General features: G+C 41.2%; 1 protein-coding gene and 1 non-coding gene across 2 annotated transcripts; one reads left to right on the forward strand and one right to left on the reverse strand.

Annotated features, from left to right (window-relative positions):
* Positions 1–18,220: 18,220 nt before the first annotated feature.
* On the reverse strand, positions 18,221–54,272 carry C19H18orf63 (chromosome 19 C18orf63 homolog). Its single transcript, XM_059246461.1, has 14 exons — positions 54,144–54,272; positions 52,553–53,896; positions 51,344–51,422; positions 49,876–49,932; positions 46,745–46,856; positions 46,116–46,157; positions 44,334–44,410; positions 36,528–36,637; positions 34,540–34,636; positions 34,346–34,431; positions 32,652–32,835; positions 23,025–24,041; positions 21,950–22,029; positions 18,221–21,632 (listed from the first exon to the last, which is right to left on the reverse strand). Exons 2-14 carry the CDS (start codon positions 52,750–52,752, stop codon positions 21,557–21,559), a joined length of 2,217 nt encoding a protein of 738 aa, XP_059102444.1. The 5' UTR covers positions 52,753–53,896; positions 54,144–54,272; the 3' UTR covers positions 18,221–21,556.
* On the forward strand, positions 25,028–25,130 carry LOC131896255 (U6 spliceosomal RNA). Its single transcript, XR_009375414.1, has one exon. It is a non-coding gene; the product is annotated as a U6 spliceosomal RNA (small nuclear RNA).
* Positions 54,273–64,806: the final 10,534 nt, after the last annotated feature.

The raw sequence follows: 64,806 nt of genomic DNA on the forward strand, positions 1-64,806 counted from the left end.
CAACACACAAGGGCTTCAGCTTGATCTCCATCACAGAGGGGAAGTACCCAAAGAATAAAGACATCAATAAAGACAATGAGATTAAAATATTCATCAGTAGAGGACTGACCAAACTCCCAAACATTTATAGAGGGAATACTACATAATGCTCAGTTACAAGGCAGATCTCTAAATACTGACTACTGATAGATGATGATCAGAATGATATTCAAAGATGCTGCTATGGAGAGTGGGGTGTGGAACAGCAGGGATATTTTTGTACATGTGTAAAGTGTCTCTAGAAGATTATAAAGATGTTAGTGTCATGAATAATCTTTTGTACATTCTGAAGATGTGTCTTTGCCAAGGCATCTTCTGATTGGATTAATAAAGATCTTACTGGCTGATAGCTAGGCAGAAAGAGGTTACATGGGAGAGCCAAACTGAGATGATGCTTTGAAGAAGAAGGGCAGAGTCAGGGGGTTGCCAGTCAAACACAGAGGAAGGAGGAGATGAACATGCCATGCAGAAAAAAGGCACTGCCGTGTGGCAGAGCATAGATAAGAAATATGGGTTAAGATGTAAGAGCTAGTTAGTAACAAGCCTAAGTTATTGGCCAAGCATTTATAATTAATAATAAGTCTCAGGCTGGTGGGACAGACCTGACTAGCAGTCCCAATGAAAACCTCCATCTATAAATGGTGCCCAATGTGGAGTGCCAGATATAGTGATTCCTTTTACTGTTCGTTATAAAATAAAACCCAGAGACAAATATTAAAGATAAAAACCTGAGATAATTGCAAGCAACTGCAACATACACCACCATCTGCTTCCCAGCTCAAAAGGGCCATGCAACCTTCCAGCCCTGCCTCTTCTTCCCAGGGGCCTCTCTTTTCTGAGTCTACCAGGGAACTCCATGATCCATTCCAACCAGCTGAATGTGAACCTTACCTCTCAAACCAGTGCCTGACTTCTTTGGACATCAGACCACAGCATAGACAAAATTCCCATAACATGTTGGTAGCTGTCTGACACTGGGAGGAAACTGTATATGTAAGAGACAAGGTGCAAAGGAATTTGATTTTCCTCTCTTTTTCATAACCTATGAATTGTGTAATATAAAATGTCTCTTCACAAATTTGAAGTATCGTATAAACAAATAATATAAGAAAATGAGATGTATAGGTTTGGCAAATAAAAATGTAAAATTCCATGAAACATATGACTGCTTAAGGAAATAGAAAGAAATGGGACAGAAGCCCCAGGCTCCACTCTCATCTTGAACTATGGAACTGTTCTGTCTTTATAGTCTGTGGCTGACCTTCCAGTACATTCTGTCTCTATAAAGGAAGTCATACATACTAGGCAGTAAGGTTCTGGGATGTTGGGGGCTGCTTTTCTTTTGCCTCTTAGCAGGAATGGAAATTATGAACACTGATGGGGAAAGAAGGAAGAGATATTGTCTTATTTTGAACCATTTCTAAGCAACTGAATAGTCCTCTTAACTACCAGATTTCTGGATTCATAGGCTACACCCTGCATCTGGGGTATATAATACTGCTTAGGATGGGGAAGATTCCACATCATCTCCCAGGACGTTATTGACCGGTAACCCTTTGATCACAAACTGTTCCGTCCTCACTTCTACCTTCTAATTCTTCGACCGTTTTGAATTTTGCTGATACGCTTCAGCCACCAGCAGTTCTTTTATTGCCGTTTTCTTTTGGAAAAACACTCTTATTCATGTTTACGGATAAAACATTTCTCTCCTCTCTGAGAACTTAACGACAGTGTTTTGGAAGTTGCCCTCCTTCTATGGTTTGCTTCTCTACACCGCTGTCTTCTGTGCAGGCTGCTCTCCATCTTGAAGATCAGGCCCTCGAGATTGGATCTAAGATTGGAGCTCTGAGTGTTTAGATATTTTTGAGCAGCACGGAGCTCTTGTGATCTGCTGAGCTTTGTAGTTGGGCGTCCCGGATACTAGCAGTGCCTTTAGGAGATTTTCCCCTGAGCTCTTCAGATTTCTGAGCAAAGCTTTTCATCATTTGCTGGAGGCCTTGAGTTCTGAGAACAACTTGGAGAAAATTGAGGATCTCAGTATGAGTACAGCTCTCTGGGGAATAGAACCAATAGATCTTTCTCTCAAGAATTTTTTTTTTTGTTTTTGTTTTTTCAAGACAGGGTTTCTCTGTGTAGTTTTGGTGCCTGTCCTGGATCTCACTCTGTAGACCACGCTGGCCTAGAACTCACAGAGATCTGCTTGGCTCTGCCTCCCGAGTGCTGAAATTAAAGGCATATGCCACCGCCACCCGTCTCAAGAATTAATTCACACTTATCATGGGACTGCAGACAGATCAGTTCCTGACAAGAGTTATGAGACGGGTTAAAGATCTGTTCTGGTGGCCTTACTCGGGGTTGCTTTCCTTGGAGAGGTGGAGTCTGAGGAATGTGACCACACAGAGACACTGGAGAGGGTGCAGAGTTCCCTGGGAGATGATCTTAATTCCAGAGAGGACGGAAGTGTCTAGTGTGATTTGCATTTCTCTGTACACTGAGTGGAGGCCAGTGCCCACCTCCAGTTTGATTTTTCTGCTCCTGTTGGCAGTCTTTGAGGTTAGAAACTTTGGCCATTCTTTGGGGTCTCTCATGAGTTTTCAAGTTAATATAGAGTCCTGAATCCACTCCTGGGGAGTGGAAGGAACTAGCTAGGATGGGATCCCAGTGTGGGGATGGTTAAAGTGCCCTCCTAGGGATCCTGATACAGCCAACGTGACTGGAAATCCCTTCCAGTTTTACCTACAGTATTGATACTGAAGGTCAGTCCTTTGTCAACATCAGGGACTTCCTGTGAATCTATTCATTCTTCCAGCAATCACAGTTATCACACAGATAAGATACAAGCTCCACAGGCAGAAAGTGCCATAAGTAGAGGACAGCATACTCAGCAGAGCAGTGTTGGGGACAGCAGCCCACAAGCAAAGTTCAAACCAACTGTGTGTCCATCAGTGTGGCATTCGTGGCAGCCAGATTATACCCTATTCGGTTTTCTTAATTAGGGTTGCTTCTGCCGTGATGGAACACCATGACCCAAAACAACTTGGGGAGGAAAGAGCTTATTTGGCTTGTACTTCCATATCGCTGTTCATAATTGAAGGAAGCCAGGACAGGAACTCAAGCATGGCAGGATCCTGGAGGCAGGAGCTGATGCAGAAGCCATGGAGGGAAACTGCTTACTGGCTGCTCTTCATGGCTTGCTCAGCCTGCTTTCTTATAGAACCCAAAACCACCAGCCCAGGGATGGTACCACCCACAATGGGCTGGGCCCTCCCCATCAATCACTAAGAAAATACCCTACAGGTTTGCCTACTGTCCCATCTTATGGAAGTATTTTCTCAATTGAGGCTGTTAAGTCTGAGAATCTCAAGGAGAAAAGACCAAATTCACGACTGTCTAATTAAAGCAAGCTGTGTTGCTGGCCAGCCGGTTGTTTCGCCCTAAGTTGGGATTTGAGAGAGCAGCCCCTGCTGGCCTCTTGAAGTCCCTTTTATAGGAGAGATAAGGTGTTCACGGGGTGAGAGAGTCGGCTGTTATACATTGTTAGAAAGATACAATGGAAGGGGAGGAACAAGGGTAAGGATTACATCACCTGAATGGGGTTGCAAGCAGTTAACCTCAGATCTAAGAAACAGGAATTTATAGTTAACTACAAATAGAAACCTTAACTTGCAAGGAATTAACACAGGGCAAACAGGAAGTTGTTCTTAACTGTCTTAACTGCAAACAGAACCCTTAACCTGCAAGGTATATTGCTCCTGTTTTGGACTCACAAGGCTCCCCGCTCTCAGATGACTCTAGCTTGTGTCAAGTTGACAAAACTAGCCAGCACATCAGTGGAGCCACAGGAAGAGGCAGGCCTCCACAAACTCTGAAGAGTGAGGAGCAGCGTACTAGGTGGGTAGGTTCCTCTTGTATGATAGATTCGATCAGTAGATTTACATTTACTCATAGAAATACATGTGGGGGAAGCTGAAGGAATCCTAAGAAGTTGCTAATTCTGATGGCCTTGAAGACAAGAAGTGAGGTTCTCAGAATTGCACTCCGACCCCGGAAACCACAGCTTTTGGGACACCTCCATGAAAACTGAAAGAGACTGAGACCCTTATCAGTGCAGTTGGTGAGCTCCTACTACGACAGATGACTGAGGGAAGACTGTACAACCTTTTCAGAGTCTGGGCTCACATTCCTTGCTCCCCATTGGTGAGGAAGAGATATTCTGCTGTTTCCCTGAAGTCAAATGACAGAAGACCAATGGGTCCCCTAGAAAGTCCCCAGTGTCGGCAGGAACAGGGTACACCATGTCATTCTTCTTTGGATGTCTGTTTAACACATGAGATTTATGCCTGTTGCCCTGAAGCAGAGCCATGAGCAAAGAGGTTGGGTACAATGTGAAAGGACAAGTAGGATGGGACAAGGAATGTGCTCACAAAGTTCTAGCCCTACAGAGAAGGCCTGCAGAGTCAGCAAGTGTGCCTGACCTCCCTGGAACCTGGGTGCAAAGCCCTAATGGACTGTGGGTAGGACAAAATTGGTACTCAATCATGTGCATTTCAATGCTCCAGACCAGCATCTCAGCCAGGATCAGCCTATCCCAAGTTGTCCCAGGAGAGGAGAGCAATGGGAGAAGTCATTACTTGCCCTCTCTTCCCCTCAACATATTCAACTCAAAAATCTCAGGGCCCCAAAGCTCAAGTTGTAATGGAGAAAAGGTAAGGACTCAAATTGGAGATTTGCATCATATCATGTGAATGTCTTAAGTCTTAAAGAGCCCAGATGAAACTCTCTAAACGCTTAGAGTGACTCAAAGTTATGGAAATTGACTTAAATGTAATAAAGAAGTTTGCCAATCAGTGAGAAAGGGACAGACTGGACAACATGATGGTGTGTGTGTGTGTCTATATAGCAACAAGCCTGCAGTCTGCCAATCTGCCACAGGCCTGGGTTCCTGAAGTGAAAGACATGTTACTATTTCTAATCTTTCTTTTCCCAAATACATGGAAGTCCTGGCCCCTGAGTGTTCACCCTATGAAAGAAAGACTTGGAGATGTGTTCTTATTACTTGACTCCCAGGTGCCCAAACCTTGTCTCGAACAGAGCCTGAAAGCAGCATTTCTTTGTTCCTGGTCTACTAAACTGAGAGTTCCACTCTGTTTGCATTAAATCTCTCCAAGAAGCTGCTTTCACATGGCTTCTTTTCACAAGGTGCAAATAGCCAGCCCTCTGTCTAAATAGTTCCAAAGGCAAAAACTCACATTTATTTTTTTGGTCAAGTGAAACTGAGTCTTGGTCAGAGGTGCAGTATATGACCGATTTTGATGCTCCACAGCCAGTCATCATGACAGACAAAGGAGAACACGGAGGTCCTGGGTGGAGGCTTCCGTAGTGAACACAATTACACGCAATGTCTTCCCGAACCACCAACAGTGCCACTGTTTCTAGGGTTGGAAGACTTGAAAGATGACAGCAGTAGACATCTGGACACAGCTGGACACAGCTGGACACAGCTGGAGAAGGCTCCAACCTGCCCATGGCTTTAGGCAACTAACAGTGCTTCAAGCCACAAGAAGGAAACACCAGACTTGTAGCTCATTCAAATCTCAGGATTGTTTGTTTGTTTTTTGTTGTTTTTTGTTTTGTTTTGTTTTTATTTTTTGCCCAGATTTCAGGAAGATCTCTGTTTAGGGCTCTCTGGATTACATGTATTTTGGGCTCATTCTTACCTGAAACTCATGATTCCATAAGGCAACATTCAAAGGACTCTGGACACAGTGGTACTTATTGATACTTGTTGAATGAGTCAGGATGGGAGAGTGGAGGTATCTGGTGACCTGCTGTTAGATCCTATTGCTGGAAAACATCCGCCTTCCTTTTCTTCCTTATCCTCTCTTATTTTCAGAATGAGGATGTCTGTTTTTCTTTCATCTGGAGGAAAGGGCAGCAGATGTGTGAAATGAAGTCATTAGTTTGGGAAGAGAGACTCAAAATGTACATTTTCCCTCCATCATTTACTATGAAAAGCAAAGCCTCATCAAGGCCCCATTCTATTGTTTGGCTCAGCACAGTTTGTTATCTTTTTTTTTTACCTCCTCCCCCTTCTCCCATTCCCCCCCCCCCCCCCACACACCAACCCTGCATCCCACTCCCATCCACTCCTCATAGCGGGTAAGACCTCCCTTGGGTATTCAACACAGGCTGGCATACCAAGTTGGGGCAGGGCCAAGCCCCTCTCCACTGCATCAAGGCTGAGTAAGGCATCACACCATAGGGAATGGGCTCTAAAAAGCCAGTTCATGTACCCAGGGTAAGTCCTAGTCCCATTGCCAGGGGACCCACAAACAGATCAAGCCATGTAGCTATAACCCTCATTCAGAGGGCCTCGTTCAGCCCCATGCAAGCTCCCCAGCTGTCAGTTCACAGTCTCTGAGCTTTCACTAGCTTGGGTCAGTTGTCTCCGTGGTTTTTCCCATTATGATCTCCCCCACCCCACCTTGCTCCTATAATCCATCTTTCCTCTCTTCAACTGAACTTGAGGATCTTGGCCAAGTGCTTGGCTGTGGGTCTCTGCATCTGCTTCCATCAGTCACTGGATGTATGTAGGTTCTATGATGACAATCAGGGTAGACACCAATCTGAGTACAGGGGAAGGCTAGTATAAGCACCCTCTTCACCATTGCTATGAGTCTCAACTAGGGACCTCCTTGTGGGTTCCTAGGGATTTCCCTAGCACTAGATTTCTCTCTAACTCCATAATGGCCATTCTGTCAAGATCTCTTTCATTGCTCTCCCTCTCTGTCCCTCCCCAACTCTGCCATCTTGAACCCTCATATTCCCATCCCCCATCCTCTCCCCTGAACTCCCCTCTCCCAGTTTACCCAGGAAGTCTTCCCCCTTTCCCCTTCCTGGAGCAATCCATGTGTGTCCCTCTTAGGGTCCTCCTCTTTACCTATCTTCTCTGGGGGTTGTGGTCTGTAGCCTGTTTATCTTTTGTTTTGCATCTAATATTCAGTTATGAGTGAGTACATACCATGTTTGTCTTTCTAGGTCTGGGTTACCTCACTCAGGATGATTTCTTCTAGTTCCATCCATTTTCCTACAAATTCCATGATAACATTATTTTTTATCACTGTGTAATACTCCATTGTGTAAATATACCATATTTTCCTTATCCATTCTTCAGTTGAGGAGCATCTAGGTTGTTTCCAGGTTCTGGCTATGACGAATAATGCTGCTATGAACATAGTTGAGCAAATGTCCTTGTGATGTGATTGAGCATCTTTTGTGGATATGCCCAAGAGTTGGTATTGCTGGGTCTTGAGGTAGGTTGATTCCCAGTTTTCTGAGACACTACCATGCTGATTACTAGAGTGGCTATACTAGTTTGCACTCCCATCAGCAGTGGAGGAGTGTTCCCCTTGCTCCACATCCTCTCCAACATAAGCTGTTATTAGTGTTTTTGATCATAGTCGTTCTAACAGGCATAAAATGGTAAAATGGTATCTCAGAGTCATTTTGATTTGCATTTCCCTGATGGCTAAGGATGTTGAACACTTCCTTAAATGTCTTTTGGCCATTTGAGATTCTTCTGTTGAGAATTCTCTGTTTAGATCTGCACTCTATTTTTTAATTGGATTATTTGATATTTTGATGTCTAGTTTTTTGAGTTCTTTATATATTTATTTATATATATTTATTTAACATATTTATTGAGTTCTATATATATTTATTCCCTGGGTCCTGTAGAATGGCCTACATCTTTTGGTAACTCTAGGTTATAGACACTGTACCTCTGCAACCCTGAAGCCCTGTAACTCTTAGTGGGCAATGGGCAGAAGATGCAATCCATGGTGTCTCTTACCCAGGGTCTCTGAACTTCATTCAGTACAGCTAACAATTTGGTGGGAGACTCTTTGTTGCCTCAACAGACGCTTTGCTGGTCCCATCTATTCTCCCCTCCCCCTCCCATCGCTTCCTTCTAATATGCTCATTTGTGGATTTCTTCCCATGTAATCATTTTAGATAAAACTATCCATCAGTTTCAATGCTTTCCTTACACACACAGTAAAGTCTCCTAAGTCCACTTTGAGAGTATGAGGGAGTCTGTAATGGAAAGCCAGTGGAAACTTCCAAAGCACAATGCTGTTGAAAAGTAAGAACTCTGAACCACATGTGTGGTAAACAGTGACATTTATAAGTGACCTTATTTTAGAAAACTTGTATAAAAGTCTTACGGAATTTTGGCTGTACCAGGGCAAACCTGGTGCCTGGTTACACAGGAGCTGTGCCAACAGTTCACATCGAGTAAAAGGAATGGAGAGAATGTAGAGAGAAGGTGAATTGTCATTGCCCTGTCTTGGCCACATCATACATATGGAGGTTCCTACATTCTTTAGCAATATTAAGAGTGGAATGACATTTCTTCTCATCAGCCTGAGGCTAAATGACAACTTGTGGGATTCAAAGCTGCAGCTGGATGGAGAAATGGAACATAAGGGCATCATGACCACAGAACTTTCCAAGATGTTGACAGAGATGTACATGTGATATTCCAGACATGGGACACAAGCGGCTGTTAATTCCCAGCTAAGTGGTAGAGAGCATGGTTTTAGTATCCCAAAAAAGAAATGCACTTCAAAAGAGAATGGGGAGGGCTTCCAGGCTGTTTTAGGTTAAAATTGTTGCAGACTACCAAATGACTGCTACACTTGCTCAACAGCTGCCCCTAATTCATCCCACCTCCTATTTCAAACTATGGCATTCCAGAGAGTGACAAAAGTTACTATGTTTCTTCTTGTAAAATATTACCAAGTTGCTTAAAATTGGGGACTTTAAGGATTTATAGGAATTTAAGCTACAGACTTCAGTATTTAAAATTTTTTTAATATATATACTTTTATTCTTTCAAAGTTCCGGATATTTACTCAACGTATTTTGATTATATTTATCCACCTCTACCTCCCTCCATCTCCTCCTCCTGCCTCCTTAGCCTGTCTTCCTCCTAACTTCATGCCCTTTTTTATTGTTATTAATAACTCACCGAGTACAATTAGTGCTGTCCATCTGCTAACTGGTGTGTGGCCACTTCCTGGGCCACAAGCAGTCTACCGGGCAGTCACTTCTCTAAAGGAGAGTGACACTTGCCTTAGCAGCCATTGACTGCCAATAGTTCCCCCCAAAGGGGTGGGGCCTCCAGGGCTCCTTCTCATCCATGCTGAAATTTTGGCTGGCTGGTAATTATGGCTGCCGTGAGTTGATGGGAGCAGTAGCCATGTCATGTCCAGACAGACTTTAGGATTTCTTCACTGTATTTCCATCAACTGTGGCTTTGACTGTTTGCTCACAGCATGGCTGAAGTTGCCGATTGTGCAACATGATTAACTAGTGTTGCAACACAGCTGTGGTGAGACTAGGACCACAGGTCTCGGGCTTGCCATTCCAATGTGTTGAGATCTGACTTGAATGACCCCTTCCTAGAAGGTGGCATCAGTCAGAAGGCAGAGGGGCCTGGGGCTAGCAGTACATAGCAATAAGCACCCCTGGGACTCAGATTATTTTTAACTACTTATTAAATAGTTATTTCCAACTACTTAAAGATGGCAAAGTGAACTACACATCATCTAGCTCATGTTCCCAGATCAACATGTGGTTTTTTTCTTCTCCATCAAACAATAGCAACAAACTATGACCCAGGGTGATACCAGATGCCAAGATTTATGTATCTATGTCTTTAGTGAAGAAAGACTTTAATTTGTGGTAGTGTCTTGCTTCGAAAGGATAGGGGCTTAGGTTTGAACTTGAGGCCCGTGTTCTTTCTTTAAAGGGACCATGCTGGTGGGGAAGGAGTTTTCTCAGGACCCCAGCTTTTAGGCCTAAACATCGTTGCACAACAGCAGCAGGTTGCAATTCCTGCAGTCAGAGCCGCAGTTCTCAGACTGTGAGCCTTTAACTTTAGATCAATTTCATTTTATTTTATTGTTTATTTCTGTGGAGGTGGTGCATAGAACCTCCTGGCTGGCCCTAAAAAGAGATCTCTGGACTTTGGGAGACACCGGCTGCATAGCTTCTCTCCATTGGAAAAGTTGACTCAAAAAAGAAAGAGTGAGAATGTTGAAAAATGAGAATTGAAAATAGGGAAGGCAAAACAGAGGTACAGTCAGTGCGGGTGGGGCTAAGGAAGGAGGCATTGGGCCTGAGGCAGGGCAGGTCCATCCACTGTTGGTGTTTCACCTCATGTAGTCCTTTAAAAGGAACAATGCAGACCTTGGGAAATGGATGGATGCTGGGACGTACACTGAAATTCTTGGAGACTATTGTGCAGATTTCCATGAAGGATCTTTTTAAATTAATAGTTATCATATATACACGTGTGTGTGTCTTTCTCTCTGTGTTTGTTTGTCTGTGAGTTTGCACACATGCTACAGCACCTGTGTGGAAATCAGAGGACAGCCTGCAGAAGTTGGTCCTTCCACGGGGGTTTCAGCAATGGAACTCAGGTTATCAGGCTTGCTAAGTGGGTGTTTTTAACGCTGCACCATCTTACCAGCTCCAGGAATACTTTCCTTCCAAAGTGTATGGCTGTATCTACGCTGGCTGTGCAGGGAAGGGGGTCACCAGCTCATAGCCGCTGAGCCCCCTGAGGGAGTAGCGGAGCAGGATGAATGTACTGAGGGCACCGGTTGTGAACAGGATGTTCCATGAGCTCAAATACTTCCTTCTTCAGTGAGATGTAAGTAACACAGATTTGACCTGTGCAAGAACAAACACATCAGGATATGACATTCCTTCCCTACTCTACTCACCAAATGGAGATTTGAGTTTGCTGTTTCTGTGAATGATGTCACCATCCACCTGCTGGACCACACTGGAATCCTCAGGCATCAGTACCTTGCTTTTCCCATGGTCTCAAGAGAGTGGCTGTTGGGGAGGCTCTGAGGAAGTATCTGAAGTTCCGGTGGGGGTGTCGCATACATAACCTGTATAGGTTATTGTGGTGGTATTGTGTTCCCCAAAATATTGTGCACCCTAATAAACTTATCTGGGGTCAAAGAACAGAACAGCCACTAGATACAGAGGCTAGAAAATGGTGGCACACATACCTTTAATCCTAGCACTCCAGAGGCAGAGATCTATCTGGATCTCTGTGAGTTCAAGGCCACATTGGAAACAGCCAGGCATGGTGACACACGCCTTTAATCCCAAGAAGTGAGCCTTTAATCCCAGGGAGTGATGGCAGAAAGCAGAAAGGTGTATAAGGTGTGAAGACCAGAAACTAGAAGCATTTTGGCTGGTTAAGCTTTCAGGCTTTCGAGCAGCAGTTCAGCTGAGATTCATTCTGGATGAAGTCTCAGAGGCTTCCAGAAACAGGATCACCTGAGGAACTGGCAAGGTGAGGTAGCTGTGGCTTGTTCTGCTTCTCTGATCTTCCAGCATTCACCCCAATAACTGGCCTCAGGTTTGATTTTATTAATAAGACTTTCTAAGATTCCTGCTACAGGTTATTCACTGTAATTATTCCTAATTTGTTCATATCTATTTCTCATTATCACTCACTATCATTTGATGAGTTGTAATACACATTATTCCTTAAATTTTATATACACAAACTTCTTTAAGTCCTTGATTTTTCTCACAACAAAAGGGTTAGTTCTTTAAAGAACAAAATGAGGCTCTGGAGGAGTATCTATTTTCAGTTACCATGTAACCCTACCCCTCAGTTTCCTCCTAGTTAATTATGGGAGCTGGATTTTTGTGAGGAAGATCACTTTCTTCTCTAACACTCTGCCACACAGTATACACACCAGGCAGCTTGGAGAGATGTTGAGAAGTCCTCTGGCCCATCTCCATGCTGCCAGCAAAATCACTGATGAATCAAAACAAGTAAAACAGATTGATTTGGAAATCCCCATTTCTTATCCCCGATTCCCATCCCTTGGGAATTGCACAGCCTTGTTAGAGAACCACCTCTGAATGTCTCAACGTCCTCCCTCTGGACTCAAGCAGTTTCTCTAGATCAAGGATAAGGCTGCCTGTCAAGAACGTCATGGTTCCCGGTATCAGGAGGCCGTAGTGCCTTCCCAGGCAGGACAGGTAGAGATGGTAAGCACGCATGTGTGCATGTGTAGAGAGAAGAGCAGCAAGGAATGCTGGTTAATGTTCTCCTTGGCTGATACAACAGATGGACCCTCCGGTGATCCCTGAACAGAGATCGCGCCTGCGTCATGCTCATGTTCTGTCAGGCAGGGAAAGTCAAAGCCATGTGTTCTGATGAAAATACTTTCTGATAATGTGTAACACACATTCTGTTTCTCATCATCCCTCAGAATTGAGCTGCACTTGAAATCAGGTTAACAAGAGCTAAATTTAATCATTGTGTGACCTGATTGGGTATTTGCAACCTGGGGTATCGGATTTCCTGCATTCTGTTGCTCTTCTCAATTTCGTCTCATTATTTCCGCAGGGACTGCAAAGCAATGGTAGGCAGAAAAATAATGAAATGTGGTAAATCTGGCCAGAGAAAAAATATGACTAAAATACTTTCCTTTGTTTCATTTCTACAGCCCCATATTTAGTGTGCATTATTTTGGTTTACAAAGTACGAAAGCCACTTCTAAGAAGGAAAGAGGCAGGCAGAATTATTGCTCTGCATTCAGGTTACAGGGATTACTCTATAACACATGAAAGCTTCGTTTTATATAGATTATAAAAATAGAGGTCATAATCATTTATTACAATCCGTACAAGTTTGCTGAGCTTTGATGGACTTGTCTGAGAAGGCATGTCATCATTGGTCTCCAACACTCCCAGAGGGCTTCATTGGTCCCCGACACACACAGAGGGTTCTTATGCACCCAGTGACACTCCCCTCACCACTGACCAAGTGCGTGGGTCTGGAGACCAGAGGGTGCTAGGGAAACGTGCCACTCTGAACAAGAGGACTGAGTGTCTGGCCTTTCTGTTGGTAACTGTGAGAAACAACACTTGTTTCTCAGATAAGTCTCAGCACTGTAAACTAGGAAGAATTTTAGGCATTGGCCCCAAACCATTAAAGAATGATTCTCAAGGAAAAAGCAGTAGAGAGCCACCTCCTTCCTCACGTCCAGATTTTTAAAGAGCTTTGTCAAGCATGTAAGTTCCATGCACCGCCCTGAATCCTTCCCTTACCACCGAGTGAAATGCATGTTCCTAAAAGAAGTAAGTCTGTATAGAAATGCTGAAAGAGGAAAAAAAATAGAGAAGAAACACTATTACTCTGAAGAAATGCATCAGAAGCTGTGTGTACACAGACTACTCAATCCTTGAAGATAACCATGTAAGACTACCTTCCCTACCCTTCCGATATATCATATTTTAAAGTAGAGTAGCAAAAAGAACACCACACCAAGTTTTCAATCCTATTCTAGCTTGCTTTCTATCGCCATGAAATATCACTGACCAAAACCAACCTGGGAAGAAAGGATGATACATAGTTATTACAGGTTAACACTGGTCATATGTATGCCTAATATGGAACTTCCTCCCCCCAACCTTTATTCTCAAGCCTACCTCTTGGCATCTTCATTATGTATTAACTAAACTGGAAACAGAGCTGATGATTTGTATCAGAATGCACATGAACTGACTTTTTAAGAACAAGTCCCACAAAGTAAAAGTCATACAAGACAACTGTAGGCCACAACTACAGTTCAATTCCCTATTCGTTAACCTTTCCTAATGAAAATTCCTCAAATGGCCTGATGTAATTAGACCATGTAAAGTTCATGCTACAACAGATCACGTGTAAAATTTATACTCGAGCTCTAGCTACCTCGGCAGTGACATTTTCTGAGAACTCTATTCCTAGAGCTGGTTTAATACCTGCAGTGTTACCTTAGGGAAGCATTTCAAAGTCTTAACAGTTACACAAACTGAAGTTACACTTCACCCTGTACAGGAGAAATGTCTTCTTACCATCAGACAGAATTTCCCACCTAGGTACCAGAGTAGGAAGAGAAGTCATTTCTTCTCCCATTTCCATACTCCCAGAAAAGGAAACAACATTTCATGGAATGGTGCTAGATCTCTCCTCTGCAGACCAACTATCCTAAAGAAGACCAGAGCTTAATAACTACAACAGGGCTATCTTTTCTGGAGGAGAAGAGCTCAGCTCACCACACAGGACTGGTCTTTCCTAGCAGTCAGATCGTGTATACTTTTGGACCTCATTTCCATTTTCTTCTTTAGTTTTCTTATTGAAACAAACCATTTTTGGGCTGTACAGGGCTTGCATTTCTTTCTTTCTTTCTTTCTTTCTTTCTTTCTTTCTTTCTTTCTTTCCTTCCTTCCTTCTCTCTCTCTCTCTCTCTCTCTCTCTCTCTCTCTCTCTCTCTCTCTCTCTCTCTCTCTCTCGTTCTCGCTCTCTCTCTCTCTCTCTTTCCCTCCCTCCCTCCCTCCCTCCCTCCCTCCCTCCCTCCCTCCCTCCCTCCCTCCCTTCTTTCTTTCTTTCTTTCATGGCTTTTTGAGACAGGGTTTCTTTGTGTAGCCTTGGTTATCCAAGAACTCACTCTGTAGACCAGACTGGCCTCAAACTCACAGAGATCTGCCTGCTTCTGCTTCCTGAGTGCTGGGAGTAAAGGTGTGCGCCACAACACCAAGTGCTGGGCTTGCATTTCTTAAGAGGGGAAGTACCAGAAGTTAGTTAGCCTTGCAATTACAAGAACTTTTAATGTGGGCTGAGAGACAGCTCATCACTGAAAGTGTGTACTGTTCTCGCAGAGGACTGGAGTTGGTTCCTGGCACCAATGTGTCTCACACTGACAGCTCACAACTGCCTGTACCTCCAGTTCTAGGGAATCCTAGGGCCCCGAAGATACTTAGATTCATGTGCACATATCCTCACATGTGAATATAATTAAAATTTAAAAAAGTATTTAAAAAAAAAAAAACCTCTTTCTCTTGCCCATTCCTGTGAGAACAAGGAAAGCCCAGGGACGCTGCCACTGTGCAGATGGCTTTGTCTGTCACACAGCAGAGCAGCTTCTAGGTTTACTCAGCTCAGGGCCGGTGTATTTACCTTTCTTGAGGCTGTTACACTTCTTGGAGCTCAGGAGCCACAGAAGTCTAACAATAAAAACCCAGGAGTCTGAAACCCTGAATTTTAGCTTTGATCCTACCACTCAGTTGGACACATTGGATTGAGCAGATTTTAGAAATCTGTCAGTTTTTTTAACCTCAGGAGCAAAAATTTATCATAATTTTTTTATTTTGCAGTACAGTTCAGTTCTACATATTAGCCATGGATTCCCTCATTCTCCCCCTCCCTATAATTTTATCATATTATAAAATTTAAATGGAAAATGATGGCGAAGTGCTTTTAATTACAAAATGTATCAAACAAACTATTATTATATGTATTTTTTTTCAGGATTTGGTATAAATAACAATCAATACCAGAAAGCTCTTTGAACTTGAAAATTAACTGTAAACATTTAAAAAATTGTCTTGAATAATGATAATAGAAAAATATTTAGGGCCTAGAGTAGTGCCTACAAATATTTAATCTATCTTAGCTGCTTTTCTATTATCATGATAGAACACCGTGATCAAGGCAACTTATAAGAGGAAGCATTTGATTTGGGGCTCATGGTTCCAGAAGACTAGAGTCATGACTATTGTGGCGAGGAGCATGGCAGCAAGCACGCAGGCATGGTAGCTGAAAGCTTACATGTTGAGACACAACCGTGAAGCAGAACACTAACGGGGAATGGCATGGGTTTTTGACACAACTCCTCCAACAAGGCCACACCCCCTAATCCTTCTCAAACAGTTCCATCAACTGGGTAACAAGTATTCAAATATCTGAGCCACAAATTTTCATTTAAAAAGCTCACAAATATACTTTCTTCTCTTTTTGTTACTGTTTTCTAACGTAGAAGGAATTCTAGTGAGTCTCAGTTTCTGTCCATACACTGAAACACTCTGGGTAAAGCAATAAGCACTCTAATTTTTTTAAAAAAAGGATTTGCCTACTAAGGTTCTAGGATCATAACTAGTTTTTATTTCTCCTAACAATATCAGGAATAGAAGAATCAGGTAGGGATTGGGGTACATAAACACTGTGCTTCTGCCTGACAGTACAGGTTCCACTACGCTGGCGGAGGCTGACAGAAAGCACAGGCTACATTATGAAGGAGCGGCTCCTGACTCTTGCCCTCCTTGCTCTGCATAAACAGCTCATCAGGGTCTTTAATAGCCTACACACTGCTGATTCCATCCTCCCTTCTACTCCAACATCTGCTTTTTAAAAAAATCTCATTGTTCCAAGCAATCATGCCACGGACACTAGAATCATTGTAGACACCCCTGAAGTTCCCCGCTCTAGCTGGTAGGCTCTACCCTATATAATACACCAGAACCATTTTTAACTTCCTTACCTGCACCCGTGGTAGTCTTGGCATTTATCATCTGCCTGGACTCTGAGCTGGTCTCCCACCTTCTCTCCTTTTCCCTGAGCCCCAATCTATCCATACCACAGCAGCTAGAGTGTCCTGCCAAGCCCTGTCAGATTGGGCCACTCTGGAATAAAGCTCTTTCCAGGGCCCATGGGACCCAGTGTCATCAGCTTCACTCTCTCCCCTCTGGCTTCTTTTACTCCAGCCACTCTAGGCTCCTTGATGCTCTGCACCGCAGACTGTTCCTTGTGCCCATGAACCCCATCTTTCTTCCCCTGCTGTAAACCAATGTCACCACTCCCTTATGAACCTCCACAGTGCTTGGCACATGACAAACACTTTAATGAATAACTTTTTCTTTGAGGCAGGGTTTCACTGTGTAGCCCTGGCTCTACTAGAACTTACTCTTTAGAGTAGGCTGGCCTCGAACTCAGAGATCCACCTGCCTCTGCCTCCAAGAGCTGAGATTAAAGGTGTGCACCACCACCGCCCAGCTAATAAATAACACTTTTAAATGATGAAATAAAGGTCTTTTGAGAGTAAAACTGTATGACGTACTAAGGACCTAAGCTGGTTTAGGAAATGAACTATAATGGGAAGGAATGCAGGGCCCCTAAGCCCTCCCATCTCTGTAGAGAAATCCTGACATCTGAAAAGTACATCCACTTGAAATGCCTTTACTGTTTGTCATCTGAAATAATACACAACATGGATATTGAAAGTATAAATACGTAAGGGTCACACATCTTTAAATCTTTTTATTGATTATTTACAACTATCAACAAATACTCATATATTAGCAAGTCCAACATAAAAGCAGATCATATGCAACTTGAAAACAGAGTGAAAATTGGTTGGTAAACAAGTCTTTGAGGTGCTCGAAATTTTTATCCTATTTGTGACAGTGAGTAATATACACAAAGTAAAAATAATCATATAAAATAAAAATATAAAACCTAATACAAACATAATAAGCAGCTAGTACACATGAGAAACATTTTTACATAACTACAAATAGGATTCTTGGCATTAATTTTGGTCTACTTCCATAAGTTTGTTTTGGTGTGGTGGTTGATTTCTAAGCCGCTGGATATAGGCAAACATAACTCCATTTATGGTTTAAACCTGGAATGGCCCTGTAAAGCAGAACTGAAAAGTAAGGGGAGAATTTTTGGAAGGGATCCAAACTGCAAACAAAGCCTCAAAACCTCAAAAAAAGTAAAATTTATTTATTTTTTCCAATTGGCTATACAATTATTCTGGCTCTCAGAAACTGAAGTCATTTAAAGATATTTTATGTTTATGAGTGTTTTGCCTGCATGTATGTATGTGTGTCATGTGTGTGCCCGGTGCCTCAGTGTCTGGAAGAGGACGTCAGATCCCCTTGGAACCCGAGTTACAGATGGCTGTGAGCAGCTGTGTGGTGCTGGGGAACAAATGCGCATCCCCGAAAAGAGGAGCAAGTGCTCTTAACTGCTGAGTTATCTCCAGCCCCCAGAAACTGAAATCTTCAATATGAACCAAGATCTTCATTGATTTCTCTGGTGAAATTGAGCACAGATTGTGTGTGTAGGTGTGTTTCATTAGAATACATATTATATGGCCGGGCAGTGGTGGCACACACCTTTAATCCCAGCACTCAGGAGGCACAGAGCCAGGCGGATCTCTGTGAGTTAGAGGCCAGCCTGGTCTATAAAGGGAGTCCCAGGAAAGGCGCAAAGCTACGCAGAGAAACCCTGTCTTGAAAAACCAAAAAAAAAAAAAAGAATATATAAGACAAAAATGTACTTTATACAAGGAAACAGACTCATATTCATTTTAGCATAGCAAGCCTTGCATGTATGTGAACACTTGTCTAAAATGAAGTACTAGTGTGTGGGATACAGCTCAGTTGGTAGAGTACTTGCCTCATGCACAAAGTCCTGCATTCAATCTCCAGCACAGCATAAACTGAGCATGCATGCTATCATCTAGCACTCTGGAGGCAGAGGTGGGAGCATCAGCAGTTCAAAGTCATTCTAGCCTACAAAGTGAATTCAAGGCCACCCTGGGCTACACAATACCCTGTCTAAAAAGAAAAAAGAAAGAAATATCCTGTCAGTTCTAAGTAATACGAATTAACAGAGTAGAGGAAGAGGGATTACAAAGATTCTGTAAAGACCTGGCAAACACTATACACTGCTTCAGCAGTAGACTCATCTTTTAACTAGTTTGCTGAGTTGAGTGATATGACATCTTCACAGCCTAAGGCATAATGATGGAGCAGCCCCGGGAAGCACCAGGGAAGGCTGGTCCAAGAATGACCACGTGTGGATGACTGTGCTGACCACACATGCATATTTCAGTACATCACTCTCCAAAACTATACATCTCTCCACAAGCCCAACAATGTCCTGGTCTTTACTGTGGTCTGCTGGCTATTTACAACATGGCCTTCGTGAGCAAGGAGCACTTAAAACGGGCTTTGACTTAGATGTATGTTCTTCCTATGAAGACGATACATTGGGAACTAGAGATAGTTCTGGAAAATAGAAGTGCTCACAGTGAAGATATAGGGCAAAGTCATTACTAGGCATAACTCTGGGAGTGGGAGTTACACTCACATGTGAAGGAGGTTAGCACTTATTTTGTTAGCACTGGTTTTGATGAATTGGTAGCAACAGCAAACCATATTTAAACAATCATAGTTCAGCTTACATGTGATTCCCTGCTGGTTTTTTTTTTTATATGATGAAGGATTATCGAAGTAGGATATTCAATGAAGAGTTTTGACTTTTAAAAATATATGCCAATTATATGTTATCAAATCCACTTAAAACCTAAACATTTTGAAAGTGGGGAAGATTCTCATTTGGTGAGAAGCACTGTTTGTGCATCTCGCTCCCATTCCTTAAAAGTTAGAGAGTTGTTTGTGGAGGACAAGCAGGTGATCCTGGACACTTGCTTCATCACATATAAAATCCCAAGCCTGAGCCACAGGCCCATACGTATTTGCTAAAGACTAGACTCAGCCTTCAGGGCAAGTCCATCATTTCAGAGGTCGATGCAGAGCATGGCCCACAGCCTGGCACCTAGCAGGATAATGCACTGCTGGGCACAGAATTCTCCACTCCAATAAAAGCTCGAATTCTGTGGTGAGATTGGACTCATGTCTCTGGTGGCTTCTTGATAGTTACATATAAAAAAAGTGAAATTTATTGGTAATATAGCACATCGTGAACCCCCTAAACAAACATTAAAACAATTTGCCCAAGGTTATGAAGAAACAGTGATTACAAAGCAGAGTCCCTTTCCTAGTATAACTGCAATAATATGGTTACTTTGGAGACAAACAGGGGGACTGTCAAAATGTATAGTAAAAATACACACATTCTCTCTTTAAAGTCCTCTGTACCTTGTTAGAGTTGTATTCTAAAGTGTTCATGAACGAAACTGTATGCTTCCTAGAATTTTCTTTAAAGCATTACATTAAAAAATGTCTGTAATGTAATGTAAAAGAGGAGACGGAGTCAAATGTTAGCAGCAGAAGGTCTGGGTGACAGGCCCTTCGTGTCTTCATGTGCTATCGATGATCTTATCCTATCATAACTGTGAAGCCCCCAACTTCTGACAGTGAAACAGAACACTTCCAACAAATTTCAGCAGTAAAGAGTAAAGGCAAAATAAAGGTGTTTTCAACTATCAAAAGTACTACATTGGGTAAAGTGGCACATGGGAGGCAGAGGCTGGCAGATCTCTGTGAGTTTGAGGCTAGCCTGGTCTACAGAGCAAGTTCTAGGCTAGTTGGGGCTACAGAGTGAAACTCTGTCTTTAAAAAAAATAATGTTTCATATGAGAAAATTTGGTAACTTATAACATTCTGTACAGAACAAGTTACATGACTTATAATACTGAAAGGTTGTAAACAACTGAAGTGTTCATCAATAGGGAGCTAGTTAAACATGGCATGTCCACAGCCAATAAAATACTATGCAAAAATGAAAAGTGCTGAGTAAAGCAAGAAGTCCCAGGGCAGCACACACAGCCTTCTTCTCGCCCATAGGCAATGTCTGGAAGAACTTCCTCAGTATTCCGAGTGATCATCTCTGCAAAGAGCAATTGTGGGCAGATTTTTACTTTTTAGAAATTTATGATTTTGTTTTATGTGTCTGGGTGTTTTGCCCACATATATGACCGCATACCATGTTCAAGTCTGATGTCCTCAGAGTCCAGAAGATGGCATTGTATCCCCTGGAATTGGAGTTACATATTGTGAACCACCATGTTGGTCCTGGGAATTGAACCAGGGTCTTCTAGAAGAGGAGCCAGTGCTCTTAATTGTTAAGCCATCTCTCCAGGCCCCAATTAAATTAAACTTGTTTATTGAACTACTCCATATTGCTATAAAATCTTTCCTGAAGTGTGTATTACTTTTATAGCTGGGGGATAGTATTGTCCATAGATCACTGTAGGAACTACAGTTTTCTCATGTTATTCTTCCTACTAGAATGATTTCATTTTAATATCATGTCAGGCATTAAGTCATTCAAAATGAGAAGGTGACCATACTTCTGAGAACATGGAACTAGAACAGATTTCTCTCTAAAAATGCAAATAGCCATTTCTAAGGCACATACAGTATTTTCTTCAGCCACATGAGAGCATTAAAATGAAGATGTTTAAGACTGCATACGATAGATACCACATCATAAAACATACAGAAATAGACTTAGGTACCTTTTACTTAATTCAAATCAAGTTGAAAATTCTATTAGCTATAGAAAGAAATAGCATTTGGAAAAGAAAAATATTTTCTAGTTGGTTCTTAAAGAATCTAAATGTATGCCAATAGTTTTATGTGAAGAATATTTGTGGATGTTTTAGTAATGTTTGCTCTTAGAATAGAACAGATGGCAATAAGGAATAAAATGTTATTTCCAGATGTACAATTTTGTGAATTTGGTGCCAGGGACCCAGAATGATAATTAAATCTCAAGTTTAAGCATAGCTGGCACCGTAGCACTTCAGGAGTAGATTTCAACTTAATGATTAGCTCTGGGACTTCACCGAAGGTCTGTTATTTGGGTCATGCCCAAGCAGGAAGATATTTCAGTGGGTCACAGTCTTGCATATTCAGTCAGCTGCTGTGGCCGCAATGCTGGCACTGGCTTCCTAGTCTGTGAGACCCTGGAACTAAAGAGAAGAGAGCCTGAAGCGGGGGGTGGGGGTGGTGTGGGGTGTGGGAGGGGGTGGGGGGTGGGGGGTGGGGTGTGGGGGGGGGAGTGGTGGTGAGGGGTGTGTGTGGTGGTGGGGGATGGTGGGGGTAGTGGGGGTGGTGGGAGTAGTGGGGGGGTGGGGGTCCTTTCCCAAAGCCATTCTTCTTTGGGTCTACACAACGTAAAACAGTTGTTTATTCACAGGATGTGCTGTTCCTATTTCCTTGCTAATTTAAGTGTAGCTATCTCTATTTAAGTAACTTAAGCAAAACAAGTGCACACCACTGCAGTTACCTGGTGGGCAGTCTCTGTTCCACTCTGTACTCAGCCTCAGGAACCCTGAGGGAATTCTTGGGTTTTGTTGTACTAGATACCTGTATCAAATTGAAGAACAGCATTTTGTTACAAATTAGACATATTACTACCAGTTTTGACTCTTAAGGGAGCAGGTCTCTTTTTAAAAGACTTTGACAATCTCATACACACACACACACACACACACACACACACACACACACACACACAATGAATTTTGGTCATTTTCATTTCCAGTACTTCCTCAAACCCTCTCTCCTCTCTTCTACCAAAGCCCTTTAAAACAAGTCCTGCTCCTACTCTGATGTCTTTATTTTGCTGACCAACTGAGTTTAATTTTGGTTACTTGCATGAGCATGGTGGGAAATTATTTGCTGGAGCATGGTCAACACGTCAGTGACTACACCACCAAAGAAAACAGTCCCTTCCCCCTAGTGACCCTTAACAGCTCACACTCTCTCAGGGTGGCTGGGAACTCATGAGTGGATGGGAAACCCCTTTCCCCATCCACACTGAAATGTTGATGGTCCCAGGCTTCTTTGGGTCTCTTGCGGGGAACCATAGCTCCAGTGAGTTCATGGGCTCAAGGCCACGTCATGTCCAGAGACACTGTTTCACAGTGCTCCTCTCCACTAGCCAGCTCTGACGGCCTTTCTGCTCCCTTACTACAATGTTCTGTGGACCTCCCTTACTACAATGTTCTGTGGACCGTGGATGTCCTTTTTGTTGTTGTTTGTTGATTTGTTTGTTTGTTTGTTTGTAGACAGGGTTTCTCTGTGTAGCCTTGGCTGCCCTGGAACTCGATCTGTAGACCAAGCTGACCCCAAACTCACAGAGATCTGCCTGCCTCTGCCTCCTAAATGCTGGGAATAAAGGTGTGCACTACCACGGTACCGCCTGGCTAGATGTCCTTTTTAGGGTGGAGCACAGTTGCCTTTCTTAATTACCACATTTCTACATCAACTTGGGCATGTTATTTACATTCTTATTTAAGGGTCTAAAAGTATAGCCTATTATGGATTTTTTCCAGATTGGAAGGAAAACAAACCTTTACCTGTTTCTTAGAAGAACCGGGTTGCCCCTGATGTGCAGCATTAGAGCAAAGATTTGTAGCAGATTTTGAAGACTCAAGACATAACTTCCGTCTGTGCTTGTGGGATGCTTTGCTCACTGTGAGGCCATATTCACCTCCATCAGCTTCTTTAATTCGATTTGCTAGCTGTGGCTGCTGTAGTTGGGAGTCTTCAGTCTCTAAGTCTGATTCAAAAATGTGTGGCTGGCTTTTGAGCTTTAGTGACTCATGGCTTTTCCCCAAAATTTGTGTTATAAATCTGCTTGTTAAATTGTGTTTTCCGCTGGTGTGGCTGTCAACAGCATTTATCACCCTTAAGCTGTTACTTGACATTTGTGTCACGGCATTAGTAGACAGTGGTCTACCTACACTGGAGTACACAGTCTGCGTCGCATCAGAAGAGGGATGGTCCCTCTTGTGCTCACAGAACTCAGAGCTCTTCTCTAGCAGAGGTCTGACGCTCTTCTGGTTTAAGTTCCTAGCCTGTACCTGAGTGTTACTATCTGGTCTTTTTCTAGTAGCTGAACCTGAACTTGGTTTGCCTCCCTGGGTTACACTAGTTTTCTGTGCCGGTAGGGTAGGCTCTGTAACAGCGCTCTGTTTTCTTTTCATGTTGCCAAGTGCTGAGATGCCTTTGTTTCCTTGCTCAGATTTCCTTTTGAAAACTGGTATGAATGCCGGGGCTCTCTTACTTGGTGAGCAAACATTATTGCGTTGAACTTGTGTGCTTTCTCTGCTGAGTTTCGACACTTCCAAATGCAGCTGTGGTGCCTGGAGAGGCCAGGAGGGCTTCTGGTCCTGAGGAGACCCTGGCTGGAAGGGATCAGCTGAAAACAAGCCTGAGCACTGCTGGCTGACAAAAGGCTCCACCTTGTGGTTGGCTGAGGTTGGCTGTGGAACTAAACATAGAGCCCCTGTGGGTTTCAGCAAAGTGGCCTGAGTTAGAGAAGCTCTGAAGTGTTTCTTAGTCGTCAGATTCGGGGGCTTGACTTTGTTTTCCTGGAAGGATAGAGATTGGGGAAATTTAAAAATGTAATAAATATAAGGGAAATGAGAAAGAAAATAAAACGTATCAGAATAAGAATACAAAGTAACACTAAAATGCATAGAACCATTGAAAAAGAAAATATAGACAAGCCTTCTGGTGTAATGTGTAGATTTCTCATGGCGCACATTATAACCCTATGTAGATCAACTGTAAAAAATTACACACGGCTACCACGGATGTGCTCAAGCAAGCATCTGGCTCCCTGTGTCCCTCTTCTTTCCACTGCTCTATGCTGTGGCCTCTCTCTCTCTCTCTCTCTCTCTCTCTCTCTCTCTCTCTCTCTCTCTCTCTCTCTCTCTCTCTCTCTTTATTTTCGAGACAGGGTTTCTCTGTGTAGTTTTGGAGCCTGTCCTGGATCTCACTCTGTAGCCCAGGCTGGCCTCGAACTCACAGAGATCTGCCTGGCTCTGCCTCCCCAGTGCTGGGATTAAAGGCATGTGCCACCACTGCCTGGTGGACTCTCCTTTCTTTAAAGTCCCATATCCTGTGAGTCCTCCACCAGTCAACCTACCACAGAATGGACTTTTATTTCATTTTTCAAGGTTCTGTTACTAGTTAGTATTTGTCATATAAATAACACAAGGTAGCATGGTCACTTTAGTGTCCGCATTCTATCTCCCTAAATAGATATTGACATCTTGGAGTGTAAGAACTATGGCGTATGTATTCTTGTCTCTTCTAAAGTTACTGAGAAAACTTGCTGAAAAGATCTAATGGAGGGTGGGTGGGTGCATGTGCACGGGACCTTTAAGTGAGATGTAGACTGCAGGGCAGGCTGCCTGTCTTAGCCTGCTTGTGTTTTCACTGTCTACCAGTTTCCGGCGCCCACCAGGAACTCAGCAAGGACTTGTCAAACTGACTAGTTAGACACAGCAAGAAGATCCAAGCATGTCCTCTGCTTTAGGAGCTCGGTTTGTGCGTAAAGTCAAGTTTTACCATGCTCGCTTCTGAGCACATAGACTAAAGCTGGAACAGGACAGAGGTCAGTTTGGCCCCTGCACGAGGACGACAGGCAAACTTGTGAAGTGCTCCGCATTTAATGAGGAAGCAAACAAACAGAAACAGAACATTTCCATTACACCGTGCTAGGTGCACAGTTCAGAGGCCTCCAGCACACCCACCACTGACCTGGGTGACAGAACAGTCACCTGCCTTCTCTTCACCCCACACAAAAACAAAACTGTGCTTTGTAACTCACACCTCCCCTTACACCGGTTCTGGTAACTCCTGCTCTGTTTTCTTTCACTATGTCTCTGCCCGTTCTAGACGCTTCACATGCGATCACACGATATTTCCTTCTAGTGTCGGCTTATTTCACCTAACATGCTATGTTTTCAAGACTCAGGCACGTTGTAGCATGTATCAGAATTCCTTTTCTTGTGATTGGCTATTCCATTGTATGTATATGACAGTTTGCTTGTCTCTTCAATTGCTGATGGAAAGTGCTTCTAGTGTTTTGAAATAAATGTATCCTGGGCTTTAGCTTCTGTATAAGGACAACTGCCCTGGTTAGCTTTTGTCAACTTGCCACAAACTAGAGTCACCTGGGAATAGGGGGTCTCAACTGAGGAACTACCTCTATCAGATTGGCCTATGGGCCTGCCTGGGGAGGAATTTTCTTGATTAATCATTGATGTTAGAGGGTCCAGCCCACTATGGGTGATGCCACCACTGGAAAGGTGTTCCTGTGTTATATAAGAAAGCAGGCTTAACAGGCTATGAAGAGCAAGCCAGTAAGTACCTGGTACCTGTGGTACCTGCTTCTGCTCTGAGCTTCCTCAATGACAATACCCTCCCCAGCCCCGTAATGCTTTTGGTCACGGTATTTAGCAACAGAAAGTAAAGGAATATAATAAAATTTGGCAATAGCTTGAAATGTAGACCACAGATTTATCTTTCTATTCTTAGAGATTAAAAATATGTCACAGCTTGAAACAAAAACCGTAAAAGTTATGCAAACCAGAACAATTAATTTTCCTTTCTTCTATCGAGTTTCAGGTTTTTTTTAATTTAAAAGGTTTTTATTCATTTTACATACCAACCACAGATCCCCCTCTCATCCCTCCTCCTGCTCCTCCCCCAATCTACGCCCCCTCCCCGGTCTACCCTGGATCCTCTCTTCCAAAAGGGTAAGGCCTCCCATGGGGATTCAGCAAAACCTGGTACATTCAGTTGAGGCAGGACCAAGCCCCTATCCCCTTCATCAAGGGTGAGTGAGCAAGGTGTCCCACCACAGGTAGTGGGCTCCAGAAAGCCAGCTCATGCACCAGGGATAGATCCTGATCCCATTGCCAGGGGGCCCCTTAAGCAGACCAAGCTACACAATTGTCTTGCTTATGCAGAGGGCCTACTCAGCTGTAAAAAAATCATATCATGAAATATCAGGCAAATGAATGGAACTAGAAAATATCCCAAGTGAGGTAACCCAGACTCAGAAAGACAAACATGGTATGTACTCACTCATAAGTGGATATTAGATGTAAAGCAAAGGATAAACAAGACCCACAGCTCCAGAGAAACTGGCTAACAAAGAGGACTCTAAAAGGGACGCATGGATCACCTTGGGAAGGGGAGATCTCCATGAGTAAACTGGGGATGGGGGGGCAATAGAGGGGAGGGGATAGGGGATGAGAACATGAGGGAACAGGATGGTTGAGCTGGGGGAGGGACCAAGTGGGAGAGCAATGAAAGAGATATCTTGGTAGAGGGGTCATTATGGGGTAAGGAAGAAACTTGATGCTATGGAAATTCCCAGGAATCTACAAAGTCGACCCCAGCTTAGACTACTAGCAGTAGTGGAGAGGGTGCCTGAACTGGCCTATCCTGGTAATCAGATTAGTGAATACCCTAACTGTCATCATAGAGCCTTCATCCAGTAACTGATGGAAGCAGATGTAGAGATTCACAGCTAAGCATCAGGCTGAGCACCAGGAGTCCAGTCCAAGAGAGAGAAGAAGGATTATATGAGCAAGAGGGGTCAAGGTCATGATGGGGAAACCTACAGAGACAACCGAACCAAGCTTGTAGGAACTCATGAACATTTAGACAGACAGCTGTGGAGCCTGCATGGGACTGGACTAGGCCCTCTGCATACGGGAGACAGTTGTGTAGCTTGGTCTGAGAGTTTCAGTTTTTGAATGGGGTTGGGAAGAGACTAGTGGAGAGTTCAGGGAGATTAGAATTATAAGTAGCACAAAAAATGGTAAGATTGATCCAGTTATCTACCAGACATAACAAGGCACATAAAAATGAAGTGGCTTAAAATTAAGAAAAAAGCAGGACTTCAATACATGCACTTTGCGGGACACAATTCTTATGCCTATGAAAAAGGGGGTACAGATGTTCTTCAGAATCTTCTCTTTACAAGGGAACTAACATAAAACTAAAAGTCTGATAAGCACAGCATCTTTGTCAAGACATCATATGAGCAAAGACTACTACCACCATCAGACCGGGCCAAGAAGGAAGGCCTCTTCTACTCACAATGGGTGCTATACTGGTGCCAAACCTCTACTCTGCTCTTCCCATTGCTCCTTCTGGAACAAGACCTGAAAAGCCAAAGTGCCATTTTCTCGTTGGCATTTAGGATGCTGACTTAGAGCCTGTCAATTAGATGCACATGTCAACTGTTGAAGGAGGAGGAGGGAAGGGGAAGCAATGGCTGTGTCAGCTTTGCTGAAAAGGTCAACCTCAAACACTTCCCTTGATGTCAGTCATCGTTAGCAGAAGTTGCACTGTCACTCACTGGATTTCTGGGTGCAGTGCAGACACACATCAGGGTATCTGCTCCTCTGCTAGAGAGAGTACTAGATGACTAACACACTTCCCCACAAACCACTGCCATTGTCTTATACACACTGTGCAATCTTACCACATACCCAGAGATATTTTGTCAAAACTTATGGAGTCACTCTGGAGAGCAAATGTTTTCCCATTGCTTTGAAAGACACATATCTGAGAACTAAGTTGAAATTAATTATAGACAAGCAAAGAACACCTGCTTTTTAGATCCTTGGGTTTCACAAACTGTATGGTTTTTTTAATGTACCCATTACTTGAGATACACAAAGAAAAACTCTAGGCAGATTTGGATAAGGACAAATTACTTGCATTCTGAGGAAATGTGTGTCTGGGCCTGAGATATGTTATATCCACACCTGTTTCTCAAGAGCACATCTGGTGAGGGTTGTGTCCAGGAGACCATTTTTCTCCCTAGCTTGTCAATATATTATTTACTCATTGTTTTAATTTTTAAAATACTGTACATAGCCCAAAGGGAGGAAACTTTTAGGTTTACATTCAAAATGTATAGAAATAGCAAAAAGGGCCTATGTAAACAACAGATGAGGTCATAAATAATTCACAGAACTTAAATATTCTTAAATTGTCAACAAACTGAAGCTTTGTGAAGCCATGAGCCAATTAAAAAGCATACACTTCACTATACACATCATTTGTCTAGGTGTCCTTGGAAAACGTAGCTTGGTAGACTTAATTTCTAGCATTGACACATAACATATACAACTTTGTATAATGGTACCAAATTATATAAACTAGAAGTTTTAAAGATATCCAGTGGCATTCCAGTATTAAGGAATTGTTAAGAAGAATTTGAGAAGTCTACCACTTATCTAGGCTATGTGGTTGGATGTTACTGAAGGGGAAAGTCCTTGCATTTGGTGTGGGAGAAAAATCAGGACAGTGTCTTTCTTCCTGTTAACCATTAAAACATCCAGGGAGAGTGAGGCAAAAAGAGGTCAGTATGCTTAGGCTTAGCAACACACACACACACACACACACACACACACACACACACACACACACACATCATGGTTGCTGAAACTGGAGATAACATAACCCAGAGTGGCACACTCTGCCTAAACTAGCAGTAATGGGCAGTGTTATAAAATGTCAGGGGAGGGAGAGAAAATTAAAAATTTTAAAAAGAAAATTGAAAAGTAAGCAGAATGACTAATCAGATGGTCGTTATTTATTAAAGTTTGGTTCTGTGTATGGCACCACAGTTATCTGTCTTGTTTAAAGCAGAGCCCCTGACTTATAAGAAATATGGAAGCCAGAAAATACGTTAGCTTTAAATGACATATCACACAAGGAAGCAGCTGCTCAACTCCAGGATGGAGAATATCCTCCTGTTTCTAGCAAACAACGGCCATAAATAACGCTCTAGAATAAAACATACTTGAAAGATAGAATGACCAAGGGATGTGAAATGGTCCCGTTTAGATTTTAACTCGACAAAACCCTTAAAATCTTTGAGATAAATGAGAGCCATATGACCTGGGTTTGGTGACATTTAGGAAGTATTCATTCTGTACGGTACATAATGACATCAGCTATGTGAAGGTGCTTTTAAATGCTGCGTGTGTTGTAGACACACATTCTAAGGGCTTTACAGAAGATGAAATAACATTTTATCTGATATTTGTTTCAAAACATCCATTTTACCCCTTATTTAAAATTCATTTTCTCTTAAGTATTTTTGAAAATTTCCATAATTAAAACAAACCTAGTCTGGATAAGCACTCCTGCTAAACTAATTTTATAAAATGTCAGCTGCATGTAGAAAGCTCAAGAGGGTTATGCAGCTTGGTTATTGTCCCCTATGAAGAGCAATGTCTCCTGACAGGGCTGGCCATAGCCGTGGGAACCTACTTTAGCTGCTAATTTCTCTGCTTCCTATATAGTTCCCTCCTGTAGCTCCTGAGGGCTGCTTCTGACTGACAGACCCCACCCTAGACTTTCCCCACTGCCCATCTGACTCCACCCTAGACTGTCCCCACTGCCCATCTGACTCTACCCTAGACTGCCCCCATTGTCCATCTGACTCCACCCTAGACTGCCCCCACTGCCCATCTGACTCCACCCTAGACTACCCCCACTGCCCATCTGACTCCACCCTAGACTGTCCCCACTGCCTCTGACTCCAACCTAGACTGCCCCCACTGCCCATCTGACTCCACCCTAGACTGCCCCCACTGCCCATCAGACTCCACTCTAGACTGCCCCCACTGCCCGTCTGACTCCACCCTAGACTGTCCCCACTGCCTGTCTGGGACAAGTACTGTCATCACCGACATCATCACCTCACCCCATTTCAGTGGAGGAAACTAAGGCACAAGGAGATCAAAGGTCTTCACCATATCACACAATGGCAAGGCATTCAGATCTAGACAGCCAGTTTTCAGAGCCTGAGCTCTTGGCCAGGAATCTATGGTTAATTTTTATTTTATTTTCTTGATTATTGTGCTAAGAATCTGACCAGGCTTCAATTTTTAAGTCAGAAATGTATTTAACAATGTGTTGGTGAAGATACTTGAGCTCTGTGCTATGGGTCCTGCTGCAGCATTGAAAACGCAATTCTTTGTGTTTTTTGTTTGTTTGTTTGTTTGTTTGAGACAGGGTTTCTCTGTGTAGTTTTGATGCCTGTCCTGGATCTTGCTCTGTAGACCAGGCTGGCCTCGAACTCACGGAGATCTGCCTGCCTCTGTCTCCTGAGTGCTGGGATTAAAGGCGTGCACCACCACCGCCCGGCAAAAAAGCAATTCTTTATCCCAAGAATCACTGAAATTTACTGAAAATTAAATGAGGTAGTATTCATAGAAGCAGCTGGCACATAGAATAACAGACAAAAATAGAATAAATTCTTATTGTTAATAGCAGTGTGAAGACAAAACTTTCAGTTAAGTACTCCTGTACATTTATGAAACAAATCTTTGGAAACTGTTTGGATTTACTATTCATAGGACAGATATGGGCTGAAATATGATGTACACAGTAAGCACCCAATACAAATGCATGATGCAAGTGTCTATCAGCAACAATTCCTTAGATGTGATTTAGTAAGCAATCTAACTTTAAAAAATGTTATGCCAGCCAGATATGGTAGTGCATGCCTTTAATCCCAGGGCTCGGGAGGCAGAGACAGGCCAGCCTACTCTACGGAGTGAGTTCTAGAGCTCCGAGCTCCAGAGCTACATAGTAAAACCCTGCCTCAAAAATAAAAAATTTAATGCTTTTCTTAATTTTAAGACTATAATATAGGTATTAAATAGGCTTTTGTCCACTCCCACTCCCTTCTCAGGAAAGCAAGTTGCAGAACGAAGGGAGATAAGGTGCTCCACACAGCTGATGAAGAACTCATACCTCGCATGTTATAAGAATACCTATAAATGAAAAATGGTAGACGAGCTCTTCAAAACAGATACACAAACAACCAATATACATAAGTACTCAAGAACAAACACACTGAAAGCACATGATAATAAGCATATCTGCCATAACTGCTAAAGATCAACAGTACCACATAAGGACAAGGACAAGGAGCCACAGCAAGAGGTTCACAAACGGCTACAGCCACTTTGGGATGTAGCCTGGAATAGGTCCTACACTTGGAAACACACATACTAATTCTACATTTGTGAGATTCGAGGACATGTGCCTAGAGGAAGTATACTAGAATGTTCACTACCACATTACTGCAAATAGCCCTCAGACAATCCAGCTGTCAATCAACAATATTCTGGAACAATAAACAACTATGGCATAATCATGTAACTATATGGAAATGAAAGTGAACAGACTATGGCTTAGTGGAACAACATGGATGGATGTCACAACACTATTCTAAAGAAAAGAGACAGAAACACAAACACAATGCTTTCTCTCGCATAAAGTTCAAAACTGAACAAAACTAAAACCTAGTTCTTATTAATGCATGCTTAGTAAAGACAAAGAATGACTGCTAGGAAGTCACAACAGTGGTTACCTCTCTGAATATATATTAAGGAAGGTGACAGCAGGATGCTGCATTGGGTTACATGAACAATTTTTTAACAAGATATATGTGTATACTTTCTATGTGTGTATAATATGGCATAATAAAAACAGATTCTAAAATGTATGGGGGACAAAGCCAGAGGTAACTCTCCTCCCCTTTAACATTTTTAGAAAATATAAAAACTCAGAATCTGATTTCAAGTTGTGTCTTCTTCCCCTATTCTTTTTTTTTTTTTTTTTTTTTAATTCGGAGCTGAGGACCGAACCCAGGGCCTTGCGCTTGCTAGGCAAGCACTCTACCACTGAGCTAAATCCCCAACCCCATTCTTCCCCTATTCTGCCAAGTCTGGGGTGTAGAAAATCCCCAAACAGTCATTTCTTCTACCCGTGTCTATCTGTGGGGAGCCAGGTATGCTGGTTTCCTCCTGAAGTTAATGCAGAGGCAGACACTGGTGAGAACTTTTCTCTTGCTGCAGGGTTCAGAGAAACCCACTCCTGACTCCACCTAGTGGGCGGCAGGCACCCAACATCTACTGAACAGGACTGCCCCCTGATCAATCTATCCAGGTGAACACTTCACAAAATTCTCTCTTTAATCTCCAGTAACCCAGCTCGTGCATATCTAGATATGGATGAAACACATCAGAACAATTGTGTATCATATGAAATGCAAACAGAGAGCATTTGTGAGATACTGTTCTGAGAAAAGTTCATGATCTACTAAGGAATTCAGAGACCCTGGATGAGATGAAAGTACACCTTACCTGTTTTTGTGGTCTGGTTAGCTCCTGTGTGTAGTAGCATGGCTTATTTGTCATCTTTATGGGGAATCCACATATATGCGGCAGTTTAGATTTTAAATCTGAAAGAAAGCTTTTCAACACACCTTCCAAATCCACCCTTGGGAAGAACTGAATGGGCTGACTCCTGATGCAACTGAGAGGGTATCTGAGCGAAGTTAAAGAGCAACATGAAGGTTTCTGTCTACAGGACACAGCAATTTTCATTTTTAAAAAGGCGACAATGTTGACAAGACACGGACAAGCAGATTCTGTTTTTATGTTATATTCTATAGTTGTCAAAGCTAAATAGATAGCATCCCTTCATTTCTGCTATTTAAAGTTTATTTTTATTAACAAATTATGTGTGTGTGACATGACACAATCAAGGTGAATCACTGTGTCTTCATTTCGTAAATAGAATTGTGAGTAGATTACAATATTCCAGAAAAGACTTATAAGAAATGTGCCATTCATCTCCTGTATAGAGTATAAGGACAAAATTAGTTAACAGTAAACTGCTCCCATCTTCAAAAGCAATGAAAAACTTGGCACAGAGAAGACACACTTTACTAATTATATTCCAACTTCAAAAGCAGTCCTTCAAGGAAAGAAGTCACTTTTCCTAATGAGAAATCTTCTCAGCACTTGGGATAGGGTTGGCTATAATGAAGGGAATTGCTGGCAGTGTCGATTGCAGGTTATTGTGCATTATCTGGGTTAAAAGAGAGCACAGACCACTGGCTCTTCCACATCTAAACCCCAGCCTGTCAGAATGATGAAAGCCATGCTGATTTAGATTTAAGAGCTCCACCTAGGTACTTGTGTCCTGTTTCTGTGTATATTTTTAAAGTAATATTAAGAAAGCTATTTTCCTAAATCAATGCAGTGTGTTAAGTGGAAGTCAAATCTAAAAGCAAATCTTCCAAAAAGGAAGATCTCAGAAACTTCTAATTTAACCCTTCCAACAATGTCCAAACAACACTGGGGGGAGCTCTTGGCTAGCGAGAATCCTAGCATTGATTTCTTATGTTCTACTAGGAAATACATGTACTTATTTTCTCTATTCTGAACTTTCTTTTCTTGTCTAAATTTTGCAATAGTCTTTAAAGAAACATCCTTATAGCCTGGGGTGGTGGTAATTCCAGCACCGAGGAAGCTGAGGCAGGAGGATGGCCAGTTCAAAGATAGCCTGGGTTACATATCAAGACCCTCCTTCCTGTCACCAAAGGGATTTCATATTAGAAGCAATTAAGATGTGATGGGTCTTTTGTTAAGAGATAAGAGGTTGGGAATGTAGCTCAGCTGGTAGACTGAATGTAATGCAGAGTCTTGCAGTAAGTGCTGGATTCAACCCTATCCTCAACATAAACTGGATGTGGAGTATGCCTGTAATAACAACACTTGAAAAGTAGACAGGAGCATCAGAAAGTCCAGAATAGCCCAGAATACACAGTGAGTTCCCAACCAGCCTGGTCTATATGAGATCTGTCTCAAAGACAGAACAAAAACACCCCAAACAAACAGCCACCAAAGTTCTTAGTAAAACTATCTTCTTAGCTAAATTAAAAACTGTGCAGGAAAAGTGGTTCCATTAATAATGACAGCATGGGGCATGAGCAAGGCTGGCTCATAAGGCAGACAGAAAGTATCTGCCATCATTAGTGTGCAAAGGATACGTGAAGGTCCTTTCTTTGACCATTTTGAAATAGATGCTACAGTATATTTTCATATCTCCACAATCTTCTGGAAGTTTATAGCCATACTATAAATTAAGCACACAATATAAATCATTTTAGAGGAGGCTAGTCTTATGTTACATAGCAAGAAAGAAATCAAATAACATTCAGTGTGATAGACATGTGCTTCCTACCAGGTCATCCCAGTGCCTCTGGAAATCTTTGAAGGAATGAAAGGGACAGTCAGGCGGTGCCGTATGAAGAAAATTTATTATCTGCCCCATTTTCATGCTATGAAAAATGAGATTTGATATAACATTATGCCAATGCTTAAATACAGCTAAATGTTGTTTGAGAAGTTAACTCTGCTTTAGAAGGTATTCCAAAAGACTTAGCAAGTATGGTACTACCCACATATAAATAACAAACTAATCACTTGTACCTAGTTACAAACTCAATTGCATTAAGTTTTTTGTCTTGACATGCAAATTTTAGATATATTTGGTATGCTTTGAAATACAAATAGGTTATGGAATGCCTTAATCAACTTAGCATATATATATATATATATATATATATAACTTCACATATGTACATGTTTTGTGGTGAAAATATTAAAAGTTTAAGTATTTTCTTACTATTTGTAGTAATTTTCAAGAACAACAGCTTGTTGATATTCAATATACTGTGTTGTACAACAGATTTTTTCAACTTATTCCTCCTGTCTGAGATTCTTTGTCATTGACCAACATCTCTCTACTGTAGTCCAAAGCTCCATCCTACCCCTGGTAACTGCTCTTTTACTGTTTTTATGAGTTCAACTTGTTAGATGCTACATATAAGATCACATAGGATTTGTCTAGCTTATTTTTCTTAATATAAGCAAAATATGATCAAGCTCATCATCCATATTGTCACACATGACAGGACTGCCTTCCTTGTAGGCTGAATTTTGTTCCATTGTGCATACATACACCTCTTTATCTCTTTTACTTAGACAGAAACCTAGGTTGTATCCACATTTCAGCTCCTGTGAACAGTGCTGCAATGAATGTGAGTACAGAAATACCTTAGACATACTGATTTTATTTTCTTTGATATATAGGATTGATGATCATATGGTAATTCCATTTTTTCCCTTTTGAGAAATTTCCATATTGTTTTCTATAGTATTTGTACTAATTTACATTCTCATGAGCAGTATGTTGACATTCCCTTTATATGGGATACTTACATTTACTTTAAATTTAAGGATTTTATACATGACTACACTGTATTTCCATCCTTTCTATCCTGCCTCTTCCCCTCTCTCAACTCCTCTATCTTCCCAACCATCCCCTTTGAATTCACGACCTCTTCTATATTTGTTTGTTAAATATATATGTGTATGTGTGTGTGTGTGTGTTGCAGAATATTAGTTGAAGATGTGTTACATTCATTTATGCTGTGTAATATTTGTTTAATGATGCAAAGATATGTTGTATTCTTTTATGTTGCATTTGTTTAACTCTCTGAAGCTGTGTTACTGTACCTGACTAAAACAACTGGTCTCATAAAGAACTGAATGGCCAATAGCTAGGCAGGAGAGAGAAATAGGCAGGATTGGCAGGTAGAGAGAATAAAGAGAGTGGAGCAAGAAAAGGAGGAGAGGAGGATGCCAGGGGCCACCGAGCCAAAAAGCCAGACACAGAATAAGAAGGAAAGAAAAGATATACAGAAATAGAAAAAAAGGTAAAATCCCAGAGGCAAAAGGTAGACAGAAGAGTTTAAGTTAAGAAAAGCTGGCTAGAAATAAGCCAAGCTAAGGCCAGGCATTCATAAGCAAGAGTAAGTCTCAGCATATTTATTTGGGAGCTGGGTGGTAGGCCCCCAAAGTGTAAAAGATTAAAAAAAAAAAACTAACTACGTGTGTGTGTATGTGTGTGTGTGTGTGTGTGTGTGTGTGTGTGTTTGTGTGTGTGTGTATAATTATTTGAAGGACATCTAGGCTGGGTACTTGTGAATAGAGTGGTACTGAACTTTGCTGCCCCACTGTGACTTCCACAACATGATGCTTGGAACCCTCTAAAACGCTAAGCCCAGAAAAGCCCTCCCTCCCTTAAGTTTCCTCTTCAGATACTGTGGTCACAGTGGTGCAAAAGTAGCCATTACACCAGCTTTACATTCCAACCTAAAATCTTACCTGGGCAGAATGTAGCACCAGTTGCTTAAGATGGAATGTCTCTCAATGACAGCATTCTGGTTGGCATGAAAATCCTCTATAATATGCTGAGAAATATCAAACTCCTTTAGCTTTTAAATGAAATGAGATTTCAACATATAAGTCCTCAAGGAATTTGCCACATAAAAAGAAGCATTACAGCAACACACACTGACAGTGGTTTATGACTATATCAGTGAGTTACGTCTTTTTGAATCATGACCTAATCAGTGTTGTGACACATCCTGTCTCTCCACTGCACAGTGCACCAAACAGGCTAAGCTTTCCTTTTCATCTTCCAAGCCCAAGGGTTTATTTTATGCTTAATTCAATCAATTTTTATTATGTCAACTTAGAGAAGTCAAATCCCTTCTAAAGGAAAGTATATTTTGTGTATATCTGTGTGCACATGCTTGTACATGTGGACGTGTGTGAGTTTGCATTCCTTTTTGTTTTTTGAGACAGGGTCTCACTGGTCTGGAACTCTCAGGTATTCCAGCCAGCAAGGCCTCGGGTCTGCTTGTCACTGTCACCCCAGTGCTGGTGTTACAAATGTGCACCACAATGCCTGATTTTTAATGTGGGATCTGGTGGACCAAGCTCAGCAAACACTTTACCAGATTAGGGTATCTTTCCAGCCCTAGATTACACTTTTAAAAGACAGTTTCTGAAAGAGCCAGGGTCACACTCTCCTTTGAAATCCCCATTCCATTTTCTAGAATGCTTTCTTCCTGTTCCTCAGATATCCTACCCAGACAGGATTCCAGCCTCTATGTAGACAATAAGTGTTCATCACTTATAGTTCAGCCACCCTGGGAAGTCCTGTAAGATATTTTCTCAAATTCAGACAGACACAGAGAGGCCTCAAGTGAAAATAAAGTATTAGTGGGTAAATGAACACTAAGGCTAGAGAGACTGTGTCACAACCCCACATATCTCATCAAAGCAACTCTGTGGAGAAACGTTCTCACTTCAGTCACTGCCCACTTCTATCAAGAACCTTGAGCTGACACAGCCAACACTGTATCATCTGGACAAGTCATTAGCATATTAGTGATGCTGTTTAAAGCATGACTCGTGTTTTGATATTTTAACTCCTACCAGTCAAAGCCTTAAATATCTAAGTTTACACCCATTTATTCTAATATCACTTTCTGAATTCCTATACCATTCCTTAAGACCAATAAAAAGTTCCACCCCTTCCCATGGAGCCATGGGCAATTGTTAACTACTGGGAAAGTAAGGGTCAATTTTCACTAAGAGAGTAGCCCCTAATAAGTTGAGCACACTTGAGTGGAAAACCACACATTCAGGAATATTTGGAAAGTACAAATTGTTCTTGAAGGGCTTTTTAAAGGACAAAAAATTGGGTGGATCTGGGAAGACTTGGTGGAGGTGAATATAATTAAAATATGTTATACAAAACTTGAGGCTCTCAAAGAACTTCTTCAAAGGTAGTAACAGAAAAAAGGGACCAGAGGAAGTAAGAAAAATGTCAATGTGGGAAGAGATGACAAAATATGCTAGGGACATACATTAGTGTTATAGCTCTTGTGTGGCATATGAAAGATCCCAGGTTCTATCCTTAGCATGAGAAGAAGGGTGAAAAAAATAGTAAGAGCAACAAGACTCTGAACTGAGAAGGACATAGAATGTCCCATGCAGGACAGAGGTAACTCTTCTTAAAAACATATTTACTTTTTTTTTTTTACTTATGTGTGTGTATGTAGGGGAGTTGATTGCCCAGGGAGGCCAGAAGAGGGTGTAGATGCCCTACAGCTGGGATTATAGGTGGTTGTGAGCCACCTGATATGGATTCTGAGAATCATTCAGTTCTCTGTAAGACAATATATATGCTTAGCTTCTGAATCATCTCTTTAGCCTCAAGAGGTAAATATTATGATGTGATATACTGTTGTTGAGAAATCTGCTACCTAAGCTATACTATCAAAAAAGGAAGTTAGGAAGAAGGAAAGAAGGAAGAAAAGAATAAGTAAACAAAGATGACCATGGCAGGCAGTCATGAATGTCACCATATACTGGCATCAGGTAGAATGATTAGCTTGAGAGAAAACAGAATCTAAAACAGAATTCTAAAGGCAGGCATTAAAGTAAAATGCTCAGAATTTGTGGGTTCTCACATATACCTACTTACACAGCTTAAGTACAGATCAACACTATTCAGAGGCTCAAATCAATTGCTGCAGGGATGTCCACAATACCAGTACTTGTCAACACAGATTATTCTGAACACTATGGAACTACTCAACTATTAACATACATCTCCAGAGAATGCTAACTCTGTATTTATTCACTTCGAAATTTTTTTTTCTTCGAAACAGGGTTTCTCTGTGTAGCTTTGAGGCTTTCCTGGAACTCACTCTGTAGCCCAGGCTGGCCTTGAACTCACAGAGATCGGCCTGGCTCTGCCTCCCGAGTACTGGAATTAAAGGCATGTGCCATCACCACCTGGCCACTTGCGAAATATTTTAAAGTATCCCTATGCATCTAAAACCAAAATGATGAGAAGGTACTTAATAAATAAATATTTCTTCTACCTTATAACAACAATCTAAAGAATTTGGACTTAGTTTTCTAAGCAATGTTGAGATCTTAAAGATATTTAGGTAGGGAAGCTTTGATTTAGAAACAGAAATTTATTGACACTGTGAAGAAGCAGAGATCAAACCAAAAGAGGAAAGATTGGAAACAAGGCCTATGTGGAGATCAGTTGAATGGTTGAAGCAAAAGAACAGGTGTAAATCAGAATAATGGAAGTGAAGAGGAGGTCATTATGGAGACCAAGACAGGAATGAATTAGATAGTGGAAGTGAGAAAGTACCAAAGGAACAATGAAGTCTCCATGGAGGTAAGCTACTGTCTTTTGATGGAAAAATAGTAAACGCAAAGGAAGGACAGATTTGGGCTGGGGAGGGTGACACACATTCACTTTTAGATCATTACGTCTGGGTGTGCGATGGTTTAAATGAGAATGTCCCCATAAGCTCAGATGTTAGGGGTGTGGCTCTGCTGGAGGAAGTCTGTCACTGAGGGTGGCCTTGGACGTTTCCACTTGGCTCTCTGCTTTGTGCTTGTGCTTCAGTCTGTGAACTGTACGCTTTCTGCTCTAGCTGTCATGTCTGCCACCAGCTACTCCTGTGGAAAGCAGATGAAGTCTTGAGTGAATGTGTGTTGTTAACATGGGCATGGGCATGCTAAGGACTCCAATTCCTTAGGCATAGGGGGTGGCAAACCTTTGCTGGGTGAGGCTCAGAGGCAGGTCAGAGCCTTCATTTAGTCCAAGTATAAGTGTTTATGAACAATTGACCTGTGTAGGCAGGAACTAACTAACAACTACAACTTTCTCCTCTGAGATGAGTGCAGCCTCAAATTGGTCCCTTACGGAAAACTCCTACTGAGATTAGCTAAACCTGCCTCATTCAGCTGTATACCATAAACCTGCCTCCTTGATCCAGATGTATAAAATAAGTTGAGTTTCGGGGTCACAGTTGGTACCAGTTGGTACCCTGCACCAGAGTGAGTACAGCCTATATGACCCCATTTTAGCTTTTCTGTACATGTGTCTGTGTGTTTGTCCTTTCTTCTTTCTCTCATCACTTCAGTTGGTCAATTCCTGAAGCTGTGCAGGGTGCTGCACTTTGCTCTGCCATCATGGACTCTAAACTTCTGGAACCATAAGCCCAAATAAACTCTTCTATAAGATGCCTTGGTCAAGATGTTGTGTCACAGCGATAGGAAAGTAAGTGACATAGGATGTTATCAGTACATGCATGAGAGGGGGTCTAAAAGGACACAATCACAACTACACAAGAACATGTAAAAGGTATTAATTAGTGTGCAGGCTGAAAAATTTTGAAACCTAGAAAACAGTGATATCCAAGTGGCAACGTATAAAAAAAAATGGATCAATGGTATTGGACTTTTGAGAAAGTAGTTTCAGAGAAATCAAGGAAAGAGATGAGGCTTTAAGAACTAAATGGTACAAAATAGTGTACATGTCCCAGTGATATCAAATACTAATTTCCTCAGACTCTCCCTTCCATCTGGATCCTAAACTAATACAGCTCTAATCAAACTCTACCATATAGCCAAGCAATGTTATTTAACCACTGTTTTTATTCAATATATATCACAGATATTAGGTATTTGTGGTGGTTTGAATAAAAATGGCCCCCAGAGGCTCATATATTTGAATGCCTTGTCACCAGGGAGTGGAACTCTTTGATAGGATTACAGGGATTAGGAAGTGTGGTCTTGTAGGAGGAAGTTTGTCACTGTGGGTAAGCTTCGAGGTTTCAAAAGCCTATGTCAGGCCCAGTCTCTCTCTCTCTCTCTCTCTCTCTCTCTCTCTCTCTCTCTCTCTCTCTCCCTCTCTCTCTCTCTCTCTCCCTCTCCTTGTGTATCGGGATGTAGTTCTCAGCTACTTCTCCAACACCATGCCTGCCTGCTGCCATGCTCCCTTCCACCATGTTCCCTGCCAAGATGATAATGAAATAAGCCTATAAAACTGTAAGTAAGCCCCAATTAAATGCTTTCTTTTATAAGAGTTGTCTTGGTCATGGTGTTTTTTCATAGCAACAGAACAGTGACTAAGACACTATCTAATTATACCAAAGGACACACAAATGTAACCAAGTAAGCTAAGGCTAAGTAGAGAAAGAACAATGAAGCAGAACAGTGTTGAAAAAAAAAACTCTGAATCTTGACCAACTACCTTTGAGACCTACAACAATTATTTCACCTGTTTCAATTCACTTAGTTATAACAATAACTACCACTTTGTACTTCCATTGTGTATCATATGCCATAGGAACCATTTGATGTACTTTACCCCATTCACTGCATCAACTCTCCATGAGCTAGATACCATTAGCTCCAATTTACACAAAAATCTGAGGTTAAGAGAAATTAAGTAGAATGTTCAAAGTGACACTGTTATTAAATGAAGATTTCTGAATTGTAATGAGATTCTAAGCCAACTCTGAATGTTTTAGGTGTGCAAATATTAATAAGTATTTTGTAAGTGTTTTCATCTTTATGCTGATTTTGTCTGACTTTGATAGAATCTTTGGGAGGAAACACTTTGCACATGTACATAATGATACCCAATGGACAGCTGTCTGTAGAAAAGACACAAATTTGTTTCCAGTTGCTTATTTTCTATATAACTAAAATTTCAGGGCAACAGTTTAATATTACATAATACTTTTCTGAAACATATCCCTCAGGTAGTTATGGATTCAATTATAATCTGAATATATCAACTTGTAGCAGTTTACACATACAAGTTTCTATCTAGACACTTATATGAGTGTTAGTTTGAATGTAATTGGCCCTGTAATCTCATAGGAAGTGGTAATATTAGGAGGTGTGGCTTTGTTGGAGTGGGTATGGCCTTGTTGGAGGAAGTGTGTCACTGTGGGGGTGGGCTTTGAGGTTTCCAATGCTCAAGATACTGCCCAGTATCTCAGTCCATTTCCTGTTTCTTGCAAGATGTAGGAGTCTGTTCCAGTACCACATCTGCCTGCATGCCTCCATGCTCTGCATCATGATGATAATGGACTGAACCTCTGAAACGGTAAGTGAGCCACCTCAATTAAATGTTTTCCTTATAAGAGTTGCTGTGGTCACAGTGTCTTTTCACAGTAATTAGAAACACCAAGACAATAAGTTTTAGGAAAATATTATAGTTTAACACAGTCTAAAATTGGAAAAATTACTATTATTGAGAAAACGTGGCTTTTTTAAATACAAAAATAAGGGCTGAAATACCATTTCTTATAATAATGATAAACTATCTTAAAAAGTTATCTAAATAAGGTCAAAGATCAAAGTTTAGAAAACTACTAGAATTTCTACCTTAGAAGACTAGACTTAAGATACTAAAGTTATCTAATTCAAGTTAGAAGCTAGTCTTTCATGCTGCTCGTTTCAATTAGTAAAAATTTTACTATATTGAGTGACAGGTGTTATGTAAGTTCTGTGAAAGAAAAGTTAGAAAGACACAGACCCTTTCCTTTAAAACTCAGCATAATAATACACTTGTATAAACAACAGTATGAACAAAGAGAGATGAACTTTGGGAGTTCTGAAGTCTTCACAGGTGGTAATGAAGAGTTATGTCATGAAAGATGAGTCAGAGAACAAGTATTGGGAGCTTAGAAGACAGTTTGAGCCAGGACTTGAAAGAATGGAGGACTATCCTGCCTTGGAGAAACAATTAACTTTGGCTATTGGGAAGAGGAGTGACGGTAGATGAGGCTACATATAAGGAAAGTTTGGATCAATTTGATGAGGACCTCTTCATCCATCACATGAAGCAGATAAGATTTCATTACATAGTCAATGGAGAACATAACAAATTTATAACAAGGGGAAGAGATGTACACCAGACAACTGGAGTGGGGAGTGGCACCTAGCAGCAACATCTGTCACCCCACTAATTACCAGTGTTGATTAGGCTGATAAAGTTGGCTGGGCAGGCGTCCCCTTCCTCCCACACCATTTAATGCATGTCTCTCCTAAAGCTTTACGCTAGGTAAATGTAATGTATGGTAAATGTAATGGTCTGAGTAGCTGTGCTCCCCTAGTAGAACCTTCAAACACGCTCTTAACCTCAGCACTAGTGACACTTTGGGTCAGATAATCCTTTGCTGGGGTAGTGGCAGGTTTTTTATTCTGTATAAGGTAAAACATTCAGAAGCATTCCTTGTTCCTGCCTGCTAGATGCTAGTAGTAAAATCATACCCTCCTTCTCTATACCCTGGAAACCAAAAAACAGCCTCTAGGCATTGCCAAATGTTCCATGGAAAGCAAAAACATTCATTTCCTCCTTCATCTTTCTCTGTCCCTGAGGAACCAATTGCACCCGATAAAGGAAACAACATGTATCGAGTGACTAATAATGTGTAAAGCTCTATGCCAGATGCTATGGGAATTAGTAAAATGGAAGACAAAGACAGAAAGCATATTGTATAAAAAATAGATGAAAAAATGCTATGAGAACGTCAAGAGTAGAAGACAAGCATATTTACCGTGAGATGAAACTGTATTTTTAAAATTTGGAGGTGAAAAAGCAGAAGAAATTGGCACCAAGGCAAGATAAGGTAGTGACATTTTGGGTGTGTCTAGTGATATTTTTGACAGGAATAAAATGATAAAAACACATGTTAAATGAGAATGATATTGGGGGAATTTAGAAAACATAGACATGTCAAGCACTTAGCAGCATACATTTTATTTATTTTTTTTAAAGCTGAGCACGATGCATTGTGCCTACAATTCTAGTACTTAGCAGGCTGAGGTAGGAGGATAGCTACAAGTTCAAGGCCAGCCTGGCAGATACCAACTGGTAGCCAGCCTGAGCTATGAACTGAAACTCTGTTTCAAAACCACCAAAACTAAACAAACAAATAATAACAACAAACAACTACTAAGTCCTTTTAAATGTTAGCACAAAATAATGGGTTTCATTATGACATTTAATTTAAGTTTCTATTGTACTTTGTCCACAGTCACCCCATTGGTCTCTCTCGTTTACCCTGCACTCCTGCTATTTCCTCCCTTCCTTTTCCCTCCAAACGGTCCCCTTCTGTTTTCATATATGTGTGTATGTGTGTATATCCTACATACTCGAGAAAACATTGCAAGTGTTGTGGTAACAAAACCCCTCCTATCAGCTTCCATGTTAAAAATTAAAATCAAATAGTAATAATAACACGCATATATAGTAAATACAGGAGCTTACAGAAATAAAATATTTGGTACCTCAGGTGGTGGCAATCTGACTGTATAGACTTCAATACTTAGACAAACTTGTGTTTCTGTTACATTGATGTCTAACACTGAAAAAGAATTAAACATGAATTTTCTAGAATTAGTATTCTGTCATATCAAATGAAGCATTTTAGTAACATATATTACTTTATCCAACTTTTACATTCAGAACAGTTTATTACACTTATAATAAATTTCAAATAATGAACCACAGATTTTGCAGTCTTCAAATTACACTTCTAAGACAAAGCGTATGTGTGGGGAGGAGGTCCTACAAGAGGATGACACTAAGAAAGATAATAATTCTTCAGTGCTGTGGATATGGTTCTGTATAAATAAAACACTGATTGGTCAGTGGCCAGGCAGGAAGTAGGCGGGACAAAGAGAGAGGAGAATTCTGGGAAGTGGAAGGCTGAGAGGGAGAGACACTGCCAGCTGCCGCCATGACAAGCAGCATGTGAAGATGCCAGTAAGCCATGAGCCACCTGGCAAGGTATAGATTTATGGAAATTGATTAATTTAAGCTGTAAGAACAGTTAGCAAGAAGCCTGCCACGGCCATGCAGTTTGTAAGCAATATAAGTCTCTGTGTTTACTTGGTTGGGTCTGAGCGGCTGTGGGACTGGCAGGTGACAGAGATTTATCCTGACTGTGGGCCAGGCAGGAAAACTCAAGCTACACTTCAGCTTATAATATACTCAATAAATACTTTCTGCAAATCTGACATCTATTACTAAATTCCACTGTGGTCTCACAGCAGGCTTCTCACCTGATAGTCATTCACTAAGCCTCCTCCTAAATAAAGCTATGCTGACATGGCAGAGTCATGGGGACCTTGGAAGCAGATAGTATCTGAAGAGGCTTTGGGAGCTTCAGGGATACTGACAATGCTATTTCCTGAGCAGAAGATCAGTTATGAGGCTGCACTGACTTTGTAAAACTTTAGTGACTATCCACTAGAATGTCTTGAGTTTTTACCTAAGTATTTACATTTAAACAAAAGTAAAAACAGTCCTCTAGCAGAAGCCCAAGAAATTTGCTCTTCTAAATTGATATCTTGACTCTCTAGCTAAGGTCTCATGCTAGTGTAATGAAGCTAAATTTAGGTAACAAACTCATCCAGCGTGAGGTCAGAGCAACCGCCACTGTCCAACTGAAACCCAGAACTAGTGCCAGACAGGAAACCGGGTTCAGCAGGACAGTCCCTCAGCTCCAGTCATTGTGGACTATAAATGAGGATGTGAAACTATGTTCAAATGATGGGGGAACCTGCCATGTCTGATTAGTAAAGCCTACTGGACACTTATGATCCCCATCCATCTGCTCCCTCGGCACTGCTATCTAGGAACCTACCAACCTTCAGCGCAATACGCAGAGCAATCAATTGGATTGGATGTTATAATAAGGTCTATTTTTTCAGGAGAGAAATAATATCCTAACACAAATAAGTTTTGACATAATTAATACAATTTTTGATAATATGATTTTGGAAAATATATTAAAATACTTGCAGAGTTAAACATCTTCATAATCATTTTCTTAAGTAGAGAAATTAAAATATACCTTTCCTCCCAATTAAGTGAATTTTTTTCTCAAGTAGGTAAATATATATTTTTAATGAGAAATAACTTCCTAGGTAAATTCTGATTATAATTATGTCTTATTATCTCTTTGTATATGGTAACCATCAAGATTGTAACAACTCAACATTGGTTTTTAAACAACTGTTAGTCATATTAATGCTTTGTTTATTGCTTTATGTGTTTTTACTTACCAACAGCATTTTGCTTTCCCATATGAGAAAGAAAATTTCTTCCTTAAAAAATTCACAGGAAATACTGTATTATTATAATTCAGAAATAATCATTATTGACAAATATAACCATTTGAAGTGCTATGAAAATTATAAAACAAATATCTATGACAGCTCTTAGAAAAAATATAATCACTCAAAAAGTATCTATTCCTTGAAAAGGACTAAAATACCCAATTCTTCCTTCAAAAATTTATCTCTTGCTATAAAGTACTTAGAAAAGCATCAAACTTTTGCAATAATTCACGATAGCCCTTTAGGTCCAACAATACTGACAATTTGTGTTTATTTTATCAAATCCTTTATTTATTTATTTATTTATTTATTTATTTATTTATTTATTTATTTATTTATTTATTTTAAGTAGCAAGCATTACAATAATAAAAGCATTTCAAAGCAGCATCAACCGACCTCTATCTATTATCCCCATGTAAGGAGATGACAGTGGTGTTAGTGTGGGCTTGTCTGAGAATGTTTAGAGTTGGAGCTAAGAACTCTTCTCTAAAAGTAAGGTACATTGGAATCAAACCCAGATGTATATATAGAAGCAATCTAGTTCAAAGTCCCAATGACTGGCACACAAAGTCACCTTGTACCAAGAGATGACCTGCTCTATTCCAGGCTGGAGCAAGTCTAGCAGTGAGTGAATACGAAAGGCAGTTTTGAAGAATTACAGGAATTACTCTCTGTGGAGCCTCCATCTAAAACATTAAAGAAAAGATGGGCAAGTTAAGAGCAACTGCTATGTGTCTATAAACTCAGATACTGTCTTCAGTCTCAGATCAACATCCAATAAACTAAGCAATTCTAGATAAAGATTGTAGCTGCTCCTGTAACTGGTACTATCTAGTTATAAGGCGAAAGAATTTAAGGGTTCTCATTGTGAAGCTGCCATTGCAGCAATGCTGCGTGCCCAAATTTCCTGCTTATGCTTAAGCCTAAACCGTACTGAGTCTTCAACCATGTAGCCTGCTCCACACAGAGGAACTCAAGCAAGAATGATATTATGGTTTGTTCATTTTGTTCCCTGTAGTTTAACATTAGAAATGGCTAATTACAAAATCACACATGCAACCAAGTATATATCTAGGTATACAGAGTTAATATTTAATATTAAAGCTTTCATTGCTGACTCCCAAGTAATTGAAATTGGATTTATTTCTCCCACTTGAAGTCTGTGGAAAAAAAAAACCTGGGCAAGTTATTTGAAACAATGGTTCATGAAATACTGGACAAATTTTGAACAAAGAAGAGTTATTTTCTATAGATGAAAAGCCAACAAGATGAGCCCTGGGAAATCACAGAGCCCACCTTGTTGGCTTTTCCTCTATAGAGGATAACATTTCCCTGGTTTATTGTTTAAAAAGAGCGTTTCCAGGCTGTGGTCGTGGAAGAGGAAATCTAGAGAGACTCTTTTCCTCTCTGTGAATTGAAGAGACAGAGCTGAGAGTCCACAGGAAGACTAAGAAGCTAGAAGGTGCTTGAGAGGACAACCCTGCAGAGAACAGACTGCAGACCAGCAGAGTCCGGGAGTTTTCTGCTGAGCAAGGACTAACACACACGTCAGGAAACTGCTGAAGGTTGGAATGAAAACCAATAAGCATTGAATACAATCCAGAAAAATCTGCCCTGGAATTTGTAAGAAAGACAAACAGAAAAGTGAGAGAGCCAAGAATTGTTTTCCAGTATTAATTGCTGGGATATCCACACTTTTAGGTAGAGATTTCGATATCCTGATTCCAATATTGACACAAGCAAACAGAAAACAAGAATGTAGTAGATTTATCATGATCATCCAATGAGACCAATTTAACATTTATAGGATACTGAATACTATGGTAAGACCAGAATACATATTCTTGTTAAGATGACAAGGGACATTTACTAAATCTATAGTAGTTTATACTCTGGACCCTAAAAAAACACAATATTTTTTAAAAATTAAAGCTTTATGAAACATCTTTCTAAATAATAATTGAATGAGGAAGCAGCAGCAGAAAGACCCCTGGGAAGCCCCCATTTGGAAACCACACAGCCTATTTGTAACAGGTGTTAGGAAGTTAAAGGAGACAACTACTTAGAGAACATGTCTAACACTGAATGTATCTGTACTAGAAAGGAATGAAGTTCTTAACTCAGAGACTCAGTCATCATTTTAAGGAACTAGAAAAAGGAAGATAAAACCAACCAAACTAAGTAGAAGAAAACACTATAGACCAAAAGTAGGGAGATGGAATTAATGGAATACAATGTGGTAAAACAATAGAGAAAATCAATGAAATCAAATCCCTCCTCCTTGAGCCTATTAATGACTGTCAACTCTCTAGACAGACTGATCAGAGAGTAAGAAAAAGAAAAGAATCTAAAAGATCACACACATAATCAATATTAGAAAACAGAATGGATATATCGCTTCAGATTTTATAACAAAGGAAAATAAGAGAATACCAAAGCAACTGTATTAAAACAAATTTGAGAGTTTAAATGCAAAGGACATAATCCTTGAAATGACTTAATAGCTCTACTTCCTGTTAAAGTAAAATTATAGGTAAGCTTTTTCAAAATCTAAGTTCCAGATAGCCCTATGGATGAGTTTCATAAAACATTTAGGGAAGAAATAGCAAAATCAGATATGACTTCCTCCAAAGAAGTGGTTTCTAAAGGGAGGGGATATTTATTTTGTACAATTCCTGATGGTAGGCATCTTAACTGATCCATAACTATAACGATTAATCTTAATTGTCAAGTTGATTGACTTGAGAAGTGCCACAGAAATCAGTAAAACAGGCCTCTGGGTGTGTCTGAAGATTTCCAAAGAGGGCTGAGGGATAGGACCCAGTCTGTATGTGGCAGTACCATCCCCATAGGCTGGAGCTGAGGCTAGGTTGAACTAAAAGAGAAAGAAGAAAGCCTGAGAGTGCAGACTGACTCTCTCTCTCTCTCTCTCTCTCTCTCTCTCTCTCTCTCTCTCTCTCTCTCTCTCTCCCCACCTGGGTGACATAGGTGGGCTGCTCTTCTCAGCTACACCTTCCAACCACAAAGTGAACCCCCACTCCAATTTTCTCCCTTTAAAGAAGCTCACTATTAGAATACAGAATATAGTTTATAATCTTGTTTATATATTAGCTATATAATTATGGAAATAATTCCATCTCTCAGGATTTCATTTTTTTTTCCTCTGTAAAAATGGAGAAAAACCATTAATTCCCCTCTCTGTGTCCTTAAATAATTATTTGGAAGAATCTTGAGTTCTTTTTCCATCTGTAACAATAACTTGTGAGAAAGATACTCCAAATTTTGTTTGTTGACTATGCTGGTTAGGTTTTGGTTACTTATTTATTTATTTTTGGCAACTCTACACAAACTAGGGTCATCTGCAAAGAGGGAACCTCAACTGAAAAAATGCCTCCATCAGATTGGCCTCTGGCAAGTCTGCAAATTGAGTGACCCATGTTGCAGGCCTGTAAGCAGAGCTCCTCTGTGGTCTGTGCTTCAGTTCCTGCCACCAAGTTCCTGCCTTGAATGCCTGCCCTGGCGTCCTGGGATGATGCACTGTGATATGGAAGAATGAGCCAACAAACACTTTTCTCCCCTAAGTTGTTCTTTAGTCATGGTGCTTTATCACAACAACAGAAAACACACCAGGACACTGACAAAAGAAGTAGAATGTATATTATTCTACAATAATATTACATCTATATTATTATCTTAAACACATACCTTAGCTCCATATTTTTCAATATAGGCATTAAGTCTCCCAGATTTAAAAAATGGTATCTATAACAGAAAGTCTACATTTATAAAAAGGACTTAACATAGATATATATAACAAAACATTGTCATACATGAATATTTTAAGCAAAATACAACAGAGGGCACAGATTTCAGCTATCATTCTATATTTCTATTCTATATTCATTTGAAGAAAGATACTATGATAACCACTTTTTCCCTGAAAGAGGATCTGTGACAGGTACATTGTCAAGGTGAAGTTGCCTGATATTGACATGTTCTCCAATCCATACCAAAGAAAAGGCAAATAAATTTCATATAAGTACTTGACAGCTTTTAAATATACAAGACATACTTAGACATGAATATGGAAAATGAACCTAAAAAGAAGTTCAAATTTAAAAGGCTTCAACCTATTAATGAAAGAAATATAAATATTAAAAAACTAGCAGATATTATTTTGCTAGATGGCCATGGCATCAAACTGTCATTTAAATATATACATCTATGCCAATAGATTATGCTGCTCTCAGTCCTCACCAGAGGAGCTTCTTTATGCAGTAGATGATTAATACAGAGACTCATAGCTAGTCTGTGTGTGGAGAATGAATGGTTATGAGCTCTCAGTCCTAAATAGGATAACTATGTCATACTCCCTACCCTGCCCCCTCAGGCTCATAGGACATCATGGAGGAAGGAACAGACAGATTGTAAGAGCCAGAGGTCAGGGAGGACTGCTGTGAAATAGTTTCTTCCAGATGTGACAGGGCCATTGCACTCAACTTCATAGCAGTTGTGGTGGCCTGCACAGAATCAAGACAATCAACATTTCAGCATAAATGAGGGAGGGACATACAAGACCCCACATTTAGCTGAAAAGCTACTCAGAGTTAATGGCTACTAGGGAAGAGAGAATCTGTTTTCTTTAGGGGCGTGGTCCCTGTTAGGATGAGTATTGTAGTAGATGGCCCTACCACCATGCATGTATGCTCTAATTAGAGTTAGTGGATTATTTTTTTTTAAGAAAGAGGATATGAAGTTGGGAGTAGGAAGGAGGTTTAAATGGAAGAATTTGTGGGGGGGAGTGGAGGGAGAATGTGATGGAAATAAATTATATGCATGTATGAAATTCTCAAAGAATAATAAAAATGTTGATTTACTGAAATGAGAAATTTAAGTATATTTAAAATATTGATACAAGGCATTGAAGCCCATGCTATATTATATATTGTACCATAACGTGTTCTGTTCATTAGTGGTCTTTATTTCAGCATTTATATCAGATAAAGTTAAATATTAATTTAGAATCATTAAACATCAGGTGTATCAAAGTTAATGGGACATTCATTCAAACTGAAATATGGGGTGGTTAGTCCTCATAAACCATCTTCAATTTCTGCTGCCATACTTGAATTATTGTTTATTAATATTGCTTCCAACAATCAGTGATACTAACCGACATCACTACCCAAATTTGGTTTAATATTCCAGGCACAGGTGCTGTAAGAATATCTTCATGCAGAAGTAGTAACTGCCTATGGAGAAGAAATACATTATTTTCAAATTGAACTCATCTACCATCTAGACTTGTATGTTACTGAAATATCTAGAAACTTAGTCTAACATCTCACTTTTCTACCTATTTTGTTACTTTTCAGAGGGGTCAGAGGCAATTTGTAATAAGTATAACTAAATGACACCCAAACAGGAAGGATACAGATTTCCTGATGTACTTGGGGATTTAAGATGGGGTGCACTCCAGACTGTCCTCCCCATTTCTGTCCTTAGCATTTTGTTTTGTTTTGCAACCATCTTACTGTATAGTTCAGGATGCCTCTAACTTGAGATGCTTGTTCCTCAGCCTCTAGACTGCTGACATTACAGGTATTCACCATTGCTCCTAGCAATCTTACAGGATTCATTCTTCTCTGGGATAGTTATTTAAAGATATAATTTTGTTTTGAGTTCTTCTTTGAGTACCTCAAACAATTAAAGGAACTAATACAAGTGAGTCCTTAATACTCAGGCTTCAGTTGAGCTCTTCCTTAAAGATTACCTTGGGTTAGGAGTTGCAAGATAATTCTTAGAGAAATATTCTCCATTGTCATGTATTGATGTGAAAGTTCAGAAATTATATTAATCTTTTAGTATTTTCAAGTATCTTGTAAAGAGTATATAGTAAATATACATTACTTAATATATTTTGGGGGAGCCTAATTTAATTCATGAATTAAGTCTTACAGAGAATTAAATTTTATTTTTTATTTTATGTGCATTGGTGTTTTGCCTGCATGTATGTCTGTGTGAGGGTGTTAGTCCTTGGAACTGGAGTCTCAGACAGTTGTGAGCTTCATGTGGGTTCTGGAAATTGAACCCTGGTCCTCTGGAAGAGCATTAGTGCTTTCAACCACTGAGCCATCTTTCCAGCCCTGAAAATTCAAAATTTTTAAAGCACACAAGAGGCCACAAATATAAAAGCCCAACAGTGAGATATTTACCTCAAGTATTTTAAGTCCCCTTTTAAATGTAATCTAACATACCTAAATTCTTTGTTTTCAAAATATATATATGAATTTAGTAAAACGTTTTGAAGAAAATCCCTCTAAAATAGCTATAATGGGATTTTTAAAGTTGAAAGGCTTAGTTAGAAGACATGAGTTTTTACCTGCACATCTTTATCTGCGTACTCCTAATCTCTCTTTCTGCCACCCTGCTACTCAATATTATCTGGGTAGCACAGAGTTTGTGTAAATCTGGAAGTATGATAAAGAACAGGGACTGTTGCCTGGACTCATTCATATCCACTTGTTGACTATGTGTTCCAGCAACCAGACCTTCAAAAGCAAACAGCTGTAAAAAGTACATAAACAGTTTTAGCAATAAGGTTTTAATCCCAACTCACCAGATTCTATTTGATGTCATGTCAGAATATGAAAATAAGAATTAGTAAACTTTAGCCACAAACATATCACCATTTCACCTTCATGGTTTTCTAAATCACTTGTATTTAGACACATTTTATTAAGCTATTGTTCACCTATGATTATCCACCTAGACTAAAGTTCAATGCTTTTTTTTTACTATATTCATAGAATTATATACCTATTGATGGAATAAATTAGAATACTTTCATCACCTCTCCCAAGATTCTAAATCTTCAGTTCTCCAACACAAATTGAATGGCTAATTTAAGTACAAATAATAATAATAATAATAATAATAACCCTAATTTATTAAATGCATAAGTTTTTCTAGGTACTTGCTGTGTATTAGCCATATTGTGTTTAATAATGCATTCTACAGATGCTGACCCTCAAAGTTTTGTTTTCAGAAAAATGAAATCTTTCCTATCACATAATTTAAAAATAAAAACGTGAAGCCAAGACCTGTACTATTTCAGATTCACTCTATAACCCACTTCAAGGTTAAAAAGAATATATCATTTTTTATTTTACATGAAAGAAAATGTTAGCCAAACTATGTAACTGTATAACCTTTAAGTAGATTTCATTTCCAAGAAATTACTTGGCTTTAAAACTTCTACTTGGGGGCACATTTTAAAATTGCTAATTCACATGCTGCCTTTGAAGTGTATATAGCACTCATTACAGAAAACTGGAATGTAAATGTAGAGCAGGCTATGGAAGGTCAAGTACTCCAAGGTGCACTAATTCACCAGTGGGCAGTAACTGGGACTCTAGAACGTTAAACGTAACACAAGAATATCTTCCCTCTTGGAAAAGAAGCCACCAGCCCCGGACTCTGGAGCCTGATTGGACTAAAGTCTGATCACAATAACCAAATGCCTTTGGTTGTCATTGGAGGGATGCGGGCTGCGACCTTTGGCGTGGTGAACAAATCCAGCTTCCTTACACCACGGTATCGGAAACTTTCCTAGGTGGTAGCCCAGTGCTGGGCTCACGGCTGCATCGTCCCCTCGGTGAGATCGCAATCAGTCCCCTTCTCTTGTTAGGCTCCACTTTCTCAGGGACAGCTAAATCTCCAAAGCCTTTAAAAACAAAATTGAAAAGGTGACGCTGGAAATGTGCAAGGCTTTAAAAACCGAGACGCCCGAGTTTAAGAGAAGAGTCATCGTCTCCCGCCCGAAGGCCAACCCAATGCCACACCGGCACGCCGTGTTAACACTGGGGTCCTCGGCGTGGCTCTCGGGGAGCAGCGCCCACCTTCCCGGGGCGGTCACGAAGGTCTGGCTGCACGGGCGATTCTGACCTCCTCCCTGGGCGGAGTCCTCTCACCTCAGTCCCTCAGCCGCCTCCGTGCTCTCCACGGCCCCCATCCACCCTCGTGCTGCATCCGAACCTGCTCGCCTCACACCCGCCTCCTGTCAAGTTTCCCGCTCGAACTCCCATCAGGCCCTGCGCGGGGCTCTCCGCTCCCCGGGACGTCCCATGCGCCCTTGCGCTCCTAAGACCCTCCCACACGCCTGTCAGTCAGGACCCTGGGAGCTCCAGCCAGCCCCCTGCTCCCTGCAGGGTCCGCACTGGGGTCGGGGCCCCATCAGCCTAGCCCCCCACTCGGCCCAGGCAGCACCCCACATCCCTGCCAGGCCCCAGGAAGGCTCTTGTCGAGTCTGTGCCCCCAGAGGCCCTGTGCTTCTCAGGGCCTAATTATGGCCCCTGGCAGCTGCTTCAGCGCATGCATCCCTCGTTCCCAGCATGCCCTCTGCTGACAGTGTGTCCCAGGGCTTTGCTTCCTTCCCAGAGAGCTTCTGTGCCTTCTGGGCACAGGGAGCAGTTTTCAGCATGGCGTTCTGTGGTCAACATGTCTGGAGATGTTGGTCCCGTCATGCAATAATACGTGCACTGGGTTCTGTCACCACCCCCGCACTACCCGTGGGCTTTTCCTGACAAACTCAGAATTTGCTTAGCACCTCACCGGTCACCGGAATGCCTCAGAGCAGGTGGTTCCTGGGTCAGCGCCAAAGGGTGGATGTGAAGCCGCAGGCAGCAGAGTTGGCAGAGATGAGTAGAAGGCTCCTTTGTGATGATGAAGCTCTACCACTGTAAGGTCTTAAAAAGCTTGTAACATGCTCTTCTTGCTCACTTGGCAGTGAGTTAGTTGGTACATACCACACTCAGGTGCTTTTCTGGGCGTTTGATGATGGAGAATTAAGCAAACAGTACTTTCTACCATAGCAGAACTTAGAATAGGAAGAGTTAGTAATTCTGAAGTGAACTCATTCTTGTCAGACCCACAGAAAATGAGAGTTGGGAGAGCTTTCTCCTTGCAGATATGCAGATCTCTGCAAGGAAGCTCATCTGTAATAGTCGTCAAAACTTCAGCAATGCAGATAATTATTGGAATCTCTGCCCAGCAATAGACCCTCCACCAGGGAGCTCACCCTAGCTGCTGATTAAGGTCTCCCACACTGATGGATTTGTGTACAAGTAGCCCACATGAAGTCCTGCTGTGGGATGGTCTGTATGTGCTCTGGTTGGTCAATAAATAGAACACTGATTGGCCAGTGGCCAGGCAGGAAGTATAGGTGGGACTAAAGGAGAGGAGAATTGAAAGAAGAGGAAGGCGAGGGAGACACTGCCAGCCGCCGCCATGATAAGAAGCATGTGAATAAGAAGCATGTGAAGATGCTGGTGAGCCATGAGCCACGTGGCAAGGTATAGATTTATAGAAATGGATTAATTTAAGATATAAGAACAGTTAGCAAGAAGCCTGCCATGGCCATACAGTTTGTAAGCAATATAAGTCTCTGTGTTTACTTGGTTGGGTCTGAGCAGCTGTGGGACTGGCGGGTGACAGAGATTTGTCCTGACTGTGAGCCAGGCAGGAAAACTCTAGCTACAAAGTCCTTCTCCCCTTTTGCCGTCAAACAATCCTTTTCCTCAAGTGTCTTAAATACACTGATAGTTCATCATGGTGTTGTAATTCTGAATGGAAAAAAAATGTGCCTCAGAAGACTTCAGTGTGGCCCTATTTAAAAATAAGTGACGGTTTTCTAAGCAAAGCCAAACAATGCCTTGGTGATGGACTTGGTTTTTGAGGATTGCCTAGGCAGCTCCCTAACTTGTGGCCTGAGTGGCGCCATCACCTCTCCTTCCTGGGACTGCCAAGGATCCTGAATGCTTTGCACAGTTAAGTATAGTATCTCAAACTCTCCTATTAATACTAATATTTTTCTTGCTTGTTACAAGGGTCTCTGTGACCACCATGGCCAGCAGAGTGACAAGTCACCATAGGTAAGAAGGCAGTTTGGTTCAACCTGACTCAATAGCTGGTGTTAGTTCAAACTTCTGGAGTCTGAGGCCGAGTAACATATTTTAGTAATATTTAAGCACAGCACAATTTGGTGAAAACTTATTCTGATGATAACTCAATTCCATGTTCAAAACAGAGCATACATAAATCTTTTTTACTCTTCGTAAAGTCCATAAAGATAGTTTCTATAGATGGACTGAGAAAAACAAGCTTATGATTAGGATCTGGGGGAGTATCTAGTGCCAGAAAAGTCTCTAGTCACAAAGATGGAGAAATGGTCAGCAGGCCAGTAAACACACTGGCTCCAACCTTCTCGGTGGATAATGGGTATAATATTTCTTCCTTTAAGAAACAACCCAGTGTGCTTAACATTCTCGGTTCCCATAGTGCTTACCTGTGAGCCCCACATCCTCCATAGCTCTACAGGTTATGCTGAAGACAAAAGAGTTGTAAAATAAAATTAACATTTAAACCATCACCTATATCATTTATTACCTTACTGTCCTACTCCTCCTTCGAGAGACACACAGGCAAATGTGCCAAAGATTGTTCTTAGGGTTTGAGAATGAAATGGTCACCATTGACTGGTGTGGTTGGTCCTCAGCTGTCATGTAAACTTTAGGATTCTGAGCCTACCTGGAGGAAGGAGAACATGTGGTGGACGTGATTTTAGAATTTGGGCCTGGTCCCTAGTCCTTTGCTCTATGTTTGATGCCTCTCGTGAGCGGAGTAACCTTTACCATACACTCCCATCCTATGATGTTTGGTCTAAGTGCAAGGGGCCAAGTGATCATGTACTGACCTTTCTGAAACCATGCAAAATTATCTAATATGATTAACTTGTCATTGTCATAAGTTGTTGTGATAATTGCAATGTTTCTCCCTTCCCTCCCTCTAAACTCTTCCATATACCTGCTCTCCTTCAAACTCATGGCTACTTTTTTCATTAACTGTTATTAGGAACATATACAGCTAAATATCACCTGCTCAGTTCATATAATATTACTTGTATGCATGTTTTCATGGATGACCATTTGTGGTTGGACAACCAAACAGTGTGTGTTCTTCTCTAGCAAAGAACACATCTCCAGATACTTTTATTAGCTGTATAGCCAGATATGATAGGCTTGTTGTCCTCCATTCCTCATGCTGTCCTGGAAAGAATCTCAGTAGCTATGTTGGTGTTTATCAATAGTCATGGGATAAAACAACTTCAAGCAATAGAAAGATGCTTTATTTTTAAGTAGATGGACAATTATTTAGATTTAACTAAATGTGCACAAGAGATAGATATTTCCAGAAAGGACAAGTTATCCTATATTAACATGATACTCAAACGACACAAATATAATGCAAATATCCTGTGTTCATATCTAAATTGGAGTAATTTTTATAGAAAAGAAAGCAGAGATGGGGGGGATAGAGAGAAAATACTTCTTAGAGTATATTTTTATTTGCAAAAGTTCACAAGTAGAATTGATTTTGTAAGTGTTTATTACAATGTTCTTGCTGTAGAACTCAGGAAGCATTTGTAAATATTTGTGTACTTCTAATTTCTTGGGTTTCTGTGTCAAAATATGCTGTTTACAGTACCTTGCCAGGTAGGTTGCTTCCTCATACCTGTGTTTTAGAATAAGGAAGTCTTATTGAGTAATAATAACAGTTGCACTAGGTAAACTTGACTGATTTCTAAGCCCAGAGCTAAGCCTGAGTTACAACAGTTACTAACTAGGCCATCATCATAACCTTTATCACACACCTGATAACATTAAAGATAGGATTCAGGTCACCAATACCAAAATGATTTTGTTTTTGTATGTATATGTGTACTGGTAGGTGTGCAGGTATGTGTACATGTGTGTCAAGGCCTACTTAACATTAGGTATCTTCTTCAGCTGTTCTCTATCTTATTTATTGAGACAAGCTCTCCCACTGAACCTGAGCTTGTCATTTTGGCTTTGTCCAAGGGATTTCCTGTCTCTGCCTGTATGCCTCCCTTGAGATAAGATTTCAGGAGGAATATCACACCCACCCAGATCTAAATGGGTTGTAGGGATTCATACTCCTATCCACATGCTTGCACATCGAGTGTTTTACCCACTGATATATCCTCCCCAGTTCAGAGTTTGGTTTTGAAATACATTGGGAGTTATTTGGAACCAAAGTCTGAAGTAGTCTTTGGTATTGGATTATAAAGGTTGGCATGACTTCAAGAGAAGGCTCTGCTGCAAGTCATAGGGAGATTTAGTAAACCTAGGGTTTCAAAGAAAAAGGTATATTCACTTGTTGTTTTTACTAAATCTCAATTGTTTGATTTTGCCAATAAAGACTTGGGAGCCAGATGTTGGGGTGAAAGCCTGCTAGCTCAGAGAGGCAGAGAAAGCACCCAGCTGACCTTCCTCCTCCACCAATGTTCCAGAAAAAGGCCTTTGTCCTACACCGTCTCAAATAAGACTTCTCCAACTCAATGTCTCTCCCTTCTACTTCCTGTGCATCTCTCTATCCATCCTCCTGACTCCCTCTTACTCTCTATGGTTTTTTTCTTGTTCACTTCCTGCCAACTGGCTGCTTGCTCTGCCTCTTGACTTTTGGCTGACTTTATTTAATCCTGTTTACAATATTCAAGCAGAAAGCTCTTGGATTAAAGGTGTGTGCTAGGGCTGAGCCACATCATAACTAGAAACAGGGTTTTCCAGTAAATAACACCATCTTGGGGTTCACAGTGTGATCAGATATCTTGCAACATTCACTAAATGCATTTATTTGAAGAAAGGAAAAGTTAGAAATCAATAATTAAAGGGAATAAAATAAGGAAAATTATATAAAGATGCTTTTTTAAATTAATGAAATTAAAAGAAATAGAGAAAGAAGTAGTCAAACTAAAATCTGATCACTTGTCCTTTTGTCAAAATGAGCCAAACTTGCAAAACTGACAGATAAAGAACAGCAAACCTATTACTACTGTCAATCACTCAACAGAGGACGAAACTGCAAATCCCACATCATTAAGAAGGCTAGTAAGAGACTAATATCAGCGGGTCCACACACATTTGCTGGGGGATGTCTTTCTGTATGCTGTGAATATATGTTGTTCCCATTGGTTAATAAATAAGCTGCTTTGGCCTATGGCAAGGTAGCTTAGGGGCAGGTGGGGAATCCAAGGAGGGAGACAGGAAGGAGAAAGACAGAGAAGACGCCAGCCTGTCACCCAAGGAGCAACATGCCAGCAGACCAGTAAGCCATGGAACATGTGGCAAAACATAGATTAATAGAAATGGGTTAATTTAAGATGTAAGAGCTAGTTAGCGAGAGGCCTGCCATAGACCATATAGTTTGTAAATAATATTAAGCCTCTGAGTGATTATTTTATAAGCGGCTGCGGGACCTCGGGGCTGGGCGAGACTGGAGAAAACTTCCAATTACACACAATGGTTGAAAACATAGATTGAAATGTTCAACTGGGGCTTGGACGCTGGCCCAGTGGGCAAAGCACTTGCAACACAAACCTGAGGACCAGAATCCAGAGCCCCAAACCCACAGAAAGCCACAGACAGGGATGTGGGTCTATAATCCCTGCTCCACCATGAGAAGATGGGTGGAGGAGACAAGGCAGTCTGGAGCCTTCAGGCCCAAGCCAGGTAGCCTGGCTTACACAGAGGTGAGTGTTGAGGCCTTGTCTGAAACAAGGTGAAGGGAGAGAGGAAAACCCAAGGTGGTCTTCTGGTGGCACACAGTATACCTGAATTCACACACACATGATTTACATACATCGCACGCACGCACGCACGCATGCACGCACGTTCAAATGTTCATAACTTATCCAGTATGAAACATAAATTAAATAGTCCTTTAAATAAATAGAAAAAAACAAACAAACAAAATAACCTCCTAAGTCTGTTGACTCATAGTAGACCTATCATATGGTTTAACTAGGAGTTTCAAGAAACTTTAGATAAAAATTCTACCAAATTCCATCCCAGAAAGATACAAAAGAAGAAAACAGGTCAAACTTGTTATATGAAATTATATTCCTTTTTATTAAATCTATCAAATTATAGTGCCTAATATGACATAGGAAAATGAGATATCATCTCTTGTAAATATAGACACACCATTCTGAACAAACCATTATAAACAGAATCCAGCAGTGCATACAAAAAATTACACATCACAAATAAATGAGGTTTATTCCCTAGAAGCACATTGATAGTTCAGTATTTAAAACTCAGTGCATTCCATTATTGGAAAAGGCTAAAGAAGAGAAACCATATGACCATTTCTACTGATGTAAAACAAGATTAAAGCTCTACACCCCTTGTGATAGGAACTCTCAAAAAGCTGGTGTTCACTGAGAAGTTTGTCAACTTAATAAGGAACATCCACAGAAATAATCAACACAATCTGTGGTGGTCATTCATAATTGTCCATTTGATGAGATTTAGAGTCACTCTGGAAATAAGCTTCTGAGAATGTCTGTGTGGGATTATCTAGACTAGTTTATTTGAAGTGGGAAGACCCACCCATTCCATGGCCTCAGGTCCTGGGCTGAATAAAAAAGAGAAAGGCAGCTGAGCAACAGTATTTACTTCTCTTTGCTTTTTTGAAAAAAAGAATGGCTTCATTTATTTTATATGTACGAGTGTGTTGCCTACATGTGTGTATGTGTCCCACATGCGTGCCTGGTGCCTGTGGATAGCAGAAAAGAGTGTTGGATTTCCTGGAGCTGGAGTTACAGATGGTTGTGAGTTATCATGTGGGTGCTGGGAATTGAACCCTGGTCCTCTGCAAGAGCAGGCAGTGCTCTTGACTGCTGAGCCATCTCTCCAGCCCCTCTTTGGTCTTGATTGCAGATACAGAAGGATCTTCCTGGAACCCCTGCAGCCATGATTCCCCACTGGTTTGGACTAGACCCTCAAACTGCACCAAAAAGCCCTGCTCTTCTTTAAAGTGTTTTCCCCAGTTTTTATTGCAGCAACAATCAGGTACCTAATACAGCCACCTTTCAACATGGTTCTAGTCAATGTGATAAGGGCTTAAAAAAAAAAAAAGGAAATGGCAGGCGTAGGCGATTGTCAGATGATATAAGGGCCTGTAAGGAAGCTGCAACACACGCAAAGAAGCTGAGTTCATCTAAGTTCAGACTCAAGAAAAGTATAAAGAACTAGTTATGTAATTATATGTTAAAATGAATGTGGGGTGTATACAGGAAAATACAACACCACTTATAATTACTAAAAAAATGAACATTTATGACTGGCAGGATGGCTCGGTGGTAAAAAGACCCTTGTCCCGCAAGCCTGGTGACATGAGTTCAATGCTTAGAAGCTACATAAAGGTGGAAAGAGGGAAGCAAAATTGTCCTCTGAACGTCACACACATGCCACTGACATGTGCTACCCCTCCACACACACATCACACACACAATAAGGAATACCTAAAATTTATGTAAAACCATTAGATGTATACCCAATGATAATAAGGAATGCCTAAAATTTACGTAAAACCATTTAGCTGTGTACCCAAGGAAGCATATAGGACTTGTGTGCTGAAATGAAAACTAAGAAAAAGAAGGGTGGAGATATGAAAACTCGCCAGCCAGAGCCAGACTGAGAGGGAGCAAGACATGCAGGACAGGGAAATGTCATGGGTCACGTGGCAACACGTAGCTGAATAAAAATGGATTAATTTAAGTTATAGGAGCTAGTGGGATCAACTGGGCTTTCATAATTAATTTAAGTCTCCATGTCGTGGTTTGGGAGCTGGCTGACGGGACAGAAAAATCCACCTACAAGCAGGAGGACTCATTCTACTACCTGATCTCAGCAGTTATTCCACAGTTACTGTTGTCAAGACTTTATGGTATTGCTGGAAGCAGAGCTGTATGGATCAATGGAACAGAATATAAAATTCAGAATTAATTCCACTAACTAATCTTTGATAAATAAACCAAAAGAATTTACTAAAGACAGGCTCCTGAAGGAGTTAGGGATTTGCCCCCAATTGTGTGATCCAGTCATAGTGGTTATTTCAAGCTGAGACCTTGTCTTTCTTACGCCTGGAGTAAAAATAGCCTTGATCACCAAAGATTGATGGTGGTGGCCATAAACCTATGCAGATAAGTTCTTTACACACCCCTTGCCTTCCGCTGGCGTGTACATCAGTCCCATCCATCTCCTAATGACTTCCCTTGACTTTACTACCACAGTTCAGAGGTCCATTTGTCCTACCATTTCTTCACAAGTTTATTGTTCTTTATCTAAACACGTCTAAAAGCACACCATGCTCTGCTTGTATTTTTCACTTTAGTCTCTTGTGAAGATCTCACTCATGTGCACATAAAATTCACACTACTCATGTGCTTTCTCTTGCTAATCAGCTCCCGTGTTTGATTGCTGGGGACAGCTAAACAGCTGACAGGGGATTTCTTACTCCTTTCAAGTCTTCTCAACAAATAATGCTTGAGCAATTTGATACAGGTAAAAGGAACTCCAGTGTGGTGATATTTTGTGTATGCTCTAACAAATAAAGCTTGCCTGAGATCAGAGGGCAAAGCTAGCTACAGAGTTAGCCATAGAGGCCAGGCAGTGGTGGCACACACCTTTAATCCCAGCACTTGGGATCTCATGTCTTTGCTCTGTGTGCTTGGGAGGCACATAGGCCTTTAATCCCAGCACTAGGGAGGTTGAGACAGGAAGTGATGTGGCTGGGCAGAGAAAAGGAATATAAGGCGGGAGAGGACAGGAGTTCAGCCCCTTTTCAGCTGAGGAGTTGGTCAGGTGAGAGGTGGCTGTGGCTTGTTCCTTTGTTTCTCTGATGTTTCAGCATTTCACCGATATCTGGCTCCAGGTTTTTATTAAGACCAGTTAGGATTCGTTCGACACTCCAGTGTAAGTCTTACTTTACAGAAAGAAAGGGAGCTTGGAATGTATTGCAATGGGACGTAGTGGGGTGTCCTGCCATCCAAGCTACTCAGTAATCAGAGACAGAAACACCTCTTGAGAGAGGAGTTTGAAGCCAGCGTAGGCTACACAGTAAGTTCCCAGACAGACTGGACAACACAGTAAGACCCTGTCTTAGAAAACACCAAAACAAACAGAAAGAACCAAATGAAGATGGGATGTCTTCAAAATGAAAACTGTTTGCTTTGACAAAGACAGAGATGATCTCAACATTCCCCGCCTGCAGAATCCCTCCTCTCTCTCATTGACTGGATTCCCAGAGCTCTGGGACATCGAGATCATGATGGGAGGACGTGCAGAGATGACCGGCCACACTAGTGGAAGCCCATGAACTGTGGACTGGTGGCTGTGGAGCCCCCATGGGACTGGACTAGGCCCTCTGGATATGGAAGATGGTTGTTTGGCTTGAACTGTTTGGGGGGCACCCAGGCAGGGGGGTAGAGATCTGTCCCTGGTCTATGGGCAGGCTTTTGGGAATCCGGTGCCTGTGGTGTGGCACCTTGTGCAGCCTTGGTGCAGTGGGAAGGGGCTTGGACCTGCCTAGGCTCAGTGTGCCGGGCTCTGCTGACTCCCCATGGGAGACCTTAATTTGGGGGGTGTGGGGATGCAGGGTGGCTAGGGAGGGAGAGCAGGAGGGTGGGAGGAGGGAGGAGGGGGGATCTGTGGATGGTTTGTAGAGTGAGTAGAAAATTTCTTAATAAAGAAAAATGAAAAAAAAAAAAAGACGAGATGCTGAGAGAAAGGACCATAGGTAGGTAAAACACTTCTCACACTCTGACAGTGAGCTCATTACAACACCCATAAAATTCTTTTTTATAAAATAAAATACTCTCAAAACTCAATATTACAGAAGCAAAAAAAGATGGGATCCAAATAGCAAATAAGTACATGGAAAGATGGCTCAGACTGAGACTACCACTTTGTAGCCCTAATAGCTAGAAGTGGGTACAATAAAGAACAACGAAGTCAGAACTGGTGAGGATATTGAGAAACCGGGTCCCTCAGGACTGCTGTTGGAATGTGCAGTGGACGATGACTTGGCAGTTTCTGACAAACTGACCACACAGTTATATTTCTCAGCAGTCACACTCCTTTATTTTGTTGTTGTTTTCGAGACAGGGTTTCTCTGAGTAGCTTTGGTGCCTATTCTGGATCTCTCCTTGTACACCAGGCTGGCTTCAAACTCACCGAGATCCACCTGGCTCTGCCTCCCGAGTGCTGGGATTAAAGGCATGTGCCACCACCGCCCAGCTAGTATAAATTCCTTTTATACTAAAAAAATAAAAGATTATATTCACACAAAACTTGTATATGATTGCTCATAGAGACTTTTCCATAGTTAACCAAAAGCTGAAAATAACCAAAATGTCCCTTAAGCAGCAAATTTCTAAACAAGCTGTTGTAACAGGGCATGTCCACACCATGAAATACTACTGGAGCTGTTAGGGTCAAACCTGACCCCTGGTAGCCCAAACAAGCCGGGCTCAGGCACCAGTCCCAAACAGGTCAATTAAACCAACAATATTGAACAGCAGAGGATTTTTAAATAAGTAAATAAGTTAATAGACTTGTGTCCACTGCTCTCCTAGAGATTTGTAGTTAATATATGATATTCACTCCCTGTTGAAAGGGCAGGGGAGTGCCAGACTGGGGAGCGTGGTGTGCTCTTCCCAGGGCATAGCGCTGTACCTTGTTTAGGACTTAAATTGAAAACACTGTGGAGATT

The sequence above is a fragment of the Peromyscus eremicus genome, chromosome 19 (assembly GCF_949786415.1).
Source record: "Peromyscus eremicus chromosome 19, PerEre_H2_v1, whole genome shotgun sequence".
Lineage (NCBI taxonomy): Eukaryota > Metazoa > Chordata > Mammalia > Rodentia > Cricetidae > Peromyscus > Peromyscus eremicus.

What these genes read in the sequence shown, in the direction of transcription:
- C19H18orf63 (XM_059246461.1), bottom strand. Translation starts at nt 52,752, where the DNA reads ATGTACTTTTTACAGCTGTTTGCTTTTGAAGGTCTGGTTGCTGGAACA. An exon ending in TCAGATTGCCACCACCTGAG is followed by an intron (nt 36,638 to 44,333) that starts GTACCAAATATT and finishes TTCATTTAAAAG; the next exon opens with CTAAAGGAGTTTGATATTTC. An exon ending in TAACCAGACCACAAAAACAG is followed by an intron (nt 24,042 to 32,651) that starts GTAAGGTGTACT and finishes CTATCCTTCCAG; the next exon opens with GAAAACAAAGTCAAGCCCCC.